Source organism: Arachis ipaensis, chromosome B3, assembly GCF_059453495.1.
Source record: "Arachis ipaensis isolate K30076 ecotype BB chromosome B3, ASM5945349v1, whole genome shotgun sequence".
In the NCBI taxonomy this organism is placed as follows: Eukaryota; Viridiplantae; Streptophyta; class Magnoliopsida; order Fabales; family Fabaceae; genus Arachis; species Arachis ipaensis.
The window spans coordinates 122,182,003-122,254,091 of record NC_142438.1 but is presented as its reverse complement, the minus strand read 5'-3'; the positions used below and the strand labels follow the sequence as shown (position 1 = coordinate 122,254,091).

At 35.2% G+C, this 72,089-nt stretch overlaps 6 protein-coding genes and 1 pseudogene across 7 annotated transcripts; 2 read left to right on the top strand and 5 right to left on the bottom strand.

Moving 5' to 3' along the window:
• Window positions 1–24,831: 24,831 nt before the first annotated feature.
• On the bottom strand, window positions 24,832–26,766 carry LOC148572302 (uncharacterized; annotated as a pseudogene).
• Window positions 26,767–33,291: 6,525 nt separating this feature from the next.
• Window positions 33,292–38,173, top strand: RBOHA (respiratory burst oxidase homolog A). Its single transcript, XM_016334172.3, has 11 exons — window positions 33,292–33,984; window positions 34,073–34,235; window positions 34,320–34,368; window positions 34,451–34,564; window positions 34,642–35,064; window positions 35,128–35,511; window positions 35,595–35,806; window positions 35,921–36,023; window positions 36,121–36,194; window positions 36,899–37,437; window positions 37,728–38,173. Exons 1-11 carry the CDS (start codon window positions 33,498–33,500, stop codon window positions 37,835–37,837), a joined length of 2,658 nt encoding a protein of 885 aa, XP_016189658.1. The 5' UTR covers window positions 33,292–33,497; the 3' UTR covers window positions 37,838–38,173.
• Window positions 38,174–38,532: 359 nt separating this feature from the next.
• On the bottom strand, window positions 38,533–40,720 carry LOC148572301 (uncharacterized). The gene is made up of 3 exons (XM_088507448.1): window positions 40,076–40,720; window positions 39,845–39,949; window positions 38,533–38,652 (listed from the first exon to the last, which is right to left on the bottom strand). Exons 1-3 carry the CDS (start codon window positions 40,718–40,720, stop codon window positions 38,533–38,535), a joined length of 870 nt encoding a protein of 289 aa, XP_088363574.1.
• Window positions 40,721–40,738: 18 nt separating this feature from the next.
• LOC107633545 (uncharacterized) lies at window positions 40,739–42,404 on the bottom strand. Its single transcript, XM_088507446.1, has 3 exons — window positions 41,513–42,404; window positions 41,136–41,411; window positions 40,739–41,073 (listed from the first exon to the last, which is right to left on the bottom strand). Exons 1-3 carry the CDS (start codon window positions 42,402–42,404, stop codon window positions 40,739–40,741), a joined length of 1,503 nt encoding a protein of 500 aa, XP_088363572.1.
• A 12,889-nt stretch (window positions 42,405–55,293) lies between these two features.
• On the bottom strand, window positions 55,294–57,877 carry LOC110270293 (uncharacterized). The gene is made up of 9 exons (XM_088507089.1): window positions 57,722–57,877; window positions 57,299–57,566; window positions 57,109–57,205; window positions 56,869–56,996; window positions 56,696–56,780; window positions 56,472–56,604; window positions 55,719–55,901; window positions 55,576–55,642; window positions 55,294–55,505 (listed from the first exon to the last, which is right to left on the bottom strand). The coding sequence occupies exons 1-9, from the start codon at window positions 57,875–57,877 to the stop codon at window positions 55,294–55,296; spliced, it is 1,329 nt and encodes a 442-aa protein (XP_088363215.1).
• Window positions 57,878–59,079: 1,202 nt separating this feature from the next.
• LOC107633544 (putative DNA-directed RNA polymerase III subunit rpc6) lies at window positions 59,080–64,488 on the top strand. Of its 2 annotated transcripts, XM_088506514.1 has the most exons (2): window positions 59,080–59,122; window positions 63,812–64,488. In XM_088506514.1, the coding sequence occupies exons 1-2, from the start codon at window positions 59,080–59,082 to the stop codon at window positions 64,486–64,488; spliced, it is 720 nt and encodes a 239-aa protein (XP_088362640.1). The 2 variants fall into 2 exon arrangements, with proteins under 2 accessions (XP_088362640.1, XP_016192643.2); XM_016337157.2 differs by lacking the exon at window positions 59,080–59,122 and having other exon boundaries at window positions 63,793–64,488.
• Window positions 60,614–61,832, bottom strand: LOC110270292 (uncharacterized). The gene is made up of 3 exons (XM_021119255.2): window positions 61,770–61,832; window positions 61,115–61,655; window positions 60,614–60,675 (listed from the first exon to the last, which is right to left on the bottom strand). The coding sequence occupies exons 1-3, from the start codon at window positions 61,830–61,832 to the stop codon at window positions 60,614–60,616; spliced, it is 666 nt and encodes a 221-aa protein (XP_020974914.1).
• Window positions 64,489–72,089: the final 7,601 nt, after the last annotated feature.

Below are 72,089 nucleotides of genomic sequence, written 5' to 3'. Positions count from 1 at the left end.
CTAAATCTCCATTGTACACATTATACAAATATTTCATTGGCTCTTCATACTTTCTCTATATATATATACACACACCGTATTTTAAGGGAAAAAAGAAATCATTTTTATTATTTAATTAATGTAGGCTTTTACTGATAATCCTTTTAAGATTTTGGTTAAGGAGAATATAAATACAATTGATAGTAAATAAAATAACCATTTAAATTAAAAAGGATTTATTATTATATAGGGTGCTATTCCCCTTCTCAAAACCAAAAAATGGAGATTATTCACCGGTGAAATTCCTTACTAAAAAAATGTTAAATATATTTTTCAATTGTAAAGAAGATTTTCATAAAAAATTATGTATGAGAATTTGTTAAAATAAAGAAATTTTACATTAAAATATAATTTTAACAAAAATATTTAAAAATAATAAAAACTCAATTTAAAATAATTTAAAATTATCTTATTTTGTATTTTTTAATTATTATTTATCTTATTTTATATTTGTTAAGTAATGCAAAAATACTTAAATAATCTTAAATATAATAAATATATAATTATAATTTTATAAAAATTATATACATAAAATTATAAATATTAAGTTAAATCAAACAACGTTGAGTTATTATCTCTCTCACATTACTAAATTTTAAAATTGCTAATCTTCAAAAAAAAAAAAATCTTATATAACACGGTATGTAAGCTCCGGCAATAATGTTTGAAATATTTAAAGTTTTAAACTGTAGTATTAATTATACTTCGTGTAATTTTAAATGATTTGTTAACAACTGTCAAAATTTCATAAAATATAAATATAATAAATATTTGACTTTTTATTTAACGTTTGCTCCAAGGTTGCTTCGATCTCCAACTAACACGTCCTACGCTACTAATCATTAAGTCATTTATAAGTTTAAAATTCAAAGGGGAATCACGCAAAGATTTAGACACTATTATCTCTCTAGTCTCTATTAATTATTTCTCGAAGGTTTATGTGCTGAGTTGTTATTAGGTACAGGTGAATAACTCTTCTAATAACTAAGTCTAATTAAATTAATTCAACAGATTATTCAATAACAAAAATTATTCATGCAAATATATACAAAAAAATTTACAATCAAATTATTTATTATCCAATCAAATCTAACCAAATTACATTATAAAAAACATATTAAATATTATCAGAATTACTGTCAAATTTAGCGACATTCATTACCATCAGATTTAACGTTGTTTTTTGCATCGGATAGCTAAATTTGGTTTTCCGAATTATTTATCGTCGAAGTTTATGTTTTAACTTTAAATCCGACGGTGATAAGTGACGCGAAATATTATTTTAGTGACGCCAATTTTACCGGCGGATCTAACGTCAAATTTTGCCGACGGTAACTCGCTTTAGTGAAACGTTATGTTTACACAATTTACCGTCGGAATGTTCCGCCGATAAATCCAACGGTAATATTAGGGAAAAATTCAAATGCGAACTCTCTCCCCCTCACTTCTGCAAACTACTCGCTCTCTCTGTTCTCTCTCTCTCCCCACTCGTGTTCTCTCCTCGGCCCTGAAGTTGCCGGCGTCGCCGCCACCCGCTGGAGCCTCCGTTGTTGCTGCTGCTGGAGCTGTCGGTCACTGCTGGAACCGTCAAGAACGTCGTCGCTGTTCGTGTTCGTGGTCACTGCCGTCGGTGATAGTGACATTGTCGCCGTCACTACCGCCTCCTATTACCACTACGCCTCCACCATCCTGCAGCCACCATCAGAGGTAATTTTGACATATTTTTTATTTTGTTAAGATTTTTATGTGAGTTTAGGTTTTTTTGTTAAGTGGTTTATGAAATTATTGACTTAGGATTTGCTATAGTTTTTTTAGGGTTTTTCAGATTTTTTTGTGAATTTAAGATTTTGTTAGGTATTTTATCAAATTATTGATTAAATTAGGGCAATAAAGTCTGTGATTAGGGTTTGGTTTAAGGTTTTTAGTCTTTTCAGATTTTGTTTTTAGTTTAGGATTTTGTTATATATTTGGTTATCAAATTATTGATTAAATTAGGGTAATGAAGTTTGTGATTAGAATTTCTTATGTTAATTTAATGTAGATAGAAGTTGAATTAAGTTAATGAAGGTTAAGTATGGTGAGATTAAGAGTACTCGACATTGTTGGAAGACTTTGTGTAGTTTGTTGAATTAATTAGTTTTACCTTGTGAGTTTAATAAGTTTACTTTTTATTAGGACGACGGTGTTATTTCTCTGAGATCAATTGGATTTTGCTTCTTCCATATTCTGTTCATCTGTGTTCTAGGTAGGTTTTCTATTTCTAACTATAATCAATTGTTTAAGTTTTATGTTGGCCTTACTGCTTTTCCTAGAATGACGTTTTACACGGAAGTGGGAGAAGGTCGCGTAGAGGCGCCTTCTCGAAACCCTTGTTTGCTGGAAAGTTGTAGAGTTATAAGGGGTTGCGTACTAGAACGGTTAGGATTTAATATGTTATTGAATTCGTGTTTGTTCTAATTTATGCCTGCAGCTATTTTCTCTGTAAAAAATATTATATTTGTTTGATGGATGTCTCTAAATTAAAGAAAAGTTCTGCCAAAATTTCGTTCAATTTGTTTTTAAAACATGTTTAGTTTGTCAGAAAATGATAATTGTATTTGGTGAAAGATTCTAATTATAGGGTACATTCTACCAAATTTCTAAAAAAATTAATAATTTATGTTGTTTGTTGAATTCTAGGATGTGTGTTTAAATATGATTCCAAGTCATCATCTATGGATGTATGATAGGGATAACAGTAGCTGGGGATTAAAACCTGAATTTTTTGAGGGGGTTAGACTTGGTGGACATTTACAGGCGGCTAGATTTGAACTTAAAGGGACTTGATAACGGGCAGTGGGCTAAACCAAAGGCAGTGTTCACTCTAACAAAGGACCAGAGACAAAATATTTGTAAGTGAATTAAAGGATTAATGTTTTCGGATGGTTACGCTTTTAACTTGAGCAGGTGTGCAAATGTGTCACAGGATAGGCTTACTAGATTGAAAAGTCATGATTGTCACGTCTTCATGGAGTATTTGCTTCTTGTTGCATTCAGAGAACTTCCAACCAACATCTAGAAACCCCTCACAGAAATAAGTGAGCTCTTTAGAGAGTTATGTGCTACAAAACTTAGCATTAATGACTTCACAGCTGCAGTCATGGACAAAAACATTCCCATCATACTTTGTAAGCTAGAGAGGATATTTTTTCCATCATTTTTTGACGTTATGGAACTCTTAGCAATCCATCTACAGTACGAAGTAATACTATGTAAGCCGATTCAATTTCGGTGGATGTACCTATTTGAGATGATGATAGTTCATTCAAGCGCACCATGAAGAATAGATCTCAGATTGAGGGCAACATCTGCGAAGCATTCCTAGCTTAGAAAACATCTGCATTTTGCTCATTCTATTTTCAGCCTCATGTTAAGTCACATAGAATAAGGGTTGCAAGAAACGATGAGAGGGGAGAATTCTCATCAAATGGAATAACATACCCAAACTTTGCTCTGGAAGGAGTTGCAATGGGTGCTGGCAGTAACTACTGGTTAGAGTCAAAGGAAATTGATGCTACACATCTGCATGTGTTACTCAATTGTGACAAGATTTCACCTTACCTCATGTGAGTATTTTAAGTCTTCGTAAATATTGCAATAAGTAAGATTCTAACTTCGTAATCTAATCAAAATTTCTTTATCCTATTCTATCATATAGGTCATTCCAAGAGGCAAATATTGATACCTCATTGAACAATTTTTCACGTTGGTTAAGAGAATACGTTAGCGTGCATCTAACTGACACAACAGATTCGGAACTAGTTGCAGTTAGTTGGGGCCCAATGAATAAGTGTACTAGCTACCCGATATACAATGTTAATGGATACCAGTTCGATACCTTACAGTGGTCGATTGGAAAGAAAATAGATAACACCAGAGTTTGGGTTCTTGGGGATTCAGGCGGGGTCATTCTAATTGGTTTGGTGTATTGCACAACATAATTGAATTAGAGTATTTCTGTCATACTACGTACAAGGTGTGCGTGTTTAAATGTGAATGGTATGATCCAAGTTCGCGACAAGGAACACGAAAGAACAAGGACTACGATATCATTGAAGTTAATGTAACTAAGAAATATAGGCACTACGATCCTTTTATTCTACCTCAAAATGCACGAAAGGTATGCTATTTGCCTTATTTGGGTTCATGCAAGTCTAGTTGGATGGTTCTGATTAAGACTAATTCAAGAGGCTGCATTAAGTCTGATGATAGGACAAGGGGTCAGGAACCTTCCCAGATTGATGGTCCAACTCCTTTAAAAATGGTGGTTGATACTGGTGAGCCGATCACCCTTAGGTCGGCTGTTACGGATGATGACATCATTGACTTTGGAATAGAAGACGACGCACTACCACCAGAAGACGACGATATTTAAGAAGAAGACGGGTTCGATGGCGACGAAGAAGAGGAAGATGAGTTCGATGATCAGAAAACTACTTTGGAAGAGGAGGATGGTGAACCAGAGGAAGAAGATGATGAATCTGAATAGGGTTAATGTAAATATAGTTCTATGATATGTACTTCTTTACCAAATTTTGAGAAGAATGTAATATAATTAGTATTGTTTTAGAAATCTCAATTTACCATCATTCCGTATTTTTACTTTGTATGTGTGATATTTCACATTAGGTTTAAAGTACTGTTTCAATTATTAATTATTAGGGTACATTATAGATGGACGAAAAAAATCATTAAAGAAAAAATAGAAAAGACTATCGTCAACATATACCAACGGTAACAACCCAGTCATTTTTTTCAAAAAAATATAAAAAAATTTCGATCGGCATTACCGACGGATGTGCGGAGACGTATGATATGGCGCCAATGTTACCGTCGAAAAATTTTCGCAGATTCTTTTTTCTTGCTATCTTTATTCCGTTGCTACATCCGACGAAAAACCGTCAGACGCAAAAAATTTTCTAGTAATATGTTACCGGTGAGGTTTATTTCGTCAAATTTTATTCGTTTTTCTGACGTTACTCAGCGTTTTTCTTGTAGTGTTATTTTAACCTAATTAACATTCACGCGCCAATAATTCTAACGAACTTCTTTTTTAACATTTTCTTCGTGATTTCATTGTCTTTTTTGCTCTTCTTCTCTGCGTTCTCAGAATTTTTGTTCTTCTTCTCCGTGTTATCATTTGTTATCGTTGTTTCATTTCTGAAATCAAACATTGAGAGCAAACAATGTATGATACAAGCTCGAGTGCGTTGAATCAGGACGAGTTTGATGATGCAAGTTCGATTACGTTGAACCAAGGCGAGTTGGATGATTTTTTCAATCGAATGTAGTCAAGGAGGTTTGATTGAAAGAATGAATAATGTAGTTATGAATTTGATTAAGGAAATCAGTATTGATGACAATTAGTGTTGATGATTACAGATTTGAATTTGATTGAAATCTATGAGTTTTGATTAGTTCGTTCTTGTTATGGATTGGTTTGTGAAGATCAGTGTTACTGATTTGATGTTTTTTATATTAGATTTTGATGTTTTCAGATATGAATAATGGTGTCACTGTTGTTTTGAGTTAATAATAGTGGTTTATTGACTAGTTTTTTTTTTTTTTTGTTATTGTAGTTTGATGTTAGTAAGCAATTTGTCAAATTATGAATTATCAATTTGGAGATTCAATACAATAAGATCGAACTTTCCGTTTTAATTTGAATGACATTCGGTATTATTTGTTTAGTATAATAAAATTTATGTTTGCTTTCTGTGTTGTATTGTGTTAATGACTACTGAATTTTAGCTGTTATTGTGTTTGTTGAATACTGAATTTTAGTTTACTACCATTGTTTTGTGGTAAATAGTTTTGGGTTTTAGTATCAGCAATTTTTGGCTTTTATTAGAATGAACTTTGGTGTTGTGGTTGTATAATTTCAATGTTATACTATATTAAACAATTTATTATCCTTAATTTACATCAAATCACATTTAAGAAGTGTATTAGAAATTCCTAATATCCATGAACTGCTATTTTTCAACATATTTACAAAGAAACAGTACTCATAAAATTCAAAAAGAGAAGTATTTTTCAACATATTTATAAAAAAATAGTATCCATAAAATTCAAAAATAGAAGTATAATATTCATCTTATTCTATATCCCCTGATAAAAATTTACAAAAAGGACTTATAATTGTAGCAGATGACTTGGATAGTCTTATAACTTTAGATTCTTCAATGGCTTTATGCTTCAATTTATTTGTTTCATAAAAAAGAATCCATGAAGGATATTCTTTTTTGAAATGATCAACTTTATCCTACAATTGAAAGAAAATTATTAATCTGTTTTAATTTAGAATTAGAGAATTAACTATGTTTAAATATGCATACTTTTTTTTCAATTTTTCCAAGAGTATTTTCCATCTTTGATTTTTGCAGGATCAATGAACTCCAGCCATTTCATAACTTATAAGCTGCCATTGTAGCTAATAAACAAAGATTAAATAACTCAGTAAAATATGTTGAATCACACTTAATCTAAATCACATAAGAAACACTACAATTATATAGAGACTCCAAATTCACACCTATGACACATGAATGACACTGAATCTAACTTATAATAAAACCTAAAATTTTCAAATGATCACAGCAGAAAACTCATCAACATGACTTAAATTATATGAGAAACAATACAACTACATAAAAACTCTAAATCCAAGTCTATGACATGAATGACATTGAATCTAACTCATAATAAAACCTGGAATTTGCAAATGATCATACCAGAAAACTCATCAATATGACTTAAATCACATAAGAAATAATACTACATAGAGATTCCAAATCCAAGCCTATGATATGAATCACACTAAATATATATCAAAATAACACCGAATTTGCAAATGATGATACCAGAATCCTCAGCAACATGGCTTAAATCACATAAGAAAAACTACAACTATATAGAGACTCCAAATCCAAGCCTATTATATGAATCACACTAAATATAAATTAAAATAACACCGAATTTGCAAATGATGATACCAGAATCCTCATCAACATGGTTTAAATCACATAAGAAACACTACGACTACATAGAGACTCCAACTTCAAGCCTATGACATGAATCACACTAAATATAAATAAAAATAATGCCAAATTTGCGAATGATGATACCAGAACCCTCATTAACATGACTTAAATCACATAAGAAACACTACAACTATATAGAAGCAGAAATACACGATTTAGAATCAAGTTATCTTCAATAATGCTTTGTGTTTTCGTCTTTTAGAAATACACAGAAAGCTTCGTTGAGAGCTTTGTCTTTTTCATCTTTCGTTCTATTTGAAACCTAGCACAGAGAACTTTCTTTTAGTTTGGTGTTGTTGTTGATGATTCAACTTAGAACAGAGAGCCTCGTAGAGAGATTTTTCGTTCGGTGTTGTTGTTAATGATTCAACCTAGCACAGAGAGTTGTTTGAAGTTCAAATGTTAAAATGAGAATTTAAAATGGTTTTTCGTCTCAAATAGTGTGCATTGAAACGTCGTATGTGTTGGAGAGTGAGAGCGTGTTTGCACGCGCTGGGTAATAAACTGATTTTTGTTGGATTTTGGCCAATTTAGTTAAATTTGGCTGCCAAAAAGACTTAAATGTATAGCAAAACTTCAAAATATTAAGGTGAACCTTCTTATACTTTAATAACATACTTTTTCTTTTGTTACTCTTATTTTTTCTTTTTTTTTTCGGTTTTGCATTTTTTTTCTTTTAACTTTTAATAACTCAAAAATTCAAAAAAAATTTTTTGTTTTCTTTCTGTAATTTTTCTTCTAAATTTTTTATGTTTATTATAAAATAGGAGAATAAAAAAATTACAAAGCTTATATATTCTCATTCACAAATTTTTGTGATTTTTTAAATATTTGTCATAAGAAATTTTGTAAATAAAAATACAAAAATATCAGTAACAGAAAATATATAAATTTATGAAGTTGACCATTATTAAATAATTATATAAACAAAATAGAAATACAAAATTTTTAACTGCAAAAATTCTTCTATAACATTTTTTCCTTCTTTTCTTCTTTGTTGTTCTTTTTTTTTTCCTTAGCTTCTTCTTCTTTGTTTTGCGTTTGGTCTTTTGTTTCTTTTTTTTATTGTTGTTCTTTTTCTTTTTGAGAGGGAAGAGCAAGTGAAAATAAGAGAAATTAGACAAAATTAAAGAAGAAGAAGAATGAAAAAAACAAGAAAAAAAAAATGGAAGTGGAGAAGAAGAAAAAAGATACAAATTAAAAGACATCCCTATAAAGAAATAAGAAAAAAACGGTTAAAGACAGTTGATTAGATTTGATTACAAAATTAATTTATAGTCATCACAGTATTTTCATTTCTCTTATCTAATTATGCATTGCTTATTAATCCCATTTTTTATTTTATAAATTAAATATAAATAATAACAAAAAATTTGTGATCAACTGAGATACTAAATATATTATATTAAAAGTAAAAAGTTATATGTTTAACTTCTGGAGTTAACATTTTTTTTTATATAATTTTTTAGGTTGAACAAAGAACTAAGAATTTTTCATATAAAATTAAATATAATAGAGAGTATTTTAAAAAAAGTTGTACGTACAATTTTTTTTAGGAAAAGTATAGGGTACCAACATATTATCTGCCAATTTCTGCCAACTCTTATTTATAATTGTGTTTCATAGAAGTGTGTTCGTGGATGTGTCTACTAATTAATATATTTTAAATACATATATAAAGAGACACATCCAGAAAATATATTTATAAAAACACTTCTATTAAACATAGCTATAAAAAAGACATTTTTATTAGACACATCCACGAACACACTTCCATAAAACACAATTATAAATAAGAGTTGGTAGAAGTTGGCAGATATGCTGTTGGTAACGTAGCGGAACCGTTTTTTTTATCCCGTTATATAAAGATATAGATTAACATACAATGTAGAGACCCCTTCCGTTTGTTACGTTATCTTGGCTTCTTTCTCTGCAACATGTTTCATAGTCACGGGAATTACGGATTTCTTTATTCAATAATAAAAAGGAAAGAGGGTTCTTAATTTTCTTGGGAATTCGATGCTGCTGTCTCGCAGCAGTGGCTTTGTAATTTGTATTTACTTTTGATTTCAGCTGCTAATTATATTATTCCAGGCAGCTGCATTGAATTCTGACAACTAACATGGTTGGTAGTTCACAGTTGCATTGGCACATGCAATTTGACCTAAAAGCAAATGCGATAAACTATTTATCTAATATCATTCTTCTAATCGATGGCTTTCAGTTAATGGAATTCCACTGTTCTAACTATCTGAAGTATGCTTATACTATTCATGTCATATATATCGTTCGATTACATCAAAGCTGGTATAGTTTTTCTCATTTTTCGGATGAACATAATACCTAATAACGACACTCTTTCATTCAGATTCCAAAAGAGACAATTCTCGTTGATCGTTTCACTTACTATGATTATTAATAAGTCACAGAACAGACAATTAGTCTAATTGGTTTGTATCTTTTGAAATTGGTATTTACACACGGTCAATTATATATTGCGTTATCAATAGTAAAATAAAAAAAGGGCCTTAAATATCGTATTCAGGGAGGTCTTTAATAATGTATTGATGGTCTTTTCTGATTTAGTTTCGTGTGTAACAGGGGTCCTTTTACTAGCTAATAGTTAAAAAAATGTCTCTAGCATTAACGGTTCATTTTTAGGGTTTACACATATCAATTAAATTTTTTTATAAAAAGTATAAAATTTAAATTTTTAATATGTTATTTGTTATTTATTTATTAAAATAAAAAAATTTAAAACTTTAACATATATGTATTCTAAGATTACAAGTTAGTTAATTAAATTTATTTTGATAAATATTATATTCAATTATTTTTTTTCTTTCTCTTTCTCATTGACTTAAAAAATTTGTGTGTGTTTTTTACTATTGTTATTGATTGTTAGATGGAATTTGTTTCGTCATTAGAATGATATACCATCGTTTTTGTTAGTAAAATTACTTATTTACTTGTATGGTTTGAACTTTCATTTTCCTCTCCCAATTTATAACTTTAGTTTAGCTAGGAGAAAGGGAAAAAAGAGGCTTTGTTGGTTTCACTTGCATCATAATTTTCTGTACTAGATATTAATTACCTTTCCAATAATTCTCATTTTCCAGTTCACAATTCCAACATTCAATAATTACCTTTCCCTGACCCAAAGGTTGTTGAGACTTGAGAGTGACAAAGTCCAAAAATAATGGATGAGTTTGGTTTAGGGTTTAGAGCGTTAAACACATGTGAAGTTTTCTTTTTTTGTTTGACTATTTTTTCTTTTTTCTAAACGCAAACGTGATTTTATCCTTCAACTAGCCTTTAACTAAAGCTAAAAGTTTTAGTTTTTGCGTTCACTCCTTCCTTTGGCCATTTTGTCATTGTCGTTTTTTAAGGCTGTCCAGTCCAGTATTATATAATACAGTTACCACATGTTACAAATTCAACCTTAAAAACGTAAAAATCAAGTTACAACTTAATTTCAGTTTTTGCCTATGAACAACACAAACGACTACTACTTTTAATAGTTTAAAAATTTTGGAAAATGTAAATTAAAAACGTGAGCTCGCCATATTCAACGATGTAAAGTTACTGAGCAATAATAATAATAATAATAATAATAATAATAATAATTTAATAGTGGATTATATTGTCGTTTAGCGGTGCCGCCGTCGCATAAGTCCAAAATTGCTTGACAAAAAGTTGGTTGCATGAGTAAAACGCGTTGAAATGCAAATGGTGAGAATCACGAAATAATGAAACGTGCCTCACACTATGATAAGCAAGAGTCTCTGGCCGGATAGAACATTGGATCAAGCTTCCGGGAAATATGGCAGTGGTTTGATGGAGGTAGTGGCGGCGACGATGACGGTGTATTAGAAATGGGAGAGATAAAGAAGGATGGAAAAAAGGTGTAGGAGCCTGGAGTGACATTGGAAAAATAGCATTCCTTTCTCACATGCATAGTGCCTTCTTGCTTTTTCTTTCTTTAATTAAAGTTGGATTTTAATTACGTGGGTTGATTTATGCCACCAGTGTGTGTTTTCTTTATTAAATATATATAAACAAAAAGTCTAGGGGCTAGCAATTTTTGTGTTTTGTGGCCAGCACTTAATCATCAAGAGAAAAGTGAGTGATTTCTCGCTATTGGATGTAATCTCACACCATTAAAAAGACTATTGATAGCCAATTGATGGTTACAAAACACAAAAATTGCTAGCCTCCTAGCACTCCTCATATATAAATATAATAAATTAGTTAATCTAGTAAACATTGAGTATAATTTTTATGTATTAACCGTGTAAAGAGTTTAGTAAGTATATCTCATTATATTTATATATTTAGATAAATTTTAATAATAAATTTAAAAATTAATAATTTTGCTAATGTGACAAATATAATAAATTGCTTGTGTAATTTTTTTATACTATATAAAAACTAAATTTATAAAAAAACTTATTTCATAATTAAAAAATTTTAGATTCAAGTCTCAAAAAAAAAAATATATGTAGAAGGATTAATCTCTACGTACAAGTGATTTTCTATACAAGTCTTATAAGTTCTTTAATTGATATTTCGCTCAAACGCGTTTGTTATGCACATATGTTTCACGCGCCTCTAACAGATTTTTTAATTTTTGAAAGGATTTCGTTTTCTTTTTAGAATTTCTTGCCTTCTCTCTTCGATCTCTTTCGTGAGTTTCTCTCCGCCTTCTCCTTCGTCGTTCACGTGCGTTTCTCTCTACTTTCTCCTTCTTCATTTACGTGCTTTTCTCTCTCTATTCTCATTCTTCGTTATTCTCGATTTCCATTATTTTTTGATGTCAAGCTCTGAAATCGTTTTTGAAGATAATGGATAATTCAACTTCAGATTGTCAGATGAATCACAGTGAAGTGAATTTTGAAACTGAATCCAATGAAGTTCTTGAGGTGTGATTTAGTTTTAGTTAGTAATTGAATCTGAATTTGAATCCAGTTAGTAGTTTTTTATTGTGTAGCTGAATAATGTGTGAACCTTGCCTGTGAAATTTGTTGTTAATTCTTCCTTGTTTGAATTGAATCTAATGTACTAGTTCTAATTAGAATTAATATAATCTTGTCCATTTTATATGAGACGTTCGGGTGTAGATCAGGAATATTTGGGTGTATTTTAGAAAAGTTTGGGTATATTTACAGTTTATTACTTTTCATCTGACGGAGGGTGAATTGTCTTATTCTTTTAGTTAAATTGTTTTAGTTTCTGTTTAGTTATAATTCATGAATCTGGTTTTTGTTATTTTTTATGATAGTTTTATAGTTGTATTTGCATTCTATAGTTTATGCTTGTTTTAATATAGTGTATTTTGGGTGTATTTTGCAGCCCCTCTGTGGTGTTGATGACCAGTTTGTCCCCAAGGTTGGGATGACTTTTAACCCCCTTGAAGATGCTACAAAATTCTACAAGGATTATTCGAAGGTTGCAAGTTTTTTTACAAGAGTTCGGACACAAATAAGAAGGGAAACAAAATTAAGAATCAATGTATATTTGTATTCCTGTATGTATTTTATACTGGTGGCTGACTTTGATGGTTGATTTTAGTGTACACGTAACATAACTCATTTCTGTATTTGCAGCAAATTTGGGTGTAAAACGAAGATATTTGGGTGTAAAACGAAGATATTTGGGTGTAATTTTATTCTGATAAATTCTGCATAATTCAGAATCCTTCCTCTTCCTCATCTTCTGCTGCTTCTTCTTTTTTTTCTTCTTCATCATCACCATCTTCTTCTTCTTTTTTTCTTATTCATCTTTTCCTTTTTGTTTTACCTTATCAAGTTTTTTCTTGTTTTACTCTCTTAACAAGAATAAAAACAAAAAAATCAAACAAAGAAGAAGAAGAAACACATAATGCTGCAAAATTACTTGGAAGAGGATGAACTTACATTCATTTAACTAAAAGAAAGAAAGAAATAAAGGAAAAGAAGAAGAAAAAGAAAATGCAGTATTAGAGGAAATATTTTTCTGTACAAAAATGCTATTTGTACACTAAAATCAGCCACGAATGTATTTGTGTATAAATACATGTGTGTTCTAACTTATTTTCAATGTATATTTGTATTCCAGTATGTATTTTATACTGCTGGCTGACTTTGGTGGCTGATTTTAGTGTACATGTAACATAACTCATTTCTGTATCTGCAGCAAATTTGGGTGTAATACTAAGATATTTGGGTGTAAAACGAAGATATTTGGGTGTATTTTTATTCTGATGAGTTCTGCATAATTCAGAACTCTTCCTCTTCCACCTCCTCATCTTCTGCTGCTTCTTCTTCTTCTTCATCTTCTTATTTCATATTCTCATAATTCTTTTTAGGAGGAAAAAATCAAATAAAGACGACAAAAATACAAAATGTTGCAAAATCAAAAGAAGAAGGAGGAGAAACACGATGATGAAGATGAAACACGTGAAGAAAAAAGAGGAAAAACACAAAAAAGGAGGAGAAGAAGAAAGAAGAAGAAGAGGAGGAGGAGAAACGCGAAGAAAAATGACAGTTGTGGTTTTCATCGAGAAAGAAGAAGAAGAGTCGTTCATAATGGTGAGTAGTGATGCGTGAGCATCTTGTCTATCTTTTCCTAGTGAATTTGCATCTAAATTGTTGAATTTAATTAAGAATTAATTATATTTTAGCCACTATGGATGCTATTTTGAGTTTAGTACAATACTGTTTATTTTAGGTAGCATTTGGCGGAATTTGATGGAGTTTCTGCAGAGAAAGAGAAGAAGCCAAGGAGATGACCAGCGAATACTGACGCGAACGCATGGCTCACGCGACCGCGCGGAATGGAGGAAATCGCAATGACGCGATCGCGTGCCTGACGCGATCGCGTGGACTGGAATCTGCACAAATGACGCGAACGCGTGGACGACGCAGACGCGTCACATGCGCCACGTGCAAAAAATGCAGAAAAACGCTGGGGGCGATTTCTGGGCTGTTTTAACTCAATTTTTAGCCCAGAAAACACAGATTAGAAGCTGCAAAATGGACAGAATAAGTGGTCCCCACCCATCAACTGAAGATCTGTTAATTAATTCAAATTTAAATTCAAATCTTAAATTAGGAAAAGATATTATTTTAAGTTTAATTTTAAATATTAGATTTTAAATTTATTAGGATTAGTTATAAAAAGGAATCTGATGCTATCAGATTGGGAGGCGGTACATTCTTACCTGAATCCTTATTTTTTCTTTTCCATGAGCAACTAAACCTCCACTGTTAAGGTTAGGAGCTCTGTCTATTGTATGGATTGATAATATTATTTTTCTATTTTAATTCATGTTTTGATTTATATTTCAATAATTGTTTTCGTTCTTTATTTTATGAATTTGGGTGGAACGGAAGTATGACCCATGTTCTATTTGAGTTCTTGTAAAACTTGGAAAAGCTCTTTACTTGAACAATAGCTTGAAAACATATTATCCTGAATTTCTAATTGTTTGTATTTAACGGGATACGTGACATATAATCCCTTTATCTTTGAATAATTAGGATTCTTGTGGCATATAAACTAGGATTCGATCATCACCCTCTAATTGGAATTAATTGACCAAGGAATTGGCAGTTGATGAATTTTAGAGGAGACTAGGAAGGTCTAAGGAATTAGGGTCTAGTCATAAATAGTTTGCCATGAATTAAATCTTGCATAATTAAAATAGTTAATAAGAAAAGTCAATCCAGAAAATAGATAACTCTGAAGCCTTAACTGCCTTCTCCATATATTATTCCCATCTTAATTACTTGCCTTTCTTCAATATTTTTTATATTGTTTAATGTCTTTTATATTGCATCTCAACACTATTTTCTGTCTGTCTAACTAATCCTATCAAACGCTATTGTTGCTTAATCCATCAATCCTCGTGGGATCGACCCTTACTCACGTAAGGTATTACTTGGTACGACCCGGTGCACTTGCCGGTTAGTAAGTATGGTTGTAAAATACCGCACCAAGTTTTTGGTGCCGTTGCCGGGGATTGACTGTGATTAACAACTATTCGTTGTTTGATTGCTTAGATTAGATAATTTTTTTTATATATTTTTTTATTTTATTATAAATTTTTATTTTGCATTTTTTTAGGTTAATTTTTTTTACGTTAATTTTTTTTCCTTTACGTTATTTACTTTCTTTTCCTTATATCCCCCTCCCCTGTTTCGTTTTTCATTTTTTTTATTATAAAAAAATATATATTTTGATTTATTGAATTTAAGTTTGGTGTCACTCAATTAATTCTATTTTAAAATTTTTCTGTTTATTTTTCCCTTTCAATTTTTGAATTTTTGTTATTTATTTATTTAGTAGTTTTTATTATTTTACACAGGTGACCTCACAGGGACTTCTCTACACTCTGACGTAGAGAGTCCCATTTTTTCTTGTTTTCTGCTTGTGTATGCGTAGGAACAGAAACAAAGGACATCTCTTAGACTTTGATCCTGAACCTGAAAGAACTTTCAGGCGACATTTACAACAAGCAAGATTTTGCAAGGCTGCAGAATTCACTATGGCAAATAATAATGCTAATGCCAATAGGTAAATCCGAATGGAGATGATCAACAGAGGAGAGTGCTTGGCTCTTATTCTGCCCCTACTGCGGATCTCTATGGGAAAAGTATTGTGGTGCCTCCTATAACTGCAAACAACTTTGAGTTGAAGCCACAACTGGTCACTCTGGTGCAGCAAAATTGCCAGTATCATGGACTTCCTCATGAAGATCCAAATCAGTTTATATCTGATTTTCTGCAGATATGTGATACTGTGAAGACAAATGGAGTAAACCCAGAGGTATACAAACTCATGCTTTTCTCGTTTGCTCTGAGGGATAAAGCAAAGCTATGGCTAGATTCCCAACCAAAGGAGAGTCTGAATACGTGGTAAAAGGTTGTCACGGAATTTCTCACTAAATTTTTTCCACCAAAGAAGCTGACTAAGCTTAGGTTGGAGGTTCAGACTTTCAAGCAAAAGGAGGGTGAAACTCTTTATGAAGCTTGGGAAAGGTACAAGCTGCTGACTAGGCAATGCCCTCTGGACATGTTCTCCAAGTGGACTCAACTAGATATTTTTTATGAAGGCTTAGGAGAGATGTCAAAGATGAGCCTTGACACTTCTGCAGGCGGTTCATTGCACAAGAAGAAGACACCAGAGGAGACTATTGAGCTGATTGAATTGGTTGCAAGCAACCAATATTTATACACATCTAACAGGAATCCTGTGAACTCTGAGGCCGCTCAGAAGAGAGGCGTGTTGGAAGTAGAAGCTGTTAATGCTCTTCTTGCTCAAAACAAGCTTATGTCTCAGCAGATAAATCTACTTACTCAACAGATGGGTGGCATGCAAGTCTCAGCTATCAACACTCAAAATCCACCCCAAGATACCTCCTATGACATGACAGGTAACTTTATGCAAAATGATAATTATGATTATGCTCAACCCTCTTCTGAACAGGTGAATTACATGGGGAGTGGTCCTAGAAATCCCAACAATGATCCATATTCTAAGACATACAATCAGGGATGGAGGAATCACCCAAATTTTGGGTGGAGAGATCAACCTCAGAAACCTCAAAACTTCAACAATAGTTCTTAGGGCGGTTTTCAACAGAACAACTATAATAACCGCCAATCTCAGTCTCAGCAACAACAACCTCAGCAGGCAAATTCTAAATCCCAAGAAGATTCTAAATGGGAGATGATGATGAGTTACATACAAGAAACCAGAGCCTCCATTAGAAACTTGGAGGTACAAATGGGTCAAATGAGCAAGCAATTACCTGAAAGGTCTTCCAATACATTCCCTGGTGATACAGTGGTGAACCCAAGAGAAGATTGCAAGGCTATTCAATTGAGAAGTGGTAAGGTAGCTGGTTCTGAGAATAAGGTCAATGAAGATCCAGTTGAAAAGGAAGCTCCAGAGGAGAAGAAGGAAGAGGTAGAGCACGCCGCTCCTAAACGTGCAGACAACCCATTTCCTGACTCTCTTGACACTTATCCCACCTTACCAAAGGCCCCTGAATACAAGCCAAAAATGCCATATCCTCAGAGACTTCAGAAGGCATCCAAAGAAAAGTAATTCTCTAAATTTTTAGATGTCTTCAAGAAGCTACAGATCAAAATCCCTTTTGCAGAGGCCTTGGAGCAAATGCCTCTCTATGCTAAATTTATGAAAGAGTTGTTGACACACAAGAGGAATTGGAAGGAGCAAGAAACCGTGGTGTTAACCAAGGAATGCAGTGCTATTATTCAACACACCATTCCTGAGAAGATGCCAGACCCAGGGAGCTTTGTCATTCCTTGCACCATTGGAGAAGTCGGCATTCAGAGAGCTTTATGTGATCTTGGAGCTAGCATCAACCTCATGCCACTTTCAGTAATGAAAAAGCTTCAAATTGAGGAGGTAAAACCCACTCGTATTTCTCTTCAACTTGCTGATCTTTCTATTAAATTACCTGTAGGTGTGGTTGAAGATTTACTTGTTAAAGTAGGACCATTTATTTTCCCTGTTGATTTTGTGATATTAGACATGGAAGAGGAGGTAAAACCCTCTATTATACTTGGTAGACCATTTTTAGCTACAGGTAGAGCCCTGATTGATGTGCAAAAGGGTGAATTAACCCTGAGGGTCAATGAAGAACAGGTGGTCCTAAATGTTTTTGAAGCCCTCAAACACCCCAATGATTCTGAGGGGTGTATGAAAATAGATGTTATTGAACCACTTGTTCAAGAAATACTGGAAACTGAGGTACTTGATGATGTTCTGGATCCTATTTCTGAGTGTGAATTAGTTGAAGTTGATGATTCACCACCCCAAAAGGAGCTGATGAACACGCCTATAAAGGAAAAGGAAGCCCCCAAGCTTGAGCTCAAACCTTTACCTCCTTCTCTGAAATATGTGTTCTTGGGTGGAAATGATTCATACCCAGTGATTATTAGCTCTTCTCTGAAACCTGAAGAAGAAGAGGCACTTGTTTCAGTGCTCAAGAGCCATAAAACAGCTCTTGGGTGGACCATTAGTGACTTGAAAGGGATTAGTCCAACCAGGTGTATGCACAAGATCTTTTTTGAAAATGATGCTAAACCAGTCGTGCAACCACAAAGGAGACTCAATCCAACTATGAAAGATGTGGTCCAAAAAGAGGTAATGAAATTATGGGAAGCAGGTATTATTTACCCTATTTCTGACAGCCCTTGGGTAAGTCCTGTGCAGGTAGTTCCCAAGAAAGGAGGGATGACAGTGATCCAGAATGAAAAGAATGAGCTTATTCCTACAAGAACAGTCACAGGATGGAGAATGTGCATAGATTACAGGAGGCTCAACACTGCTACAAGGAAGGATCATTTCCCCCTCCCCTTCATTAATCAGATGCTTGAGAGATTAGCTGGTCATGCTTTTTATTGTTTTCTATATGGATATTCTGGATATAATCAAATTGCAGTGGACCCTCAAGATCAAGAGAAGACAGCATTCACATGCCCCTTTGGAGTATTTGCTTACAGGAGAATGCCATTTGGACTTTGCAATGCTCCAGCAACTTTTCAGAGGTGTATGCTTTCAATTTTTTCTGATATGGCTGAAAAGTTTATTGAAATATTTATGGATGACTTTTTTGTTTTTGGTAATTCTTTTGCATCATGCCTTAAACATTTATCTCTTGTCTTGAAACGGTGTCAAGAATCAAACCTTGTTTTAAATTGGGAAAAATGCCATTTTATGGTTACAGAAGGCATTGTTCTTGGACACCGGATTTCAAGTAAGGGAATTGAGGTTGACAGAGCAAAGGTAGAGGTAATTGAAAAATTACCACCACCAACTAATGTTAAGGCAATTAGGAGTTTCTTGGGTCATGCAGGATTTTATAGAAGATTTATAAAGAATTTTTCTAAAATTGCTAAACCATTGAGCAACCTGTTGGTTATTGATGTTCCTTTTGTCTTTGATTCTGATTGTCTGCATGCTTTTGAAACTCTGAAGGCAAACCTTACCTCTGCTCCCATTATAGCTCCCCCTGACTGGGATTTACCATTTGAATTAATGTGTGATGCTAGTGATTTTGCTATAGGAGCTGTTTTAGGATAGAGGCATGGTAAGCTTGTACATGTCATTTATTATGCCAGTCGTGTGTTAAATGATGCTCAAAAGAATTACACAACTACAGAAAAGGAATTATTAGCTGTTGTGTATGCTGTTGATAAGTTTAGGTCTTATTTACTTGGTTCTAAGGTTATTTTTTATACTGACCATGCTGCTTTGAAGTACCTTCTAACCAAGCAGGATTCTAAACCAAGATTAATCAGATGGGTGTTGCTCCTTCAAGAGTTTGATATTGAAATAAAAGACAGGAAAGGGTCAGAAAATCAAGTAGCTGACCATCTCTCCAGAATTGAGCCTGAAGCAGGAGTGCAACCACCCACAGCTGTAACTGAGACATTTCCGGATGAGCAATTATTCATCATTCAGCAGGCTCCATGGTTTGCAGACATTGCAAATTATAAGGCCATGAATTTTATCCCAAGGGAGTACAGTAGGCAACAAGTGAAGAAGCTATTGACTGATGCAAAGTACTACATTTGGGAGGAACCATACCTTTTTAAAAGGTGTTCAGATGGAATTATCCGGAGGTGTGTCCCAGATGAAGAAAAATAGTAGATTCTTTGGCACTGTCATGGTTCTGAGTATGGAGGCCACTTTGGTGGTGAAAGGACAGCTACAAAGGTCCTTCAGAGTGGGTTTTACTGGCCGACTCTCTTCAGAGACTCAAGAGCTTTCGTAAAGCACTGTGGCAGATGTGAAAAGGCTGCAAATCTCCCTGCTAACCATGAAATGCCACAGTAGGGACTTCTTGAGGTTGAGTTGTTTGATGTGTGGGGTATTGATTTCATGGGACCTTTTCCATCCTCACATTCAAACAACTATATCCTAGTGGCAGTCGACTATGTGTCCAAATGGGTGGAAGCTGTGGCTTTGCCCACCAATGATGCCAAGGTGGTAATGAGCTTTCTTCAGATGTATATCTTTAGCCGGTTTGGCGTCCCAAGGACACTCATTAGTGATGCAGGAAGTCACTTCTGTAATAGATAGTTGGACTCTCTTCTGCATAGATATGGAGTCCGTCATAAGGTGGCAACCCCCTATTGATGAGATGATTTTTGATGGTATAGAATTTCACAAATGAATTCTCGTTGCAAGTATAGTTTCTAAACCAATCACTAATCCTTTCATACAAAAAGTTGTTTGTCACTAAAACAAACCCCTAAAATTAATAACCGAAGTATTCAAACCTCGGGTCGTTCTCCCTAGGAATTACAATAAAGTGTCTTGTTATTGGTTATGAGTTATTTTGGGGTTTTGGATAAGAAGCATGAAAAGTAATTGGCAATGAAAATAAACTAACAACTATAAAAGGCTCTTGGCAAGGTATGAAAATTAGAAGTCCTATCCTAGTTATCCTTCTCAATTGTGATGAAAATTGTTCATTGCTACCACTTAGTTAACCCTTACTAATTAAAGGAAAGTCAAGTGGATGAATTGACTTGAGCCACAAGTCCTAGCCAACTCCCAAGGAAAGACTAGCTTTGGTGCACTCCAAACCAATTAGCAATCTCTCCAATTATCAATCAACAAAGGAATTAGATAACTCAAGTGTCACTAATTACTCTACCTAGGCCAAGAGGAACAAAATCTACACTATATCTAGAAGAGGCATTTCAACAAACACATAGAGTGCAATAGAAGTAAACATTATTAATTGCAAGAATTAAATGAATCTACAACTACAAAGGCAAGAGATCAACAATAGAAAAGCAAAGAAGAACAATTATTATGAATTACCTCTTATTGAATTGGAAGAATGTAGAAGGAACAATACTAGATCTACAACAAAATATAAAAACAACATAAAGGAAATTACAACAAAAGAATAGAAGAAGATTGAATGTAGCAACAAGGAATTGAGAGATAGAAGGAGATGAAAGCATGAATTAAAATCTAGATCTAAGATTATTGAACTAAACCTAATCCTAATTCTAGAGAGAAGTGAGAGCTTCTCTTTCTAGAAACTAACTCTCACTACTAAACTAAGCTAAAACTAAACTAATGGTAACTAACTTCTAAAGTATGAAAAGTCTCTTCATTCCCCCTTCAATCCTTGGCTTAAATAGCATCAGAAATGAGTTGGATTGGGCCCACAAGGTTTTAGAATTCGCTGGCCACGTTTTGCTTTAAGTGAACCAGGTGGCAGCAACGGCGCGTGCACGTACTATGCACGTACGCGTCACCATGTGCGGTTCAACCATAGAAAATCTTATATCGTTTCGAAGCCCCGGATGTTAGCTTTCCAACCCAACTAGAACCGCATCATTTGGATCTCTGTAGCTCAAGTTATGGCCGATTAAGTGCGTAGAGGTCGGGTTGACAGCTTTTGCGTTTCCTTTATTTCTCCATGAGTTCTCCATTTTTACATGCTTTTCCTACATTCCCTTGGTCCAATCCTTGCCTCCTAAATCTAAATCACTTAGAAAACACATCAAGGTATCTAATGGAATTAAGGAGAAGTAGATTTAGCTATTTTAAGTCCTAAAAAGCATGTTTTCACTCTTAAGCACAATTAAAGGAGAAGTTATAAAACCATGCTATTTCAATGGATAAATGTGGGTGAAAGGGTATAAAATCCCCTAAATCAAGCACAAGATAAACCCTACAAATGGGGTTTATCAACCTCCCCACACTTAAACCAAGCATGTCCTCATGCTTAAACCAAGAATGAAGTAAGGGTATGGCATTTATTCAATGGAAACTAACTAAATTAATCTACCCATATGCAACTATCTAAATGAATGCAAGTGCTTGGTCAAAATAAATCAATTCCCAAGAAATATATATGCACAAGGGTTAAGGACTAGCAAGTCTAATTCACAATTGAATTGAGTTATTAAATATTTTTACAAACTTGCATGAAAAGAGATGATCATAGGTGAAAACATGTAATTGAGCATCAAACCCTCACCGGTAGTGTTTGCACTCTATTCGCTCAAGTGTTTAGGGTCGATTCTCTCAATTCTCCCCTAATCATGCTTTCCAAGATTTGTTTTCTCTTCTAACAATCGACATACATTTCATGCATGCATACAAGTATCATGAGGTCTTTTCTTTAGGTTGTAATGGGGTTAGGGTCAAGGTAGGATGCATATATGGTCAAGTGAGCTTGAAGTTTGAATCTTTGATAAGCTTAGACTTCCCACCTAACCTATGACATCCTATACAATTAAGTTCTAACCTAACTACCCATTTTTCACTTTTTTATATACTCATGCATTTTCTTTTTCATTTCGCAACACTTATGCATTGAGTTTATTGGACCTTGCTTTGGGGTATTTTGTCCCCTTTTTATTTTTTTTTTCTTCTTCTTTTTTTTTTCTTTTTTCTATTTTTTTTCTTTTCCATATTATTTTTCTTTTCTTTTTTTTTCTTTTGTTTTTCTTATTTTTTTTCTTTTTATATACAAGAACCTCAATGCATAAGGTTTTACATTTGATCAATACATGAGTGTGTACCCAATTCCCAATATTTCCAATAACATTACAAAACTACCCTTTTATTCACCCAATGTCTCAAGGTTCCCACACTTGAATGATACTCACACACACACTAGCCTAAGCTAATCAAAGATCCAAATTAAGGACATTTATTGTTTTTCGCTTTAAGGCTAGTAATGTGCTAAATTAAAGAATAAGTGGGTTAAGCGTAGGCTTAAATTTAGCTAACAAAGGAAGATAAAAGGTAAGGCTATTTGGGTAAGTGAGCTAAATGAAATGATGGCCTCAATCATATAAATACATGAATACACAAAATAATGGAAATAAAGAATCAAACAAATCAAAGATTACAATCACAGAAAGAGACTAATGCACACAAGAAGGAAAATAAGTGGTTATAAGATGTAACCACACCATTAGGCTCAAATCTCACAAGCTTGTGTTCTTAGCTCATAAATCATGTTCCACAAAATATATAATTCAAGCAAGTTCTATGAAAAGTTTTCAGTCAAATCAATTGAGATGCCCTATAGATAGAAATCTTGGAAAATTTCATTATTTGAAAAATTTCATTATTTTGACTAAGCTTATTGTGTATACATATGCAAAAATAAGAAAATGAAAGTAAAAAATCCTAAGAACCTAAAATGAAATGCAAAAGTATTGAAATTAGAAATTTGTCACCCAAAATCGCCGACCGGTCGGACGACCTCCCCACACTTAAAAGTTTGCACCGTCCTCGGTGCACTCAAAGATGAGCAAGGGGGTACGGTGAGTCTCTGGATTGCTGCGTGTTCTTAGTCTTGCTTCCATGTTTGCTTGTGGTGCATTTATCATGAAAAATAAAAATACAACACCATAAGATGAGAAGATATAAAAGCAAGGAAGCATACATTGTTGGAATGAGGTAAATCACTAGAATTGAGTGAGTGAATTAGTGTGACATTAATGACAAATAAGTGTGTGAATTCTAAATTGCGCGGTTTAGAACACACATTAGCATAAAAAGCTATGTCACAAAAGAAGCATGCACTTCACTTATCCTAGTGTGCTTGAGATGCTTTAAGTGAACGTGTAAGGTAAAACAAGCATTAAAGAAGCATGAAAGCATTCAAGCTAAAGTATATGGATGCATATGATCATGAAACACAATGCATTAAGATAAATGCACAACATCATCCATCAAGAGGTTGCCTAATCAAAGAATAAGGCTCAAACCACATGGTGGCCAAATCATGTAATTCAAGAAGAGTTACAAGCTCGAAGGCAATTCTCATCACTTTGTATTCTTAAAAGGTAAGCATGAAGAACTCAAAACCAAGTAGCAAAATATAATCTCAATAATAGAATCCAACAAAGGTTATAAACATAATGATGTTAAGAAAACATCCCATTTTAATACTCAGCAGCAATTAATGGTAAGCAAGAATAACAATCCAACACTTACAATGAAAAAAAAATGAAATGGAAACTAACTAAAACTAACTATCAACTAAAGACTAACTAATTAGTTAACTAAAAATAAATGGTTATCAATGGTGTTTGGAGGTGTTGGATGAGTGGTAGAAGGAGGGAAGAAGAAAGGAGAAGGAAAGAAATGGAAAGAGGAAAAGAAAAGAAGTGGATGGAAGAAAGGGCATCCACGCGTACGCACGCATGGCGCGCGCACGTCGTTGGCTTATTTCGAGAGTGGCGCGTACGCGTCATGTGCGCGTGTGCGCAAGTGGGGTTTGTGCCAGAGGCACAACGTTGGCGCGGCGCAGGCACAACTCTCTGGAAAATGTATGGAGGTTGGAACTTCTCAATCCACGCGTACGCACGCATGGCGCGCGCGCGTGGATGGTCGAAAATGCTGGAAGTGCGCGTACGCGCCATGTACGCGTACGCGTGGATGGTGCTCTGTTTTTCAAAAAAAATTTTCTATGTTTTTGCACCAATCCAAGCATTCCAAACCTCCAAACAGCTACCAAAACACCATAAAACCTTATTTAACATACTTAAACTACCAAACATACTCAACTAACTAAACAAAACATGAAATTAAACTAATTCTACCAATATATACAAAAGAGAAAATGAAAGGATTTTACCATGGTGGGGTGTCTCCCACCTAGCACTTTTGTTTATTGTCCTTAAGTTGGACTTATGGGGAGCTCTTATCAAGGTGGCTTGTGCTTGTATTCATCTTGGAACTCCCACCAATGCTTGGTTCTCCATTGTGCCCCAAGATTCTTCATGGATTGAGCCAAGTCTTGATGGAGTTCTTCACAAGCTTGGGGCTCCCAAAGTTGATCCTCTTCTTGTAATCCGGGATCCCACACTTTGTTTTCACACCCGTCTTGAAGTTGATCATCATTATTAATCCATCCGGGTGGTGAACAAGATGAATTCTCTATAAAATGCCCAACAATCCTCCTAGACCCATCTATTTGAGCACTATTCCCACCTTTGTATTCAACTCTTGAAGTATCAACCAAAATGAGCCTTGATTTGCAATGCCAACCACGAAACATCTTTCGCTTACGCTTCATCCCACAAAGTATCCTAAGTTGACCATCCGTTTCAAGCAAGCCATACTCAAGTGGGACAATAAAGCTAATAGAAATGAATTTTACCCACTCAAGTGAAGGGGTAGATGACAACCTAGGCAAAGATGCTTCCAACGATCTTGACAGAGCGTATTCCACTCCCATCCTTCTATTTCTAAGGACTTCCACCTCTTCACAAGATCTCTCTAATTCAATCCTTTGATCATTAATACTATCTAAGCCTTTTCCCTTAATCAAACTATAATTGGGAGGGTGAAAGAAGTTTACCTCCGCAACATTTTCAAACGCACCGGGAGAGGGTTCTTCAAGTTCAAAGGATTCTCCACCACTAGGACTTGATGCTTGCTCTTCATTGCCATGGGAACTCAATTCTTGCTCTATCCCATCCAAGTCTTCATATGGAATATGCCTTGGAAGGTGTGCACTTTCCTTCCTAGCATCAATTTCAATCATCTTAGAGGGATTTTCTTCAACTCTATGTTCCCATGGAAGCTCCGCATCTCCTAAGTCTTCTACCACTTCTTCCTTGTCTTCAACAATTAAAGCTTCCTCCAATTGTTCCAATACAAAGCAACTTCCCTCATTTCCCACCGGAGTTTCCAATCTCTCCTTCATGCTATGTTCTTCATTTGATTCTCCACATGTAGCCATGAGAGTTCCTTGAGTGTTCAAGCATTGGGAGGCTAATTGATTTGTTACCGCATCCAAGGTGGCCATGAAATTTTGCACATCCCTTTTCATCTCTTCTTGCCCTTGAACAAGAACACCAAAGGTTTCATCCATTAGAGATTGGGGTGGGTGGAAGGGTTCATTAAATTGGGGAAAGGGTTCATAGTAGGAAGGTGGTTCTTCTTGGTAGGTTGATTCTTCTTGCTAGAGTTGTGGTGGTTCTATGTTTTCCACTCTTTCCACTTGTTGCACAACACACTCCATGGTTGCTTGAAATTGATCCAATGCTTCCTTGAGACGATCTCTTGACTCTTGTTCCTCTTGGATAATATGATTAGGATCATGTGGCTCTTGGATCAATGGATATGAGTATTCTTCCATGGGAGGTTGTGGTGGAAAGTAGAATTCCTCTTGTGGTTGAAAATTTTCATATATTGGAGGTGGTTCATCTTGGTAATAATGTGGAGGAGGTGGCTCTTGAAAATATTGATGTTGGAATGGTGATGGCTCTATATGTGGTTCATATTGCTCATATGGTTGTTGGTAGGATGGATATGGATTAGGATCATATGAAGGTGGTTGGTAAGAAGGGGCTTGTGAGTATGGTTGGAAGTTATGTTGAGGGTATGGATCATAGGCATATGGTGGTAGTTCTTGAAAGTCACAAGGTGATTCACCATAACCATTGGATTGATATGCATCATAGAATGGCTATTCTTCATAGTGCATTGGTGGGGGTTGTTGCCATGAGGATTGATCATAAGCATATGGCTCCTCCCACCTTTGGTCATCCCATTCTTGATACACATCTTCATTATAGTCCTCATTTCCTACAACATGTTGATAACCAGACTCATAGCCAAGGTGAGAATTCATGATAGCAAGAAGAAAATGAAAACAAAATCAAATAAGAAGCAAGAAAATTAAATCCTAAAGCTAGCAAGAGCTAACAAAAGCAAACATATTCACAGTATTCACATATATACAATAACCAATAACATAACACCATTGCAACTCCCCGGCAACGGCGCCATTTTGATGAGATGATTTTTGATGGTATAGAATTTCATCAATGAATTCTCGTTGCAAGTATAGTTTCTAAACCAATCACTAATCCTTTCATACAAAAAGTTGTTTGTCACTAAAACAAACCCCTAAAATTAATAACCGAAGTATTCAAACCTCGGGTCGTTCTCCCTAGGAATTACAATAAAGTGTCTTGTTATTGGTTATGAGTTATTTTGGGGTTTTGGATAAGAAGCATGAAAAGTAATAGGCAATGAAAATAAACTAACAACTATAAAAGGCTCTTGGCAAGATATGAAAATTAGAAGTCCTATCCTAGTTATCCTTCTCAATTGTGATGAGAATTGTTCATTGCTACCACTTAGTTAACCCTTACTAATTAAAGAAAAGTCAAGTGGATGAATTGACTTGAGCCACAAGTCCTAGCCAACTCTCAAGGAAAGACTAGCTTTAGTGCACTCCAAACCAATTAGCAATCTCTCCAATTATCAATCAACAAAGGAATTAGATAACTCAAGTGTCACTAATTACTCTACCTAGGCCAAGAGGAACAAAATCTACACTATATCTAGAAGAGGCATTTCAATAAACACATAGAGTGCAATAGAAGTAAACATTATTAATTGCAAGAATTAAAGGAATCTACAACTACAAAGGTAAGAGATCAACAATAGAAAAGCAAAGAAGAACAATTATTATGAATTACCTCTTATTGAATTGGAAGAATGTAGAAGGAACAATACTAGATCTACAACAAAATATAAAAACAACATAAAGAAAATTACAACAAAAGAATAGAAGAAGATTGAATGTAGCAACAAAGAATTGAGAGATAGAAGGAGATGAAAGCATGAATTAAAATCTAGATCTAAGATTATTGAACTAAACCTAATCCTAATTCTAGAGAGAAGTGAGAGCTTCTCTCTCTAGAAACTAACTCTCATTACTAAACTAAGCTAAAACTAAACTAATAGTAACTAACTTCTAAAGTATGAAAAGTCTCTTCATTCCCCCTTCAATCCTTGGCTTAAATAGCATCAGAAATGAGTTGGATTGGGCCCACAAGGTTTTAGAATTCGCTGGCCACGTTTTGCTTTAAGTGAACCAGGTGGCAGCAACGCCGCGTGCGCGTACTATGCGCGTACGCATCACCATGCGCGGTTCAACCATAGCAAATCTTATATCGTTTCGAAGCCCCGGATGTTAGCTTTCCAACCCAACTGGAACCGCATCATTTGGATCTCTGTAGCTCAAGTTATGGCCGATTAAGTGCGTAGAGGTCAGGTTGACAGCTTTTGCGTTTCCTTTATTTCTCCATGAGTTCTCCATTTCTACATGCTTTTCCTACATTCCCTTGGTCCAATCCTCACCTCCTAAATCTAAATCACTTAGCAAACACATCAAGGCATCTAATGGAATCAAGGAGAATTAGATTTAGCTATTTTAAGTCCTAAAAAGCATGTTTTCACTCTTAAGCACAATTAAAGGAGAAGTTATAAAATCATGCTATTTCAATGGATAAATGTGGGTGAAAGGGTATAAAATCCCCTAAATCAAGCACAAGATAAACCCTACAAATGGGGTTTATCACCTATCACCCTCAGACAAGTGGACAGGTTGAAGTTTCCAACAGGGAGCTTAAGAGGATTCTAGAGAAGACCGTCAGTGTTTCAAGAAAGGACTGGTCTAGGAAGCTTGATGATGCTCTCTGGGCATACCGAACAGCATACAAGACTTCAATTGGCATGTCCCCATATCAGTTGGTCTATGGCAAAGCCTGTCACTTGCCAGTGGAGCTGGAGCACAAGGCCTATTGGGCAATCAGGTACCTGAATCTTGATTCAGAAGCTGCAGGAATTAAGCGGATGCTTCAGTTGAATGAGCTTGATGAATTCAGATATTCAGCCTATGAGAATGCCAAGCTCTATAAGGAGAGAACCAAGCTACTGCATGATAAGAAGATTGCCATAAGAGTCTTTGAGCCAGGACAAAGAGTGCTTCTGTATAATTCAAGGCTCAAATTCTTTCCGGGGAAGCTGAAATCCCGGTGGTCAGGACCGTTTGTGGTTACCAGAGCCTCACCATATGGTCATGTGGAAATACAGGAAGAAAATTCTGACAGAAAATTTACAGTGAATGGCCAAAGGTTGAAGCACTATCTTGGAGGCGAGATTGACCGCCAGAGGTCCACTCATCTACTGAACTAGCAAAACTGACCGTCAAGCTAGTGACGTTAAAGAAGCGCTTGTCGGGAGGCAACCCGATAATTTCGTATCCTTCGCCATTTTTCGTAGTAGTTTTTCTTAGTTATTTTGTTTTTATTGAGTTCTTACTAATTCTCTGATCATGCAGCTATGTTCTTCCAGGAACCGACCACCTCAAGCTAAAAAAAATAAAAAATAAAAAATAAAAAAAAAACTACGCGACGCGACCGCATTAGCGACGCGTCCGCGTCGCAAGGGGAGAAGAGAAAAATAAAAATGAACAGAGAGTCACGCTGGAGCGTGGCTGGAGGCGTGCCAATGGCACAATTCGTCCCATGCGACTGCGTCGCCGATGCGTCCGCGTCGTATGGGCGTAATGGCCTACCACGTGACCGCGTGACCCACGCGGCCGCGTGCCCTGATTTTCGACGTAAAACGGGTGCACAGCTGAAATTTGTGCTAGAGTGGTGCTGGACTGGCGCTGGACGCACAATTCCCTTTACGCGACCGCATGCCCCATGCGGCCGCGTCGTACCCCATTAACTGCCGACTCGCGCGATCGCATGCCCCATGCGATCGCGTCACCCCAATTTTGGCAATCATATCAATTTGAACAGAGAGTTGTGCTGGCGCGAGGCTGCACTCGCGCCAGAAGCACAAACTGGGTCACGCGACCGCGTGACCGACGCGATCGCGTCAATCAGTATAAGAGCAAAGCGCGCGACCGCGTGCCCCACGCGGCCGCGTCGCTTGCGCCGCCCAGTTTTCTCTCTCTCCCAATCCTAATTCTCTTTTATTCTCTTATCCTTTTATTTTTTTTCTTTCATTTAAATATTTGTCTCTTCTATTTTCAGTTCTTCTTTGCTTGAGGACAAGCAAACCTTTAAGTTTGGTGTTGACGCTGCGCTTATAGGTTTTCTAGTACAAAAGGGAGGCAAATCATCTTCACGGAGGAACACAACCTGAAGAATAAAACGACCGCTAGGATAATTAAGGTGGTTGAGTTCCTTTCATTTTTATTCCTTCCCTCTTTTCTATATTATGTTCCGGTTTCCTGTTATTTTTCTTTGTTTGTTGCATGATCCTTTATTAGTTAGAATCCTAGGACTAGTTTAGTTTTCATTTAATTGCTTTAATGCTGAAAAGATGTTTCATGTACCACTCACTGAACTTGAATCTAAAAATAAAAGAAAAAGAAGTGATGTATTGCATGAGAAATTGAGTTAATTTTAAAAATAGTCTGATTTACTTAAATATGGTGGTATTTTCTGTGATTTTGAATGCATGCATGAACAATGCATAGTTTTTGATAGTGAAGTTTATGAATGTTAAAATTGTTGGCTCTTGAAAGAATGATGAAAAAGAAAAATGTTATTGATAATCTGAAAAATCATAAAATTGATTCTCGAAGCAAGAAAAAGCAGTGAAAACACAAGGCTTGCGAAAAAAAATATAAAAAAAAACAGCAAGCAGAAAAAGCCAATAACCCTTTAAACTAAAAGGCAAAGGGTAAAAAAGATCCAAGGCTTTGAGCATTAATGGATAGGAGGGCCCTAAGGAATAAAATCCTGGCCTAAGCGGCTAAATCAAGCTGTCCCTAACCATGTGCTTGTGGCGTGAAGGTGTCAAGTGAAAAGCTTGAGACTGAACGGTTAAAGTCGTGATCCAAAGCAAAAAGAGTGTGCTTAAGAACTCTGGGCACCTTTAACTGGGGACTCTAGCAAAGCTGAGTCACAATCTGAAAAGGTTCACCCAGTTATGTGTCTGTGGCATTTATGTATCCGGTGGTAATACTGGAAAACAAAATGCTTAGGGTCACAGCCAAAGACTCATAAAGTAGCTATGTTCAAGAATCAACATACTGAACTAGGAGAGTCAATAACACTATCTGAATTCTGAGTTCCTATGGATGCCAATCATTCTGAACTTCAAAGGATAAAGTGAGATGCCAAAACTGTTCAGGATTGCAGTTGTAAACCCCACTATAAGAGAAGACATGGGCTTAAGCGAACTCTCATTCTCATGCAAATTCACATCCTAATCTTATATTAGTTTGGGTTGCTTGAGGACAAGTAACAGTTTAAGTTTGGTGTTGTGATGCGTGAGCATCTTGTCTATATTTTCCTAGTGAATTTGCATCTAAATTGTTGAATTTAATTAAGAATTAATTATATTTTAGCCACTATGGATGCTATTTTGAGTTTTGTACAATACTGTTTATTTTAGGTAGCATTTGGCGGAATTTGATGGAGTTTCTGCAGAGAAAGAGAAGAAGCCAAGGAGATGACCAGCGAATACCGATGCGGACGCATGGCTCACACGACCGCGCGGAATGGAGGAAATCGCAATGACGCGATCGCGTGCCTGACGCGATCGCGTGGATTGGAATCTGCACAAATGACGCGAACGCGTGGACAACGCGGACGCGTCACATGCGCCACATGCAGAAAATGCAGAAAAACGCTGGGGGCGATTTCTGGGATGTTTTGACTCAATTTTCAGCCCAGAAAACACAGATTAGAAGCTGCAGAATGGACAGAACAAGTGGTCCCCACCCATCAACTGAAGATCTGTTAATTAATTCAAATTTAAATTCAAATCTTAAATTAGAAAAAAGATATTATTTTAAGTTTAATTTTAAATATTAGATTTTAATTTTATTAGGATTAGTTATAAAAAGGAATCTGATGCCATCAGATTGGGAGGCGGTACATTCTTACCTGAATCCTTATTTTTTCTTTTCCATGAGCAACTAAACCTCCACTGTTAAGGTTAGGAGCTCTGTCTATTGTATGGATTGATAATATTATTTTTCTATTTTAATTCATGTTTTGATTTATATTTCAATAATTGTTTTCGTTCTTTATTTTATGAATTTGGGTGGAACGGAAGTATGACCCATGTTCTATTTGAGTTCTTGTAAAACTTGGAAAAGCTCTTTACTTAAACAATAGCTTGAAAACATATTATCCTGAATTTCTAATTGTTTGTATTTAACGGGATACGTGACATATAATCCCTTTATATTTGAATAATTAGGATTCTTGTGGCATATAAACTAGGATTCGATCATCACCCTCTAATTGGAATTAATTGACCAAGGAATTGGCAGTTGATAAATTTTAGAGGAGACTAGGAAGGTCTAAGGAATTAGGGTCTAGTCATAAATAGTTTGCCATGAATTAAATCTTGCATAATTAAAATAGTTAATAAGAAAAGTCAATCCAGAAAATAGATAACTCTAAAGCCTTAACTGCCTTCTCCATATATTATTCCCATCTTAATTACTTGCCTTTCTTCAATATTTTTGATATTGTTTAATGTCTTTTATATTGCATCTCAACACTATTTTCTCTCTGTCTAACTAATCCTATCAAACGCTATTGTTGCTTAATCCATCAATTCTCGTGGGATCGACCCTTACTCACGTAAGGTATTACTTGGTACGACCCGATGCACTTGCCGGTTAGTAAGTGTGGTTGTAAAATACCGCACCAAGTAGCGCACTTTGGAAACAGGAAGCGGTTGAGTAACGTGCGTGTATTTACTCTTAAATGTGGGAGTGTAATGCGCGTGTGTTTTGTTGGGTTTGTGCCAACCTGTAAAACTTGTAAGACAAAAAATTTGTATGTGTAGCATACTTGTATATAGAAATGTCCCGTCTACTTCCATTGTATATATTTTTTTTGTTAAAAAACAAAAATAAGACTATTAATTATTTATTGATTAAAAAATTATTTATTACTCCAACTTTAATTGGTTTAGCACTTACAATTTTTTTTTCTCTATAGATACATCCTACTACTATATATAGTTGAACTTGAATATAAATTTGTAAGAATTTAAGAATAATAAATAAAAAAAAAAGAATAAAATCTTGTTATTGGTGATTAAAATAATTAAAAAATATACAAGTACAATCTTATTTCTTAACCTATCTTCATGATACAAAAGTTTCAAATCAGATATTTATAAAGTCATAATAAAAAAGAAATCTAAACGCAAAAGTATATAAAAGTGAGGGAAGATTTATAATTGAGCAATCTACATTGACATCACCTGTTTTCAAATTTCACCGCTATCTATTAAAGAAATGAACAGCACATTCATCATTCATGAAAAAACTGTCATTTTCACCTTTAACTTTCTTAGTTCCAATATGGGGTGTCTTGTCTCTACTACAAATATGCTACACTATCTTCCCTACAACAGCAAAATAATGCAACATATATACGTATAATAGAGAGCAAGCACCAAGCCTCTAATAATAGGAGAGAGGGCCAAAAAAAAAAATGAGTTTGAAAAGAGAGACCTCAAAGTGTTGTTTCAGTTCTTGACATTACCAATACCAAAGAGGAGAGATAAGCTTCAAACAAAATGGCCAAGGAGGGTGCAGATTCAGCAGATCTTCACCACCGTGAATCTGATATAGAACTCATTGGTGCTGAAACTCAAAGGGGACAAAAATCCCAGGATGAAAGAAACCTGGTTGAGGTGACAATGGATATTCAAGGTGGCTCAGTTGCCTTACGCAGCGTTAAAACTGTTGATGAATTGGTAGAAGATGAGAAATCAGGTTTGATTGGTAGGAAGCTGGAGAAGAAAGCCTCGTTTGGTGCATCTGTTGTGCAAAATGCAACCAACCGTATGAAGCAGCTGAAGCGTTTGGCTTCATTTTCAAAGCCATCGCCTTCAAAGAAATTCGACAGGACCAAGTCCACTGTGGCTCATGCTCTTTCTGGGCTCAAGTTTATCAGCAAAACTGATGGTGGTGCAGGTTGGGATGAGGTTCAGAACAGGTTTGACAAGCTTACTGCTGCCACTGATGGAAATCTTCCCCGTTCTCTCTTTGGAAAATGCATAGGTATTGCTCTTCTGTTATCTTGCTTTTCAAATCATACACAGTCAAAGAGAAAAGTAATTGCTAAGCACATTCTTGAATCTGGCTACAGGAATGAACGAGCAGTCTAAGGCGTATGCAGAGAAGCTTTTCGATACTCTTGCCCGCCAGAGGGGTATTCAGGGTGATTCCATTAACAAGCTCCAGTTGAGGGATTTCTGGGACCGTATTTCAGATCAGAGCTTTGATAATAGGCTCAGAACATTCTTTGACATGTAACTTATTTATTTATCTTCCAGTCTTGGTCATTGGTCAATATGAACATTGGAACATCAAGAACCTTAATTTTTGGAATGCAGGGTTGATAAAGATGCAGATGGCAGGATCACTGAGGAAGAAATTAAAGAGGTATGGCCTTACTTCACTAACTGATCCAGGGTTTGAGGTTCACATAGACTACTTGACCGAATGCTAATAATTATGGTCTCAGATCATATGTCTAAGCGCCACAGCAAACAACCTCACAAACATACAAAAGCAAGCAGAAGAATATGCAGCTTTGATAATGGAAGAACTAGACCCGGATGACGCTGGATATATAATGGTAAATCTGAAAACAACTCCATTCGATATCATTTGATTCTCATCTAGGCCTATGACAATTTTCGCTGCGAAAAACAGATAGACAACTTGGAGACACTGTTATTACACGGACCAGATCAAACTACAAGAGGAGACAGCAAGTACCTGAGCCAAATGCTAAGCCAAAAGCTTACACCTACTTTTATGAACAATCCTATTAGAAGATGGTACAGAGATACCAAGTACTTCTTGCAGGACAATTGGCAGAGAGTATGGGTTTTGGTGCTATGGATTTGCGTCATGTTAGGTCTCTTTGCTTATAAATTTGTGCAGTATCGGAATAGAGCAGCGTATGAGGTGATGGGCCACTGTGTATGCATGGCAAAAGGTGCAGCTGAGACACTTAAATTGAACATGGCTCTTATTCTGTTACCTGTTTGCCGAAACACCATCACCTGGCTCAGGAACAGAACCAAGCTAGGCGTTGCGGTTCCTTTTGATGACAATCTCAACTTCCACAAGGTAAATGCGAAGCATAACTTATTGTTTAGTTGGGTTATATCATAAACTTTGTGGTCTGTGCAGGTGATAGCTGTGGCAATAGCAATTGGTGTTGCGGTACATGCTGTATATCATCTTACTTGTGATTTTCCTCGCCTTCTTCATGCAAGCCCTGAAAAGTACGAGCTCATGAAACCTTTTTTTGGAGACAAACCATCAAACTATTTGTACTATGTTACATCATGGGAAGGAGTAACAGGGATTGTAATGGTTCTGCTAATGGCAATAGCCTTTACATTGGCCAACCCCAGATTCAGAAGAGGCCGGGCCAAACTACCCAAACATCTACAGAAACTCACAGGTTTCAATGCCTTCTGGTACTCCCATCACCTCTTCGTAATCGTCTATGTCCTATTGGTTGTGCATGGAATCAAACTTTACTTGACCCACAAATGGTACAAGAAAACGGTAAGCCCCTTCTTCAGTTAACCCCTTCATGTCTATTTAGTAAGAGATGAGCGACAAGTAATAGGCATCATTGTGTTGTGTAGACTTGGATGTATTTGGCTGTTCCTATCATCATTTATGCATTGGAAAGACTGATTAGAGCACTAAGATCGAGCACAGAATCTGTGAAAATATTGAAGGTGGCTGTTTATCCCGGCAATGTGTTATCACTGCATATGTCAAAGCCTCCAGGGTTTAGCTACAAGAGTGGACAATACATGTTCGTCAATTGCGCTGCTGTCTCTCCATTTGAATGGTATGCATTAATTCAAATAGATTCTATTGACTGAATCTTAAGCTTTGTATATCTTTTTATTCTGTTCCACCTTTTAAACACAAATAAACATTAATTGCCTTTGTGGTTTCACAGGCATCCATTTTCCATAACCTCCGCCCCGGATGATAATTACCTAAGCGTTCATATTAAAATAATTGGTGATTGGACTGGAAATCTGAAAGCTAAATTCGTGAAGGTGAATTAATCTTTATTTGTTTATTTATGTTCCTATCAAAATATTGGTTTCTCGTATGGTAAGTAACTAAGTCTATTGCTTTGCTAAATTCTATCAGGCGTGCCAGCCACCCCTCAATGGCCAGAGTGGACTTCTAAGAGCTGACTGCATCAATATTTCAATGGATAAAATGTATAAACACTTAAAAATTATCACAAAAAAATGTTCAAATAATATTTTTAAATGTTTTCCATGTGATAAGGGCTTCCAATAATAATAATAATAATACCGGAAATTTTATTAAAAAATAATGTAAATTCTCAAAGTTATTAATGAATTAAAACTAGAGACTTCAATAGTTTATTTCCTTTTAAAAAAAGTAATGATATACAGGCTGCTTTAGATCCTGCATAACATATTTATTCCATTAGCTAAGTGATCCAGATGACCAGATCCAATAATTGTAGTATAAGTTCTTATTTTATACTGTATATTTAATATATGTTCTAAAAATATTTATAATCAGTTTTTATTGATAACATTTAAAAATCATATATCCAAGTATTTCTCAACAAAGTTGACTGATTTAAAATTAATTGGCAAAAATTAAAGCGGGGACTTGTTTGTCCTTGCCTTGTTTTTGGACTTAGGAATACAATAATTGGAACAATCGAGATTCCCACGCATCTTCTCACATGTTTGTGATTAATAATCAGATAAAAATAGTTAAAGAGTGGTTGTTGTCTGGACTTAGGAAAGAAAAAGAAAAGATTAGGTGGATATGGATACCAACTGAAAACTACTTAAGCTTAATTAATTAGTGTGGTGATAAAGTAGCAGTGCGTCTGACTTGACTAAAAATGGATCTTCTATTTTGATTATGATGTCATTTGCAGTACTTTCCCAAAAGTCCAAGTTGATGGTCCGTATGGAGCGCCAGCGCAAGACTACAGGGAGTATGAGGTGGTTCTGTTAGTGGGGCTGGGAATTGGGGCTACCCCAATGATAAGTATACTGAAGGACATAGTTAACAATTTCAAGGTGATGGACGAGGAGTACGGAGAAGGTGGATTAGGTGGTTCTAGATCAGCCACAAACCAACAAAAGAAGGCAAGGTTAGAGGAGTTCAAAACAAGGAGAGCATACTTCTATTGGGTTACCAGGGAACAGGGTTCCTTTGATTGGTTTAAAGGGGTGATGAACGAAGCAGCTGAAGAGGACCACAGGGGAGCCATTGAGCTCCACAGCTACTGCACTAGCGTCTATGAAGAAGGTGACGCTCGATCTGCTCTTATCACTATGCTACAGTCTATAAACCATGCAAAGAGTGGCGTGGACATTGTCTCTGGCACTCGTGTCATGTCTCACTTCGCCAAACCTAATTGGCGCAGTGTCTACAAGCGCATTGCGCTGAACCATCCACATGCCCGCGTTGGTGAGTGTCCACTTCATCATCTCACGTTCCTCTTATTTCTTTCTTTAACTACTCATAGTGAAAAACGCTTCAATAATTGCTTATCAATTACAGTCGTATTATTATCTTTATTTTGCCAAAAAGATGGCCACACATTAGTGTTAAATTCAAGACTAGCATAAAGCGGTCTCTCTCTGGACTTTGGAGATGCTTTCGATCGACATCAATTAGTATATATGAGTTTTACGTGTACGAAGAAAACACTAGTTTTTTTATCAAGAGATAAAGATAGAGTGCTTTATGTAATGCAGGGGTCTTTTACTGTGGGTCACCCGCTCTCACTAAGCAGCTTCGTCAGCTGTCTTTGGATTTCTCTCACAACACCTCCACCAAATTTGAATTCCATAAAGAAAATTTCTGATAAGATGGAAGGCATTGATGACCACAGGATCAAAGCTGAGGGAACGAGCTTGTCTCCACCTTTATCTCCGTTCCCAACCTTCCACTGTGTCTATGTACAGTACTGTTGATGTTTTTGCCTATATACGGTTGTTATGGCTTTTGTAAAAGGAAGAAGATATATATACGTGTCCTAATTAAAAAAGGGTTAAGCCACCAATTACAGAAACAGGTGGGGAAAGTAATTTGCCTGTCCTGATCAAGTGTCTGTTAGATATATATCTTATGTTTTCTTTTATTTTATTCATATTGAAATAAATAAAGCAGCGTCTTACAACGGGAATATATTATCTCGAAAGTATGGGAATCATATCATATCTATCTACTTAATTTTTTTGTAATAATATGTATATAGGCCAGTTTTCTGATAGCTATAAATGTGGTGGCTAGTGTTTGACTAGCCAATGCTAAAGTGACGTGTGGCAGTGCAGCTTAGCGTTAAATGAATCAATCGAAGCGGTGATAAAGATTAGTGCTAAACCAAGTGCTGTAACACTTTAACTTATGATCTTTTACCGCGTTGGCAATATGGTAATTTTTAGTCCCAAAACTTGTTTTCTTCTGGACCTTGAACTGGATGGACTAAAGTCATAGGCAACATGAGGGGTTTCACAGCCTGACGATGACAGCGACTACTCCAACTATGGTTGCTAAGGATCAGTGGCGTTGCCTCTTCCGAGTTCGTCGCCAGTCTGACTGTGTGACAATAACGGAGTTAGCGGCCACAATAACGGCGTCAGCAGCGGCAAATGGACAAAGAACGACGGCCTCTCTCCTCTACCATGAAGAACGGCAGCAATGAAAGGATGAGGCAGGAAAACGAGTCAAAGTGTGGAGTTTCTGTTCGGATAGCAGGTTTAGGGTTTGATTTCTTGGGTCTGGGCCAACCTATGATCTCAGTCCTTGATCAAAAACAAAAATGATAGTCACAAAATATCCCACCGCGGACCACCGCCACACGTCCTGCTCTCCAGCAGGATGCCCCAAGAATAACGTGCCGTCGAAACTAGCTGGGCACCACCTTTCGATACCTGATGAAGGTCTACTATTCGAACCTTAGTTCTCCATAAATTCTCTCCACAACAAGTCTCTCCAACGATGGTTTTCTTCATTCATCGATTTCTTTTTGCACAATTTTTCACAATTCTTTCAATTTTGCATTTTTTAAAAAGGGTGAATACCCCCCATCTTGGATAAAAAAATTTTTGAAAGACCACGAGGCTTTAAGAAAAAAAAAAAACTCATTTCAAAAAATAATACTCATTTTAATTTTTGATAATTAATTTTATAAAATTGATTAATTTTTTTGTTAATAATCTCTTTTTAAAACATATTTATATAATTTATTAATTATTAATATATTTTTTTTAATTTTATAAATAAATAATTTAAAATTTATTAATATTTTTTAATTTTACATAATAAATTTAGTCTATGTATTTAAAAAAAATAATAACTATTTTAATTGGTTAAGATTTGAATTTTTTTATTCCAAAATTTACTTCACTTACAAGCCCATTTAAGCCCAATACTCCAATAGTAAATAATTTTTCCTAATTCCTATATATTCGAATACGATTTTCTATATCATTCGGCGGCTTATTCACTTTTTCTTCCGTTTTTCTCCCGTTCCTTATTTAATTGTTTCTCAATTGAGTCTCAAGTCTCAACACATGTACAAGTGTCTAACCCATGTCAGCATCACCGTTACCCATTATCATCAGGTTTTTAGTATTACGCTTTACTGTTCAATCTCTAATCCTATTCTTTATTCTCCGCATCTATAATTTTTTTTAACTAGTGCAGCTCCCCGTGCGATGCACGGGTATGTATTTGAAGAATTAAATTGTTGAAAATACCACATATATTATACAACACATTTAAAAAATTATATGTTTTGAAAGATTTCTCTATATACAACATTTATTGTTGATTTTGATAACATGTATCCACTATTTTGAATAAGTACTTGCAACCCAGCCTTCGACTTGACTCTTGATAATGCTACATATAGTTGTCCATGTGTAAATACTGGTCTCGGTAAATATAATCCAACAATACTTAGTGTCTGTCCCTGTGATTTGTTAATCGTCATAGCAAAAGAGACAATAATAGAAAACTGTCTACGCTAGAATCTGAAAGGTAAAGCTTGGTTATTGGGAATCATATTCATGCGGGGTATTAGAACCACTTGACCTACCTTGTCACCTGTTAGTGTAATGCATTCGATCACGTGGTTACCCAATCTTCTGACTTGCAATCTTGTTCCGTTACATAACCCATTCGACTGATCAATGTTACGCAGTAGCATGACGGGAACACCAACTTTTAGAGTCAATTCGTGAGGCGGTAAACCAGAGCAATTGATGGCATTAAGGACATCCTGTGATAACCTATCCAATTCATATTCCATGTTTCCTTCTTCCACACATAAAGTGTCAGAGCTCAAATAAGTTTTCTCATCAGCGTTTACATGTTGCATAATGAAAGCGTTAACCTCATTTACAACTTCCAATGTTGGGGTCAAGATTGATCTGTCCTTGAAAAAAGATGTTATCTGGATGTTAGACAATAGGTTGGGATAAACGAAGTCCACCAGTTTCTCGAATGCATCGATTACAATTTCATCATGCATAAGCACAATCGACTCACCATCAGTTGAATCTCCAGCAAGGCCGTCACCTATCCCCAACAACCACGTGGCAAATTCATCAACGTCTTTCAATGTGGTAGTATCTACGCCAACAATTAAACGCATGTTCATCGTGAGCCTCAACACAGTACAGTGTTGCCACAAATAGGATGAGTTTATGGATGCCTGCACAATATCTTGTCTGGAACCCATTGGTATTACAGGCAATATCTACCTAAAGTCCCCCCCTAAAACAACCACCTTTCCTCCGAATGGCAGTTCTGCGTTATAGTAAGGTTCAAACCTAAGAATGTCCCTCAAGCATTTGTCAAGAGCCTCATAGCACAATTTATTTAGCATGGGTGCCTCATCCCATATAATAAGCTTTGCCTTGCAAACCAGCTTGCACAACGAAGTGCCTTGTTTAATGCAACAAACCGAGTCTTCGTTCAAGTCAAGGGGTATTTTAAACCTTGAATGTGCTGTTTGTCCATTTGGAAGCAACAAAGAAGCAATACCGCTAGATGCCACGTTTAGAACAATTTCACCTCTACTTCGTATTGCTGCTGATAAAGTCTTATAAAGATACGTCTTTCCAGTACCTCCATAACCATAAATAAAAAAAAACCTCCATCATTCGCATCTACGGCCTTCATAATCACTTCGAATGCTTTCCTTTGATCTACATTCATTTCTGTGAAGTTTTTAGTAAACTCATCGTGTAGAACACCACGGTCAAAGTTCAGTTCATCCATGATCAAACGATCATCTAACCCCTCTACAGAGGTAATACTTGGAAAAGGCATTTGACAGAATTCTTTAAGCGATCTACCATTAGCCTGGAGTTTTTTCTCTATCTTTGAAAGGGTGAGATTCATGATTTGGTCCTCGGAAAGTTGCAAGTCTATCACCGATATACAAAGATAGAGTTGTCAGATATGTGAATTTAAGTTAACGAAAAGATAATTTGGAACCAAACAACAAAGATATAAGTGTTAAGCTCACCTGCAGAATGCAATTTTTTTCTATGATTATATAAGATGTCCTCAGATAGCACACCATAACACTGTTGCCAAACGATTTCAGGTCTACCAATGTTGTTTGACAATAAGAGGACGACAAAAAGGTTGCGTATGTAAGCTGCAGATGCCCAAGAACTTGCTTCTAAGATTGCATCAATAAATTCTTTATCATCTTGTAGAAGCCCCAATGCATAGCATGCTTCCTTGAACGTAGTATACACCACGCCCTCAACCGTCCACAAGTCAACAAAACTCAAACAACCTTTTTGAATATTAAGTAGAAGCCTGAGGTAATAGTCTTCACCATTACCACGTGGGACATGAGTTAATCTGCCAATTGAGAAGCCTTGTTTCCTAGGCATCCACATGGAGATATCTTCTTTCCAAACGAATTTGGTTGGAAACTGACTATAGGTAAGCGCACGACCAGATGCAAATAGTCTATTTGCAAGCATCCATGCTAGGATCTTTGTTGGCTTGCCGTCAGCCCTGTCGATGACATCAACTATGTTCTCATAGTCTCTAAAAACCACGGGATGTTTGTTTGGTAAGTGAAAAGGGAGTTTGACAACCGATGGTTCCTTAAGTTGTATCTCATACCCAAATATTCTCCATGCAGCTTCATATGCAGATATGTACCTACAATCGTAGTAATTTCTGATCTCATCAATTACCTTTTCGAGCTGTCCTTCGTCATTGCTCTGGAAGAAAGAAGCCGTGACTCTATCATTTCCCTTGTGAACGTATTTAAACAAATATTTTATGGCAGATGTCTGACATGTATGCTCAACGTTAATGTGGCAAGCATACTTTAGCAATAGAGATGGGTTGTACGGAACTATGTATGCATTATCGAGAACTGTGTTCTTCTTCATGATTGTTCTACCGTTGTCTAGCTATCTGTATTTGGGGAACCCGGCTTCATCAATTACAGTTCGTGATCTAAATTGTTCTGGAAAAAACTTTGAGCACCGCCCATTGGACATGCATGGGCTGGTATTGTTGTATCTTCCACACTGACCATGAACCATGAACTTCTCAACAGCTGCGTAGAGTCTAGGTCTCTTGCGCTTGTCGGGGATTTCTACTGATATGAGCTTGTCTATATCCTCGGGTGATTTAGGCTTATACAGTGGGTGCATGAATAACAATATATGAGCATGTGGTAACCCTCGTTTCTGGAATTCCACTGTGCAGACATCTGGACATGGTAATACACAATTATGGGAGTTTAATAAATTTATGAATATACATAAATTAAGATATACATACAGCCAGTTATTTTCCCGAAGAACCTTCCTTGCTTGAAGTCTGCAATTAACTCACTTAGCTTTATGTTAAAAATTCGTGAAACTATGTCTGGCCTGTCCTCTGCTTTTAATCCGGTGTCTTTCAGTAAACGTTTAATCTCATCCCATTCAGGATTGCATGTTATGGTGATAAAGTAACTTGGGTAGCCAGCATACCTGCATATTGCGAAGGCATCTTTACAATGGTTAAACATGTACCTGGGTCCACCAGTGAAACTACTTGGAAGGATTATCCTCTGTCCAATTGACACAGCATTAGCTTCTCCCCTGATGAATGACTCATGGAGTGCACTATATTTGTCCACCCTCAATTTTGGTTGATTGTTCCTAATGAAGCTAAGTCGTTCAGACTCTATCATGGTATATGCATCAACCAAGAATTGTTGAAATAACCTCCTTGATTGGAAAAGGATAGGTGACTCATTGAACCGCATTTGCAGTCGGTAGGCAAAAAACTCTCTCATGCTAATGGTCTTCCTTTTCTTAGTACGGTCAAACCCGTAACGAATAGATGTCTCAATGCCCAATCTAAAACCATCTTCTCCATAAGGAAACAATAAGGGGTATTGAAGAGCCAAGTATAACGGGTGTAAAGCATCTATTCTTTGCAATCTGTTTGACGTTGATTCTATTATAATATCTCTTTCAAGAATGGAGTCATCAGTGTCACCTACAATTAGAATGGCAACCTCAGACACAGTTGGTAAGTTATATACTCTTCCGTCCTTCTCACGCTTTCTAATTAGCTTCAATCTGATTTCTGGATTAGAACCCTCAACGAACCTATCTCTAGCAAAACGGAAATTCTTTGCAAGAGGGTTGTGAAGATCTAACATCTCTTTCAGTTCATACACAATCCACGCCTCAATTATGTTGGATTTTGTTTCAGAACTGAAATCACACAAATGAACTACACCGTAAATTATACATTTTCATGGGGAAATATAAATAATTTTTAATCGTGCCACTAATAATTACATTGAAAATGGTCCTGAATAACAGGAATGGATCCTCTCAATTTTTTTAGCAATTGAGGGAGTATAGTGTGATCGCTAACGCGTCAATACTTTCTTTCTTGGTTCTACTTATAAAATTAATAGTGACATATCACACTATACCCCTCAATTTTGAAAAAAATTTAGAGTATCCATTCCTGTGAATAACAAATTAGAAGAAATACCTTACAGCAGTTATTCTGTTGTTCACTTCATTCTCGGTGTCGTATATGTACAATTGTGCAAACCTCAGCCTTTCATCGATGGTAGGAAGCAAACTCCCAATTGAATGATAGTTTTGACCGCTTATTGAAAAACATGGTGGTGCTGAGCCATTATTAATAACCCGATTGACTTTTCCGGCCATGGATGTAAATGCAAACATGGAGTTAAATTTTCTTATATTCTTTTTGAAATATCTCCCTTTGTCATCATTCAAACTGTGCAAATCTTGTAGAACTTGTGGTACCGTGTTAAGCAGTGGCAGCTCGACTTTACCATCCATGCAACAAAGGCGAAATCTGGGGACTCTATTCCTCTTGCTTTTTGATAGTCTCTCACCCTCCCGCATGCATGCATTACAGTATATACAACAATGGATCGCATCACCGACATCCCGAATCTCTGTTCTTTCAATTAAAAAATGTAATGACCAATCCCGTAATATATATAGTATATGTTAATTATAATTGCACATAAAAATTTAATGTATGTACGGACCTTGTTCCATAATTGATTCAATGTTTGCGTCAAATGACTGATGGTTTGGATCTGATGGCAAAGCTATTGCATGGGTTAAATATAATTAATAGGGGTTTCCAAAATAAAATCAAAGCAAATTAAATCCTGAAGACGAACCAAAAAATTGATAACCGAAAAAATCATAATTTGGATAAACAAAAATAATGGGAATATAAAAAAATGATTTTGTTTAATATTTTAATATTATTTTTAGTGACCATATTATCAAAAGGAGCACATAATTGAACATAATATTTTTTCGTTTTCAGGTTTTTCAATTTAAAGCAATGAAAATTATTTTTAAGCCAAAACACGATTTTTTCAGTTGAGATTCCATGACTTACCCTGTTCGATCATTCACCCATCCGTTTGTCTCTGAGCCGGCAGAACCAAATCATAACTGATGTATCGGGAAAAATATGAAGCCAACGCCTCCAACTCTATGTCCACTCTCTTCCAACGGTTCTTCCAGTAGCTCTTCCAACTCTGGAAGCTCTCCTCCATTATCTTACCTTAGGTTTTCCATTCTCTCAGTACCATTTAAAGACAAAGGATATCTTTGAAACTTTCTTTTACCATGGGGTTCGTGAAACAATATAAAGCCAACGCCCCCAACTCTATTTCCACTCTCTTCCAATGGTTCTTCCAGTAGTTCTTCCAGTAGTTCTTCCAACTATGGAAGCTCTCTCGCAGTGTCTTCTCTTAGCTTTTCCATTCTCTCAGTACTGTTTAAAGAGAAAGGATATATTTGAAACTTTCTTTTTCTGTTTCGTTTAAAATTTTTGCTATATTTTTTTAAATTGGAATTCTAAAATTGTCTAAAATTTGAGTTCTAAAAGCACCACTTCCGTTTTCTCTATTAATCGCTGATTACGTTACTAATAAGTCCTCTATTGATTGCGTACTTAATGCTAGATCTCTTCCATTCTCTTCCACCGGTATTACATTTTTTCCATATGCCTCAAAGGTAAAAGAGTCCTCTAAAAAGTTGCTCTGCTGTCTCTCTAAATTTATACTTTTTTTTTTGCAAATTAGATTTGAATATTAAATGGTGTGAAATTTGAGTTATGATTTCTTATTAGATTCAACCAATTTAGTTTTTTTAATTCAAGCTCTTTCATTCTCTTTCCACTTGAATTTTAAGTAATTCTGTGTGTTTTGTTCTGGTCATAAGTCATGAATTAGTGATACAAAAAATTTGAGTGATGGTTTTTTACTATTTTGTATTCTGATTATTTTTCTTTTTGTAGATTCTTTGCTATTTTATTAGGGGAAGAGCAGTAAAAAATGGTATTGAGCACAAAGATAAATTTCATGGCGAACATACTAAATATAAATTTTGTTATCTAGGTAATGTGTTGGTTATAAGTGTACCTTGTTGTTCGTCGGTGTAACAATATTCTACATAGTTAGAATCCATGGCGGCGTCGTCAAAGGCATCTATCACTGTGTAAAGTCAAAGTTGTTATATATAAAATACTACATTACTTGGGACAATTAACCTAGACACCATTGCTCTCATAGGTTATAAGCGAGTCAAGTTTTTTCGCTCTGAATGCTAACTTGAAACAAAAATTTAACGAGGCGAACCTTCATCATCCTCGATGAAACCATTGGTATTTTTGGTCGAATCAACGGTAAGAAAGGACGCTTGTACTGCATAAGGATGCTGTGACTGCTCTATAGCTGAGCGATGTTGCATCCGCCCTGCGAATTGAACAATGATTAATTAGTTTGATTCATGATATGGCATATAAACTGTGATAACACTTGCCATATAATAAGTAGAGAGAATACCACTCCCCTCCCCTGTGAGATGATAAAATGACACTTCCATCCCCTCTATTTATAAAACATATATTTTCCTTCTCCATAACTTTTAAAAAACCTCATCTTTAATACATTTTAAATTTTTTAGTGTTAACTAATGTTAACTTTCTTTATTTTCACGAAAAAATAAATTATTTTTTATAAAAATACCTTTTGGAAAAAATTTTATTTTTATGTCATTAAATTTTACTTAGCAAAATACTCTTTAATAAATTATTTTTTATTAATTAAATTGTACTTTCACCATAATATTTTTTTAAAAAATAATAATTAAATTATTTTTTTAATATATCTTTCAATAATTTTGAAATTAATAAATTATAATTCTATCATAATGTTTGTTAACAATTATTTTATATTTTACTATTAATTTTTCGATATCAATATGTATTATTTTAATGTTAAATAAAAATCTTACTATTGTTAATATGTTTAACAATTAATATATATTTATATTGAAAATAATCTTATTAAGATTTTTTATTTAATTTATTGATATAAAAAATTAATAGTAAAATATAAAAAAATTGTAACAAAAATTTTGGTAAATGTTGAAGGGTACCTTAGGAAAAAAATTTAATTATCAAATTGTTTAAAAAATATTTTGATAAAAATACAATTTAATGAATAAAAAAATAAATTATTAAAGAGTATCTTAGTTAGCAAAATTTAATGATAAAAAATAAAATTCTTGCTAAAGGATATTTTTATAAAAAATAATTTATTTTTCTTGAAAAATGGATAAAGTTAATATTAATTAACACAAAAAATTTAAAACGGATTAAAGAGGAAGTTTTTTGAAAGTTATAAAGGAGGAAAATATACATTTTATAAATAGATGGGAATGGAGTATCATTTATATATCTTGCAGGGGAGGGGAATGGTATTTTCTCTAATAAGTATCCAGTTAGGCAATGCTCTGGCATCTATGTATATGTTAAAAAATAATGAATTTAGAATTGTACACTTTTTTAATTTTGATTTGGAGTAAGTAATAGTGTATGGCATAGTTATGGGGATATAGGATGTTTCACCAGGCTGTGATGACTGCGTCAAGCAAATCGGACGGTCCGATGGGAGGGAGAGTAATCGGATAGTTCGGTTACAATAAGCGAAGAGCCCGATTTGTGTACCCTGAAATTTTTAATTTTTTTAAACACAAAACGGAGGGTCCAATTTGTGTACTCTGAATTTTTTCAACTTTTTAAACACAAATCGGAGGGTCCAATTTGTGTACTCTGAATTTTTTCAATTTTTAAACACAAATCGGACCATCCGATTTGTGTACTCCCACAATTTTAAAAAACACCCAAAATTACAATGTTAAAGTATATCACTCATTTTACTTTCATATCAAAATTTTTTAGCCAGAATTAGTTTTTGAAAAACAAACCTTGACCATGAGCGACGACTTTGTTCCTTTCATTGTGCAGAAGGGGCCTATTCAGTGAAAAATATAGTACATGTGAGGTGTTATGTTCATGGCTTCCAAGTTGATTAGTTGAACTTGGGCTTTAAGTGATGGAACCGCATGACTGGAAATCGGGTAAAATCTTTCCATTATTAATTTTAAAAATTGCAAACCATAAATGGACAATGAATATGTCATTAAAACTAAATCTAATGCACCAAAGTTTCTCACCATTGCATTTGATTATTAACCAAATTATCCTGTGAAGTGGAAGGGGTACAGTTCATTCCAGACGTGTGTCGAAAGTCTTGCATGCATTGAATGATGGAGGAGCATGGATCGATAATTCTAATTCCTCCATTGCTGGATTCATGTGCATATTGGTTTCTCTGGTAAACTGAAAAGCACCATTTTAATATAAGAATTCTAATGAATGTATAGACCAAGTTCGGTTGTAGAAGGAATTGAAGCTGTAAGCGGATGGAGTGATACCATTTGAGATGTTTGCCAGAGGACTGCGCAAACAATCTGGTTGGGCCACAGACTTATTTTTCTTGCGAGCAACATCTTTGAGACCGATCACATGCAACTCAGAAGGATTTAACGAATAACTTTGTATGGTTGGATCCGTTGGGCTCACTGATGGTTGCGTTGAAAATGAACCCCTGAACACCATATTTGAGTGCCTCTTAAGAGGAAGAATTGATGCCGCACTTGAGGCTATGATGGGTAATGAATATGTTAGAAGAAGTATATGAAGGAGCAGGGCAATGTATATATGTATTTTTTTTGGACAGGGGGCAATGTATATATTTAAACCATGAATGGGCTAATAAGAATAGCGAGCAATAAACTAACCAGTCGGGGCATGGATTTAGGGTAATGCTTGTTGTCTCCTTCCTCTTTTCTCATGCAGTATCATTCTCCTCCTTAATCTGGCTAATTTGGGTCTCAGTATATAATCATTATAATCCATGATAGAAAAAATAAACTAAAACTTATGACAGCTAATATCTGATGATTGTGTATTTATATTGTAAATGGAGATGAAATTTTCAGGAGGGAGATTATGAATTGTACAAATTTTTCCTTATATTTTTGGACGTAACTTTGCAAATTTACGTATGGATTATCGGCCAACTTGACATGTGTGTGTGCGTGTTTGAAGCTTGTTTAGTGATCTAAATCCAAATCTGATAACTTTCCACGATCATATAATTTAATATTTAATAATTAAGACTAAATATTAAACAAAAGACATGATGACAAATTGAAGTGAACTTGGTGAGAGGTGTTGGTCTGTGTAAGTTAATTAACACTTAACACATGAGATGCCATCTCTGAAGATTTATTAAAGTTATCTTTTTAATATAGCTCTCTATATATTATTAGTAATTTTCAATAATTTTCAAAAAATTGAAAGCACAGTCTTCCAATGAACCAAATATATAATTTATGATCAAGAAAGGAGGATAATCTTACAAAGAGAATCAGTGGATCCTTTCATACTTAGAATTCACAAAGTCTATATCTTAATTAAAATTAATAAGATAGTAAGATTAGTAAGATTAATAAGATAATAAGATTAATATTAATAAGATAAGATTAATAAGATACATAGCGTGTTAAGTTGATAGCTACATCACACAGTCCAAGCACTGATGCAGGAAAAGTAACTTGATGAACCATTTTTCTTGTCCTCATGTATCCTAATTGTTCATAATATGCCAATGGAACAACATGAGAAAATCTATGCATAATGGTTCACAGAGTTACTCAACAAAAACATTACACGCTAGTCCATATACCACCAAAACATGGAATAACTAATACATACTAATGTGGTAGTGAGTCCATCAAACATGCAAGACTTCTACATACATGAAATACTCATTAAAGGGTGATGCTATGAATCTTAACATACTGCCAGCTCTTAGAAAGTGATTCCTCACAAAAGCTCTCCATCCTCTATCCATTATGACCTCAACAAACCCATAGGCAATATTCCAGTTGAGACGCATGTGGTACTGCAATCTGCTAGATAGGATAACATGAACATCATTGAATCTAGACGGAAAGGCATGGATGGCAAAATTAGTAGGAATAGTATGCATCACAAAGTAGCAAAAGTTATGCTCATAAAAAGTAATAAATTTATAAGGTATCAATTGCTGCATTGTATATATTGCATTGATGTTAACATAAGTTACCATGTAGGAGCATCGGACCTCTTGATTAGTAAGGATGGACATGAATGAGTAATAAGGTGCATTATCTGACCATTTGCTTGGGAAGAATGGAATGATGCACGGATTGTTGAATCTAACAAAGGAAAAAACATGCGAAGTACCATTGAGAAGCTGACTGGTAGGATATGTTGGTGGGAATTTGTACAATGGTACCATAGGTTGCTCCTTGGTAATCTCGACATCTTGGTGGTTTATTTTCACAATACATTGTTCCTGTATAGTGGTATCTTCCTTGTCAGTGTCAGGCACAACGTTGAGGTCTATGTCTAGAGGCTTTGAAACAGGATGAGACTTCTCGAACTCTAAAATGGCAGGAGCAGGTGGCGGTTTGATGGTAAGGTTGTTGATGGCAGTCTTTGCATCCATGCTTCTTGCATGCTCACGGTAAGGATAATTAGTCTTCATCTGGCCTTGACCCGATTGACCTCGTTTCCTCTTCTTGTTAACCTTGTACGATGCATAGTGGAAACTCTCTATCTGGTAAAAAAAAAAGGGTCATTTGGCATAACTTGTTTCCCTTTATCCGAGCTATTAGATACAAAACGATCCTTTACATAATGGAAGACGATTGGGATGCTTGCCATCTTATCATCCTTCACCTTTAGTACATAGAAGATATCATTGAAAAGGTAACGCAGCTTTATGGAACCCCCGTTTTTGAGGCGATAAAGTTGCACCAACTTATCAAACCCTTCAACAATATAACCAGTGTTGTGGCCCCTAAGAATTTTCAAGGAAATCAGGTTTCGATTGGTGTCCACAACTTTCATCTTGTTATCCAAGGAGTGGCTGTATTTTCTAAAGAATAGTGTAGGAATAGCATGCATCCTCTACGCATAATGAAAATGGATTAATACAAAATAGTCACATGCATGGAAGTATGTCTAGTGTTACTTTCAGCAAGAATCCATTAACTATTAATTAACTATGATATAAAAAGAAAAGGTCATGATATCATACCGCCATTGGATCAATAGTGAGATAAAATACACGACATTGTTGATCAATGTCAGATGCCTTTGTACTACTTTCCATTTTAGGATCGATAAAGACGCCAGTTGATTAATGGGGTAGCGTTAATGCAGTGATTGAAGCCAAAAACGTCCTTCGTGGGAATTAAGTCGCTGAGTGGATGGAGTGGACAATAACTTCCAACATACAACAGAGGATCTCTATTAATGAATGGAAAGACCCCACTTTTACAAAGGGTATATGAGGGTATGTGAAGAATGAGAAAGAAGATGTGCCTGTACGTTTCACACTAACTATGTTTTTTATTCATTGTCGTACTCATTTATAGATCAGGCATGTTATTTAGAATTGATAAGTTGAAGAAAGACTCTAGTTATTAACTTTTGATAAAGCCCAATCTATACACATGGAATTTTAATTTAATAAAATCTTTTTTTTACGGTGATGAGTCAGTCATAGACCTCATCATTAGCGGTGTAGCCTATTGATCAGTACATCACAACCCAATGTGTAAAGTCTGGAAAACTCTATAAAAGCAGTGTTGGAATGTGTGTAGACGTGATCATGGTGTAAATGGTGGTAATTAAGCAACAATATAATATTAGTTCAACTTTTGAATAGCGTGAGCAGATAATGTTATTAAGATATATATGATACACCAAGTATTAATGAGGCGACGACAAAATGGATCAGAGCAGGTGAAGGCTGCAGTCAGAGAGTACTTCTGAACACAGGGTGATAACTTGTTACAAATATTGATGGGGTGGCCTACAATATTCAATAATAGGTTGTGTAGGATTCAACATGCATATACTCAAATATCCATGTTTGATTTAGCGCCATAGTAAAGAAAATTGATGAGTAGATTTCATTCCTTCACAACACCATCAGACCTAATAAATTCCACATATTTTGAAGAAACTAATTAAGTCTCTCATTGTTTGCATTAGTGTTGGTACCCCACCGCACAAAACAACTGAAATAATTCTGATTCCTAAAAGAGTACTAAAATGAAAGTTGAATGATAAAATGAGTGTAACTTATTTACAGATGGAGCATATAACTAATAAAAATCCATGGATGAGAGTGATTTTTTGGATATACTTGCATGGTTTGCGTGAAAATGAAGGATGAATGGATTCACGCTGCACAGGTACAAATGAGCATTTTTTATGCAGATCACATAGAAGGACAAAATAGAAGAGAGGGGTAGTGTTGTTTATGTGTTATCCATTGCTGGGATTTAGAAACGATCTGATGCATTTGTGTTTGACATTTTTTTTCATGCTGAAGAATGGGAGGTGCAAGAATGGAGTGGCTTGGTAAGTAAGACAATTTGCCGCGCCAATTTGATGGAGGTAGTACAATGTTGTGTATTGTTATACATACATACCTGTAATGATGCAGCTTAAGCATGATCATTGAACACTTTCCTTGAAGATCCGGCACTAATATAAATGTGAGTAAAAAATATGTTTGTCGAGCATCCAGTTGAGTTGGGTCTTGTAATAGTATTTGACTATTTTAATGTTAAAAAATACAACTAATTAAGTGGAATAAAGACTCTGTACTTGAGAATTTTTTTTTAAAACAACTAACATTAGGAAATTAAAGTTTTCAGCTTTTACATAGGAAAATATTAATGCTGACTACTTGGTTACATAATTAAAAGGAAAATAAATTAGTCTTGTGGAAAGAAAGATAACAAAGAACATCAACAAAGAGCAGTTATCAATTGCTGAGTGTCTACCATGTCTGATCTCCTTCAGATCTTGAGAATTTTGACATGCAGGGTGGTCTCATCAGATGGTAAAACAGAGAACTCCAGAACGGTGCCGGCTCTAAACCTATTGTACTTAGCAAATGTCTTCCATCCACGCGTCAGATATAACTGCACCTTCCTTTTCTTGCTCCATCTCAACCCCATTCGGTAGCAAGAGCCATTGTCTAGTATCACGTTAACATGGTTATGCCTGCTGGGGAATGCACTCTCAGCAAATCTAAGCGGTATTACCTTCCGATTGAATGTAACAAACAAAGAAATAAATAAAATAATGTCAATTAATCTGTGATGGAATACATGATTGTGTAAAGTTAAAATATGACCATAAAGTTACCACTGCACTGCTTTGGACTTGGGTGGATGTGAGAAGTTTCAAGCAAGTCAACGGCTGGGCTCCTTGAATGGCTGTACCAGGGTCTGAGCTGATTAACGGAAACATTATATTATTGCCTGCATTTTTTTTTTGGTTTGAGTGGTTGGATGGCTTGTAGAAGAAACATGATTGTTAAGAGTTTTGCAATTGAGCAACGCCTGATTAGGAAGTTGATGTTGATTCTCCATAAAAGCATTTCCTTGGTTAGACATACCATTTGAATTGATAATGCAAGGGTAGTTTGGGTCAGACAGAACATAAGATTCTTTCAAAGATGGAGCACTCATAAAGCCATCATCTCTTTGAAAATTGATACTTATAACATCTTGCGTATAAACAGTTTACACCTCAGGTGGGTAGCAAGTTGACACACTCGAAGAGAACACCGCAAGTGGATAATGAAGAGTTTCTTGGCTAACGGTGCGTTGCAAGTTATGTTGGGAAATGACTATATCATCACAATTTGAATTAACAAAAGAGGAGGGAGGAGATCAATGGTTCGTTGTTGGCTATTATTAAGAGGACCCTGCGATTTGATTGCGGTGAGTGAAATGCTTGGGGGACATGAGAACTCTTTAGTGGTCATGCAGCTATCCTTAAGTTTCATCACAACAAATATATCCTCCTCAACATACAATAACTTCATCCAACCACCATGAGTAAGCCCGTAACATGCCACCAAATTATGAAATCCATTGATAATATACCCAGCAGAGAAACCTCTGCCCAATGAAAGCTCGATTTGATTGTCATTGGCGTCTATAACAATCATTCTATCATGAAGGAGATGGTTATATTTCCTGTAAAACAGGGACGGTAACTCATGGGTAACCTGTAAATACATAATATAATAATAATGAGTGTCGCAGTAATTAAGAAACCAACGCAAAGCACAACATATGGAATTTGGGAAGGATAACTATGTTTGGGGTGTGAATGAAACAACTTACGGCAACAAGGTCTACATAAAGATAGAATATGTGATCATCGTCAAAATCCGACGGAATGAGCTTGTTTTTCCCCATGTTTGGATGTCTTGAATGGATAGAAATGTGTAGAAAATATTGGTATGGTTCAGAAGTATGTTATTCAACCGTTAAATAAATTGAAGGAAACAGTGCCAGGGCTAAAATAGACCCAAGGGAAGTGATAAACACAGGTGAATGAAAATGAACATTTCCATTGAAAACAGGAATATCAGTATATGTAAAGAGGATAGGGCGGTGGCGTGAAACGGTAAGAACAAATGTACTTGTAGTGGGGTTTATAGAAAGGGGGAACACTGGTAAAAATGACACCTATGCATGAGGGGGTAAAGAAGGAAAGCTTTGGCTATAAAGGTACAAAAAAATTTAAATATGTAGAGTATTAAAAAATTGTGCCGAGTTAAACTCATTCAGGTTGGATGGTGTTTTGCTGTATCAAAATTTAAATACTAATATCTGAATATCAAAAAAAGAGAAAAAGTACACACGGGTGTGCCCTTCAAGCAGGTTGCGCAATAATAAGTTCTAGTTCTGTTGTGGGTGCTTTTATTCATGAGGATTCATCCTGTAATTTATGCACCTCATTGAATGGTAGAACTAATTGGAATCTTAAAGAGATGATAGTCTCGGGAAAAAGCATGCTTTGCGAATACATCATAAATTAAAAATTCCAACGTAAATATCTTATGGCTTTGAAACCACCAAAAGATGCATAAGGGTACTATGCATGCATTAGAATGGTCTCATTCTTTGTCTCAACACATGGAAATCAACATAATAGTAATTTGAGTGATATTTAGAAGGGGTGACCACATTAAATACTAAGATAGCATTAAAAGCAACATCACAGTAAGCAGGTGCATATCATGGATACTGCTCCTGCCACACATACAGGGTAGTAAGCATTAAAGAAACACAACAACATGCATGGTTTAACTGTATATAGCCATGCGTTATTTGGAAAACATAGGTAAAGGGGAACCTATAAAATTCCCCAAGTTCAGGACAACACACAAGATCTTAACCGAAAGTAGCATTAACAGTACAAAACATAGTGTGATCCTATAGGTAGATCATTAATCTATGTGTAATTTCTCTTGTAGGCTTTGGCGCACTAATCCTGATGGGGTTTATCAACACCAGCAACCTGGCCATCCTTCAATTTCCTACACTTTGTGGATGATCCTTCGGCAGAATCCGGACAGAGATCAATAAGCTGTTTAGTCCATCCGCCACTAACAATGTTTCTCTTTGGAGTTGAGTAACCCTCATTAGTGTCGCCGACCAAAATCTCAACAGAGGGTGAACATGTGTGCTGAAATTTGAAGGTATTTATAAAAATAGATTTTCGTTGGATTTAGTAAAAAAATATGTGATCTGTTGAGAATGACGGTAACCTTAGGCGTCTCTGCAGACCCAGATTGCATGCTGAGTAGTTGTGAGTGCTCTAATGCTAGATTTTGCTGAATCATGGAGATTGCATTAGTTCAATTGAAAACAAACTTCATTGAAATGAAATAATTCAATGCAATTAGACACCTGATATATGTCATGCTTCTGAATAAATTTTGATATGACAGACATGTCTCCACAAAGCTTCATGACAATTATCTTGCACGGTTGGAATGAGTTAAGATCCTCCATCTTCACGGAGACTTTGAAGATAAATTTTTTCCCCCTAAAAGAATTAAGCTCTATCGAGTATTCCTCATTGGTGCCACCCTAGAGTTAGGATGAAAAATTAGGTATGATGTACTGAGTAATGAAGTTCATATTAACACAAAACGATAGAAACGTATCATCTTACGTGCATCTAGAGTATCTATAGTATATGCATATAGTATACAATACCCTGGTCAGTTGTGCAAGTCTGAAATCAGAAGCTGAGATCCCAAGAAATTTGGAAGATTCTTTGTCATACAGCAGAAATGCAGCCGAATCAGTGTCATCAACAACCTTAATATTAATGCTATACCTGTTTAAGAAAATACGTTAGCAAGGATGAATGTAACTTTAGGCACGCTTGTTCAGTAAAATTTTTAACAAAAGGTTTTGATGCATACCGTGGAGTGTGAATGGTGGGATACGTGTCGCATTTGGCGCAGTGGTATGAGTTCTCGGCCTCCTTCAGAGAATGGAAACAATGTTTGCAACTTTTGTATCACCAACCGTTCTTAGGATCGATTGCAACAACAGTTCCAATTGTAACAAAGCTCCCATTCTTAAAAGTAATAACTCATAAGTTCCAGAAATTTGCAGAAATAAAAACAATTATGTTATTTAATGACTAACCTCAATGCATTCCTTGAGCTTAGAAATGGATTTATATATTGACTTGTCAATGAGATCTTCCTCAATGGAGTATACAGGTTCAGTCGCTATTTGGGAGAGTTGATTTGGAGGTGGAACACTGGACATAATGACACTGGTAGTATTTTAGATATACATACACGTCATTCGTTTGACAAAGCTGATGAAACAGTTATTGAACAAAATAATAGGATGAAATGTAGTACCTTTTACAAAAATCCTTTACCGCCTGAAAGTCTGCATTGATGTAAAGATTTGAATTATAGGTAGTGTTTGATATCCCCATTGTACCTGCCACAAACATGGCATTCCCTCAATTCAGTACATGAGCAAGGAGATGTCGATGACTTACAATTCCAAGAACACATGAGTGACAAACCTTTAAATAGATTGAACTTAGCGAATTGTACAATTAGGATATACTCAGACGTCGGCTGCTCTTGAATATGTTTGACCAACTTACTTGCGAACTCCTCCCAAAGTGTACAGCGAATTTTTCCTTTTCCCCTGGTTTAGATACTGTAAGTCATATAACTTTAAAAAAACTTCCTAATAACATGAGGCTAGCCTATGACGAAAATTAGAATAAATATTAGATGAGATCAGCTTTAGCCCTAACTGCATGTCGTCAAGTTCCAGAACGATGTAGTTGCTCTTCTTTCCATTTTTAGTAAATTCAATTATGTCACCCTTGGCCGTCAGAAGACCAATGACATCTGAAAAGTAAAGGCGATTACATTTTCCCATCAGATTGTTTGACATCATTAACAATGCTATATAAATAGAATATCTTAGCAATTACATGTTACCTATAAGATGTGACTGAGTGTTGGTGTGGTTGAGTATGACTTCGTTAGGAACAAATCGGAAGACATTCTCAGGAAAGGATGGATCATCAACTAGTCGAAGTTGAGTATCCCTCTTAAAGTAAATCCTGCTAGCATGATTAGTGGCCTTGTATTTTTTATCATTAACGGCAACTGAAAAGTTGCAGATGGTATATATTTTTCCCTCCACCAACTCATCCTCAAACAGCCTCCGCTGTGGATTCCTAATGGAACATTGGATGCGATCTCCCTGTATGCAAATCATGGCGGTACATGATGCATGTGAACGTACAATTCACGTGGTAATTCATTAAGTCAGCTGCTTTTTACATAGCTCTGGTTTGCTAATAAAACCAACACATAAATAAATAAAACTAAAAAGCTACATTGTGTTAGATAGCTCACCAGCTGGTCCATTGCCACAAACTCCAAAGTTGGTCTTACGTATTTCTGCTGGACGGGGGACAGTGACCATATTTTCAATGCCCTCAGCTTGATCCTATAGATCAAATTGTCATTAGATGCATCCACATCCTTCAGGTAGTTGTAGGTGCTTGCCATTTCAAAACAATATATGGTTTTAGTTGCAACAAATTCTAGTTTAGGTGTCAAGCAAAAGATGTTGGACTATCTGGTCTTGGTGATGTATTTATAACCACTTGTGGCGCTTGTAGATGAAGAGGGTGAATGAGGTTGTTGCCATGAGGTCGAGACAAAATTGGAAACTCTAAGTGCCCAAAAAGTGTTTGCTGCACTTCAGAGAGTTGTTCTAAATGTACACACGTAGTAGCATGATGTGATAATTTCATAACTTAAGTATTGGTTATTGATTAACATGAGTTAATAATGTTAATTAGTAGACTCATACGACCTGGTGATATCAAGCATAACATTTTCAATAAGAGAAAAAGTGAGCGCGATATACAAAATATATGAGCAATAAGTAAATTAAAATTAATTTAAATGAGATAACAACAAAAGGAATGCATTTCTTGTAATAATTACCCAGTATTATTGATGACTAAATAAATTAAGAATAAAGATTAAATATATTTAACATAAATAGAAATAAAAATATAAAAAAAGACCTACAACAACTACAAATAAACACATAAATATAAGAATGTAGACTTGTATGATGGATCATAAAAAAAGATGGGTTATCACGAATGGCATTTTCACGTGGCATAAGTTGCGAAAAAGGTAACGCTTATCTTTTACCTCTAATAAAAAAAATATATTATATTACTTGTCTTATAATTATAACTTTTCAGATTTAGAAACCATTAAAAAAGAGAACATACGAGACAAAATATATGAGCAATAAGTGATCGGCAATTAAATTAAATGAAATACTAACAAAATACAAACATCATAATTTCCCAGTATTATTGAAGATTCAAGAGTTAAAGAATAAAGGTCTCACATATATATATATATATATAACTCAATCAAGTATTAAATAAATAAATAAATAAATAATATATATATGAATAAATAAATAACTCAATCAAGTATTAAATAAATAAATAAATAAATAAATACATAAATAAATAAGCGTGTATACTTGTACATTAGAACACAGCATAAGATTGGTTCATGATGATGGCATGTGCACACGCACAGGGCATGCATGGTTACACATGTCTAGGTATATCTTGTTATATTCATATGTTTCTATTGCCGAAAAGGTTACTCCTATCTTTACTTTTAATAACAGGCGATACTATAACATACAATTAGATGTTCTTAGGAGGCATCACATGACTCATAATAATTCATCACTCAAAACAAAAAGGAGAGATAGTAGTATAAAAAATATAGGCACAACCTATGAATAAGAAATAAACAGAACACAAAGCAAAACAAACAACTGATAAAGTTAATATAATAATAATAATAATAATAATAATAATAATAATAATAATAATAATAATAATAATAATAATAAAACATGAACCAGAAAACATGAACCAGCAACTCACAAATCAGGATAAATAAAAAAATAAAAAATCATGAATAAAATGATGAAGCCATTTTTACCGACAGCAAGGGACAAAGTAAGGCATCGGCGAGGTGAATACTCCACAACATAATTGAGAGAAATGTAGAGAAAGGAGCGTGTTGGGGTACAAAGCGTTGGAAGACAGTGACGCTGTGCAGAGAGTTCACGACGGCAAGAAGATGATGACCAACCAAGAGCCCCTAGTGATGGCAAGAGGAGTTCTCCGATCAAGTGGTTCACGGCGAGACGAAGAACGTCAATGGGAGAGACCTTTGGTTTGGCACGGTACCCTACAGTTGTGATATTGCCAGCGGCGACGGTATTGTCGACCGAGGAGATTACTACGGCGACGGTGGCGGCTGGTAGTTTCGATCATGGCAGGGGCTCGGTAATGAGGTTTTGCGTTAAATCTGATTTGGGGAGTGGGTTAGGGTTAGAGGATGGTGGACCCTTTTTTCGGTAAACAAATTAAAAAAAGGGGAAATTCTTTAAGGAAGACCGGTTGGTTCAACTTGTTTCGCGGTCTATGACAGACTCGATCAAGAAGTCACAAAGGGTTTCTCACACCCTTTTTGTTTCAACCCACTCAATATAGCGATTGGCACTTATTTAAATGCTTGAACCGACTGAACCGGTTAGTATAAAAAAACATGTACTCACGTTAATTGTGAATATTGGTTAAAACATTCACTTTCTTCAAAACCATCAGTTTATGTTAATATTGAATCCCTAAGGAAATACTGGCTGTTTTAGAATGGTTGTTTTAGGAGGTCAAAAATCCAGGAACACTAAACTTTGAGTAAGTCTTCTTTGAATGAATGTGGGACTTAGAAGAATACTTAATTCTCCATTAGCACATGTGGCTATATACTTAATTGTACATGGTATGCATGAAATATGTTATAAAAAAATGCATGGCAAAGTTGCAATCCATGAAGGTTGGCAACCATTCTTTCAAGCATTAAAAAGCCAACTTCATTAATATTATATTTGGGATCAGTACAACTAATATCATAACATATAACGCTAACATATAGCACTAACAAAATACGTCAAAAGTCAGATCCATTGCTTAGCCATAAGACATAATTAAGTGATTTGGTCTTCACAGACGTAATATAGAGACAAAGATTGTGGTTTCATCATTAGTGGGCACTGAAAATCTGACAACACTTCCACACTTTAGTCCATGGTCAATGGAAAATCTTCTCCATCCCCTTGTAAGGAAGGCTTCTGATGACCTCAGACTCCGCCAGCGAAGCTTCATTACTATAGGTGGGTTGCGGAGCTCCCTAACACGAACAAAATCGAGTCTCGAAGGAAATGCTTGCGACGAAAAAGCAGAAGGAAGAAGCTGCAAAATGAATTTATCAGCTTGTTGAACCCTTCAATGCAACTAAATAGTTTTTAATAACGTTAAACATGGACAACATGGTATATCAATTTGATAAAACTTACCATAGAGTAGTGAGTTGACTGATACTTGGATATCATCCTAACCACAGAATAATACTCTAGTTGTAGAGGAAAGTGCGGTGGTAGGATGACGTGGCTATTATGAGGTGGTGGTGGTGTGGGGCTACGGCTATTGGGAGACACTGTATTATGATTAGTAACAACATAAGGGCTAGTGTTTGAATGGTGAATAGTCTGCTCTAGCGGGGCAGATATGGTACCAGTTGGTGGAAATGTTAGACTGGGCGAGGAAGGAACACCAGAAAAAGATAATAACTGTGGTATTGGATCACATTATTCCTATTGGACATGCTTGTTAGGGGAGGAAATGACTTTACCTGAATAAGGTTCAAGACCGGCATAAACGGTGGGATCAACGCAAGTCAATGTGTCGATAACAGATTGTGGAAGAATATGATGCTCGTTAATTGTGTCAGCCAAATTTGGATTAAAGGGAGTAGAATTATCTTGTTGATGCAGGATTTCAGGAATTGTTACAAATTCAACTGGATCAACGACGGGACTTTCATTACATATGTCATCAGATATGTCGATTACTTCCTCAATAGGAACGGATGGCTTGACCTCAACAGTGAGCTTCAATGGTGGGGAACACAGCTCTTTAGAGCGCATATAATGGTCCTTGACGTCAACAACCAAGAACTTGTCTTGACCAACATAACATACACTCAACCAACCTCCTTCTTTTAGGCCATAAAGCGCAGCAAGATTATTATAGCCATGAACAACTATACCCGTTCGGTGACACTTGTCGATAACCACATCAACCTCATTACCAGCAAAATCACAAAATGTCATGGAACTTGGAATGACATCTTTGAATCTCCGAAAGAATGTGTATGGAAGTTCACCCATCCCCTTCAAGATAAAAACAATGATAAGTCAAATGTATAATAGACTATCATGTGATGTACAGAAAGATTATCAGACATTGCTAGAAAAAATAGCACATGAATTGGATAAAGTGCTTACCAAATCTGGGTTTATCTCCATGTAAAAGTATCGCCCTTGATGGTAAGAATTCAAGCTATCCATTTGACATGAACAACAATATATGGCCTGATGACAAAACAAAGTTGATGTTAAATAATGGTAGGCAGTAACAGTTCCAATGAATTTGACCGCAACACAAATATGGTGGTCATGGAACTTAAAGATATATGTCAATTGTAATTAAAAAATATAAGACCACGGACAAGACTTACCTAAGGGAGAGAACTTGAAGAACGACGGTGGGTTAGAAGGAAGCAAATGTTTATAATGGTGGCCTTTGAAATGGGGGGTTGGAAACAGAGTTGGATGTGAGGGTAGATGCACACAGCTGAGCATATCTTATAGCTATCTCTGATCATGGTTATAGTACGGACACGCATTTTATATAATGTAATAGTTATACTTGTGGTTATAAGATAAATATCATCACAATTACATTAAATTAAATAATGCATTTATATAAGTTTCAATAAAATTATATGACCAATATAGTTTTAACAAAGAATGCATTTATATATATAGATATATATTTTCAGAATATGGAAAAAAATAATTAAAATAAATACAAAACAATCAATTCATGAGATCGCCATCCAGTGCAATGGTAATCTCTTCTGTGGTATTTATAATAATTAGATTTTAATCTGATTTTAAATTTGAAAAGACAACACCAACACTGCCATGATGATGTCAGAGGGTTTGTTGGTCCCGATACAAACCGACTCATAAAGTAAGTACATCCAATCTGGCTTGAAGACTTAGATAATTAATAACCTACTAAATATACCACATACTGGTGATATGCCTTTATGTAGATGTAGATCCTTTATGTATAGATATATATGATATGATATATGATATGATATATACCATGAATCAATTGTTAAGGAGTGATATAGTAAAACACGCGTTGTTTGAAAGAATAGAAGACCTGGGTGAGTGCCACATAGCAGACTCCACTATGGAAGAAACCTTGTTTTCAAGGATTGTTATAGGATTTGCTATCCATTTTTTTCATTTTTGATGTTAGATACTTTGAAAATTCTCCGTTTCTGTTTCTATTTTCTTCTTTGGATATTAGGTTTTGAATACATAGCTATAGAAAAATCCAATTCTTTAGCCTCTATTAATATTTCTGTGGTTTTTAATTTAATTCTAGATTTTAATTACTCAAATAACAATATATTTATTTGTTACTACATAGACTACATATCTCTGCATTTAATTTGAAAGGCAAAGTCTTTTTTTGGTTAAGAATGGCTTGAGATATCAAGAAATAAAATAATTTTTTTCAAAAAATTAACACACTTTTAAAAACTCCGTATGAATATGAAATATTAGAAGGTTTAAATTTTAAAATGTTCTAATTTACTTTCTTAACATTTATTAGCTAACTTTCCTTCCATGTATGTGTAGAAGTCAATGTCAATAACTTATTGTTTGTTCAATGTGTTAAGAAATTTACTACTTAACCAGTTATTAATGATATGTGAACTTGTATTTTACTCTTGCTAAAAATTAGTGTTGAAGGTTGAGAATCAACAATGTGTCCTATTACAATTTTGTTTTTAAACGTAAACCTGTCGTCATCGTATCATTTTGGTGCTGCTTTAGTGTTGTTCATAAGTTTTTTTTCCCAAAATGAATTTAATTTTGATGTTAAAACATTGTGAATTGTTTTTTTAGTATAATTTTTATGTACTGATACACTTATTTAATTATATTTGTATGTTTAAGTAATTTTTTAAGTAGTATATTTAAAAATTGATTATTCTTAACCAATGTGTTAATATATAATTAGTGAAGACTCACCTGCAATTATTTTTATAAAAAGTTAATAGTTAAGAAACGTTAAATGAACTATTAACTTTATATGAAGACAATTACGCGTAAATTCTTACCTGTATAATTAGTTGTCTGACGATACATGAAAATTAAATTATTATTTTTGTTTCTCAAGTTTTGTTGAATGTACATTTTTCATGCTTGTTTTCGTTGAAGGATGAATAAGCAGAAGCTAGAACGGTTGGCTTCAAATTCGGATAACATGAACGATGCAGAGCGCATAGTGTATAACGTAATTCACAGCAAACAAAACATGGGAATTTGGATGGCAGACATAAAGCGAGAAACAACTCTCCCTAAAAGCATGATCAAGAAATCCATTAAGATGCTTCAAACCAAGGGTGAAATCAAGGAGGTTGTTAACATTAAAAACAAGAGCAAAAAGCACTATATGGCGGCCGGTTTCGAACCAGCCGATGAAATCACTGGTGGGAGTTGGTATTCAGAAGGAAAACTTGATCAAGAGTACATATTTAGCTTAAGGCAAGTATGTCTGAATTATGTCTCCAGGAATGTCGTCGCGAATCGCGATGGCATTTTGGAGTTCATCAACCAAGGAGGCTATTTCTCTGGAACCACAACACAAGAGATAGATCAGATTCTTGGAAATTTGGTTTTGGATGATAAGATCATAGAGGTGAAGAGCACTGGTTATGGGGATTATGAGAAATTCCCTGTTGGTAGAATTTGTTATAGGTGCAAAAGTAAAGGAGGTGTTAATAATGGTGAAGGAAAAATTGGTGCCATGGCTTCAATTCCATGTGGAGTTTGTCCAAGAATTAACTTGTGTTCACCAGATAGCTTTATTTCTCCCCAAACTTGTGAGCTTTATCAGAAATGGTTGGACTTCTAGGTGCGCTTTTTAATTTCAATATGGAGGCAAATGTTGGGTTGGACGCGGTTATGGAAAAGAGAGGTGCTTGACCTGTGTGTGGTGTCAAAACACCACAAATCGGACCATGCGAGTTCTTCATAGCTTGTCGGACGGTCCGAGTTGTAGCTAAGAATACGGATTCATACAAAAAATTTTATATATATACAAAACGCACCGTCCGATTTGTTAAGCAATTTTTGCCAACACAGAACTCGCAGGGTCTGAGTTCTAACTCCTGCCACTCATATAAAGCTGTCCCACAATTTGGTCTAGCACGTCCTATTTCCATATCCAGGCACATCACATTCATGGGTTCCATAACGAAAAAATTGAGCCCTTCTAGGTGATCATGTGTTGGTTCTTTTTAGCTTTTAATTTTGATACTAGTTTAAGACAACTTTATACATATATATAATTATAAAATGCAATATTTGAAAAATAATTACCATTTATATTAATTGTGTGAATAATTATTTAAAAAAAAATAATATAATTAGGCATCTTTATAAAATATTTTATGTTATTAGTGCATTAAAATCAAATTATTTTTATTTACACACTCAATTTATTTTTAATTCATAATTATAGAATTTAATATTGATGCACTAAAATTAAATTCCATAAATATATGGCTAAAATTATATAAGGAGATTCAATTACATAACATTATATTAATAAAAATAACTATCTTTTATATTAATTGTGTAAATGATCATTCAAAAGAACTGATGTAATTGTACGATTGTATAAAGTATTCTATATTGATAATGCATCAAAATTAAACTCCATAAATATATGGCTAAAATTATATAAGGAGATTGAATTGTGTTGAAATTTCTTAAAATTATTTAGACACAACTAAATGAACAAAAAATAATATTAAGGACAAAAGTATGCGTGAGATTCATTATGATTGTTGACACAGTTGGTTTTTTTTTCTTGATTGATAACATTAATAGTATTGAAATATATAGGATTTTATATTTTTGTTGTTCGACTTGTTTAAATATCATTTCTAAAATAATTGTTTGTTTCTTAGATATTTATAAAAAGATTAAAAAATATTATATAAAATTGCTTTTAGTTATTATTATTTTTACTTATTTTTTTTATTTCTTTAATTGTTTTGTCGATCTCCTTTTCTCATTACTCATTTTAATCAAATTATTTAATGGGAGTATAATTGGCCAAAAAATGTTGCTTAAATTATATGAACATGAAAATGAGTCTCAAATTATAATAATTAAGTTAATGAAAACAGAGGGATGATGATTGGACTTTTGTGTGGCTTAGAATTCACAATTGAAATCTCGTTGTAAAGTATAGCTTCTAAACCAACAATAATCCTTTCATACAAAAATTTGTTTGTCACAAGTAACAAACCCCTAAATTCTATAAACCGAAGTATTTAACCTCGGGTCGTTCTCCCTAGAAATTGCAATAAAGTGTTCTTGTTATTGGTTATGAGGTATGTTTGGGATTTTTGAGGTTTTAGACATGAAATGTAAATGGCAAAGGAAATTAAACTAACAACTAGAAAAGCTCTTGGCAAGATATGAGAACTAGAAGTCCTATCCTAGTTATCCTCCTCAATTGTGACCACAATTGTCCATTGCTACCACTTAGTTAACCTCTATAGTGGAGGAAAGTCAAGTGGATGAATCAACTTGATTCCACAAGTCCTAGCCAACTCCCAAGGGAAATACTAGCTTTAATGGTATCCAAATCAATTAGCAACTTCTAATTATCAATCAACAAAGGAATTAGATAACTCAAGCGTCACTAATTACTCTACCAAAGCCAAGGGGAACAAAATCTACACTAAAATCCAACTAAGCATTTTATCAAACACTTAGAAGGCATAAAGGAAAGCATAGTAAAATTGCAAGAAAAGTAAATCTACACTACTCAATTGCAAGGAATTAAACAACAACAAATCAAATCAACAATAAAGGAACATGAATCATAAATTGCATTAAAGAAAAATGGAAGAACAAAAGTGCATCAACATAAAAATAGAGAATTACAAGAATTAAATGCTAAACTAGAGAGAAGAGATGTAGAAGAAGAAGAATTGAAAAAGGAAAAGTAAATCAAAGCATGAATTAAACCTAAATCTAAGAAATTCTAATCTAGATCTAAAACCTAATCCTAATCCTAGAGAGAAGAGAGAGCTCCTCTCTCTAAAACTAACTTTCCCTCCAAAAACTAATCTAAAACTAAAATATGAAGTAAGTGTGTTGATTCCTCTTCAATCCTTGGCTTAAATAGCATCAGAAATGAGTTGGAATGAGCCCACAAGGCTTCTAAAATCGCTGGCCACGTATTGCTTTAAGTGGGTCATATGGCAGCAACAATGCGTGCACGTACAATGCACATACGCGTCACCATCCATGTAGCAACTATAGTAAATCTTATATCGTTTCGAAGCCGCGGATGTTAGCTTTCCAACACAACTAGAACCGCATCATTTGGACCTCTGTAGCTCAAGTTATGGTCGTTTAAGTGCAAAGAGGTCGGCTTGACAGCTTTTGCGATTCCTTCATTTCTTCATGAGTTCTCCAACTTTACATGCTTTTTTTTCATTCTCTCAATCCAATCTTTGCCTCCTAAGCCTTAAATCACTTAACAAACATATCAAGACATCTAATGGAATCAAAGGTAAATCAAGATTAAACAATTAAGGACCTAAAAAGCATGTTTTCACTCTTAAGCACAATTAAAGGAGAATTTACAAAACCACGCTATTTCATTGAATAAATGTGGGTAAAAGGTTATAAAATCCCTTAAATGAGGCATAAGATAAACCCTACAAATGGGGTTTATCAAGGGACCAATGCATGGTAGGCTCAACATGCTTAATCGCGTTGATGGATCCACCATAATGATGGAAAAGTCTAGGGCCAGCAACTTTGTTGAATTCTGGCCAGCATGTAACCAGTAAAGAAAAGTGATGAAATCTCACACCAATTTTACACCATTAAAACTATTATTGATGGCTACAAATCACAAAAGTTGCTGTCCCTAACATTCCTCTTACTATTATTAGTGTGCATGTTGTCTATGGGTTTCTAGAGTTTATTGTATCAAATTCATTCAAGAAGTTGATAATTGTGTTTGAGCATTCAAAATAACATTCATTTGACCCTTAATAACAACGATAAATTTACTTATTTAGATAGGTTTGTTTATTTACCTGCATAGACTCACAGATACTGTACAAAATAAAAATAAAAAATCCCATCTTTAGAATAATGTCATTATATATATTTTAATATCAAAAGGCACATGTATATTTTAATATCAAAAGGCACATGTTAAAGTTATTATGAGTAAAAATTTTAATTTTTTTTACCTTAATAAATATAAAAAAATATATTGAAAATTAAATTTTGTATTTTTTTTTAAAAAAAATCTTTGGTTGATAATTTTAATTTGTGTTTTAGGATACATGTTAGTTAAATTCTACATGTAATTAATATGTATTTGTCATATTATATAATTAATTTTGACAGTGAATAGGATTGGTGCTTGGTATTTATTTTGGTATGATGATAAATTTATATGTACCGGTACGATAAAAACATAGACAAATTAAAACATGACACATGAATTATATTTTTCATGTCAATAATTAATTATTATTTTTTTAAATATATATCATATTAATCTTTTTACTAAAGTAACTTTATATTTTAATAAAATAAAAAATATTTTTTTATTTAATATTACAAAAAGACTTAAATATCCTTTTTTCTATATTGGACAAAAACTACCCTAAGTCCCTAATTCTTTTAATTTAGTCAAAATTCAATTAGCTTTAGTTTTATAATTTTAAATCTAAATCAATTTAAAAATCAAAACTAAAATACATTTCATTATTCATATACACTAAAAGATTAGTTTGTTTTTCGTGAACCCTAATCTAATCTCTCCTGTCCATTCATACCAAAAAAAAAAAATTCTGGAGAATTGTTCTTCATCATTGTATACTAGTCTACCAATAAAGAGCAACCTCAGCAGTCAGCCCTAATCCCCTACCCGGACAGCAGCAGTTTATCCTCACCCTCTCCCTTGCTTGTAGCCGCGCTCTCTCTCCGTCACTCCCGTCTCTCATGTAATTTTTGCGGTAGTTGTTTCTTGATTATTTAATTTTAATTTGTGATTTGGTGTTTAATTTGTGCTTGTTCTAATTTTAGTGTTGTTGTAATTTTAATTTATGCTGCTCTCAATATTAGCGCTTGATTACCCTGCCAACAATCTTTCTTGCTATGTCTCCGATGACGGTTTCTCCCCTCATACCTTCAATGCTCTTGTGAAAGCTTCAGAGTTTGCAAAGCTTTGGGTTCTTTTCTGCAAGAAGTTCAATGTGCAAGTTAGAGCACCGTTTAGATACTTCTCAGGTGATTTAAAACCCTATAATAGCGACATTCCTGGATTTAAACAACAAAGATTGAAAATGAAGGTAATAATAATATATATATATATATAGTGATTCGAAATTTTGAATAGTATGTACTATTTTCTTGAAATAGTTATGATACTATTTCTTTATGCAGGAAGAGTATGAGCTACTTTGCCAGAAGATTCAAAAGGCAGATAAAAAATTTGTTCCATGTAAGCTTGTTGAAGAATTTGCAGACTTCTTAGAAACTTAGATACTATATAGAAACATAAGACTGATGAGTATGAAAGAATCAACATTCTCATGGTCCCAAATGTTTAGAAAGCCATCCTCAGCACAGCCTTCAAACAGAGGACTTGTCAGGACACCACTGAAGCATATGCATAATTGTAGGTTAATATTCACTCTAGAAAAATCTCCACAGCTAACCGCACACAAGAACTGCAAAATTAAAAGAAGCAACAAAAGCATGATCTCCTTGATACCTATACACAAAGGATAGCTGTCTCGTGACCTTCAAATTTATATACAGGAGTCCTCCAATTTATTTGTTTCATTCAAGATAGATATTAATGAAAAAGATGTGTCATCTATGACACTCTTTATAACGAACAAAAGGTAAAAGCTTGAGACATTGCTTGTCAGTTAGTACTGTAACACCCTAATACTCAAATCCTTATGGTCGAGTCATAAGTCAATGATATTACGGTGGTACGACTCTCAGGTGGATTTTTAATATATAAATATAGGTAATTTCGAAAAGAGTATTAATCGAGAAGCCTGAAAAGAGTAGAAATAAAATCGCGAAGGCGTATCACTCACGTTTCGACAACGAAAAGTTAAACTGCTAAGCCAAACGCGATATACGGACAAGGCATAAAGGAGATTAAGAGATAGATATATATAACATAAGTAAATAGCCACTAGTCGCGACTCGCGAAGTTTAGGCCGGCTAGGGTACAGTATGAAAGTAGATGACAACAGCATATCCTAATCTCTCCCAAAGGAAACATAAGAGCCTCTATAGGCAAGTTCCGAAAGAGTTCAATACATAATATAATCTTTTCAAAACAAAGGTGGAGAGATTCTAATCAAAACACAAAGTAGAGGAAATAAAGATCTTTGCCGTCTCTCAGACGACCCACAACTCACTTCTGAGCACCTGGACCTGTATCTGAAAAACAAGAGATATATACGGAATGAGAACCCCGGGCCCATGGGTTCCCAGTACGGTAAAAGTGCCAAATAGATACAATGTACTGCAATAAAAACTCACTAAACATCCTAAACTTCTTCACCAAATATTCATCCTAGGTTCTCGCTAATCCATGAATAGGCAACTGTCATAAGGGAGTGCTAAATCTAATTCATGTTTCACATATTTCCCAACTCGCTGACTCTTCCACGAATCAGACTCAGAATTATAAGCAAAACCATCACCAGTTGTTCTGCCTCAGTAATTCTATATCAATACATCATACCCTCGCCTGGAGCTAGTGAAACTACATCACTGCGTCTACCCAGGGAGCTCCGATTATCTCATTCAATAATCATCATCATCATGAAATTGCATCATCAGTTCATCCCATCAAGAACAGCCCTCACACCCACCGACACCAGCATGAGGGCATCTCAATTGTACAAACACAAGCAATTCAGGCAAGTAATACACAAATATGGTACAAGTAGAACAAGTAGCATATAGTCAGGTAACATGGCATATATGATGTAGAAATCCAAAACAAATGGCAAACCCAAACAATTCAAACATATGCAAATGATGAATGCCTGCCCTATGGCTGATGATATCATCTGTCGGTTATCAAGCCAACCCGACATGTCCGGTAGCTAACCCGGGCACAGTCTCTCTGTTGCGTATTAATATCATTAGAGGGAATATGTGCCCTGTCACCATTAGAGGGTATCTACGCCCTGTCGCCATTAGAGGGTATCGGTGCCCTGTCACCCTTACAACCAGAGAGAAAACACAAGCATGCTTACATTTGACATTTTTCATCATTATTCATTCAATCTCAATTCATATTATAAATCCTCATTGTTATCAAATCTCAAACATTAACCTGGAGCAAGTGGGACGAACCACAACCCTTACTACTACCCAGGTATCACAAATACATTCATTCAAAACTCCATAATTAAACTCATTTATCATAAACATCCTTTTCCGTCTCATAACCGGAGCAAGTGGACAACGCCACTGCCTACTACCCGGGGTCACACATCACATTTCAACATTTTCCATTATTATCCATTTAACACATTCATTCATTAATCGTATATGCATTTATACTCAGCCATAAACATTAATGGCTTTGCCGTAACCCGACAATAACTCAGCCATCCGGCCCATGGTTCAATCAAGAACCGGCCATTTATCAATAATTATAGCCTTTCGGCTCATGGCTTACACGGTACTTCCACCGTCATCCTCCATATCTCATATAATCATATCTGATCATCATTGATCATAACCTTTTTCCCTTGCTTCACTCGCAAGTTACCACATCCCCTAGCTCCTTCCTCATTGCTAGGCATACCATAATGATTTAATACATAAGGGGTGAGATCGGAGGCTTAAAAGTATGAGGTTTGGCTTTAAAACTCAAAAATCAACTTTGGCATGAAAACAGAGCCACGCGCACGCGTACTCCACGCGCACGCGTGGATGGCCAAAAACTCATCGACGTGCAAGTGTTATACGCGCGAACGCGCGGGTTGAAAAATATCCAAACGGCGCGCAAGCGTCAGCCACGTGTACGCGTGGGTGCTCTTGCGCCCAGGCACAAAACTGGCACAACTCTCTGGAAAATGGCTGGGCATTTGGTACAGCGCATCGACGCGCCCGCGCACACCACGCGCACGCGTGGATGGTGCTTTCTGGAAGAACGGCGCGCACGCGCCAGGTGCGCCTACGCGCGTAGGGTCGTTCTGCTTAAAATTTTCCAAGTTAAAAGCTGCAGAATTTACAGATTCAACCCCCAATCTTCCGACGGACATAACTCTCTCATTTTAAATCGTTTTTCACCCGTTCTTCGAACGGCATGGACATCTCGGATCCAATTTCATTTCTAAACAGACTTGGCAGAAAACAGAGATCCGTAGTCCAGGTTATGTCCCGTCAAAGTATGCCAAAAAATCATGTTTTCATACAAAA

Coding starts and splice junctions, on each gene's coding strand:
- LOC110270293 (XM_088507089.1), bottom strand. CDS start 57,877: ATGGCAAGCACCTACAACTACCTGAAGGATGTGGATGCATCTAATGAC. Junction 57,567..57,721: donor TTGTGGCAATGGACCAGCTG/GTGAGCTATCTA, acceptor ATTTGCATACAG/GGAGATCGCATCCAATGTTC. Junction 57,206..57,298: donor CACTCAGTCACATCTTATAG/GTAACATGTAAT, acceptor TTTACTTTTCAG/ATGTCATTGGTCTTCTGACG.
- LOC107633545 (XM_088507446.1), bottom strand. CDS start 42,404: ATGAAGAAGAACACAGTTCTCGATAATGCATACATAGTTCCGTACAAC. Junction 41,412..41,512: donor AAAAAAATTGCATTCTGCAG/GTGAGCTTAACA, acceptor TATCGGTGATAG/ACTTGCAACTTTCCGAGGAC. Junction 41,074..41,135: donor CGTAGATGCGAATGATGGAG/GTTTTTTTTTAT, acceptor AGACTTTATCAG/CAGCAATACGAAGTAGAGGT.
- RBOHA (XM_016334172.3), top strand. CDS start 33,498: ATGGCCAAGGAGGGTGCAGATTCAGCAGATCTTCACCACCGTGAATCT. Junction 36,024..36,120: donor TGAAAGCTAAATTCGTGAAG/GTGAATTAATCT, acceptor AAATTCTATCAG/GCGTGCCAGCCACCCCTCAA. Junction 37,438..37,727: donor CCATCCACATGCCCGCGTTG/GTGAGTGTCCAC, acceptor TATGTAATGCAG/GGGTCTTTTACTGTGGGTCA.
- LOC148572301 (XM_088507448.1), bottom strand. CDS start 40,720: ATGGGTTCCAGACAAGATATTGTGCAGGCATCCATAAACTCATCCTAT. Junction 39,950..40,075: donor TTACACTAACAGGTGACAAG/GTAGGTCAAGTG, acceptor AACAAATCACAG/GGACAGACACTAAGTATTGT. Junction 38,653..39,844: donor AGTCGAAGGCTGGGTTGCAA/GTACTTATTCAA, acceptor TCTTCATGGTAG/AGGAGAGAGGCCGTCGTTCT.
- LOC107633544 (XM_088506514.1), top strand. CDS start 59,080: ATGACTCATAATAATTCATCACTCAAAACAAAAAGGAGAGATA. Junction 59,123..63,811: donor CAAAACAAAAAGGAGAGATA/GTAGTATAAAAA, acceptor AGCAGAAGCTAG/AACGGTTGGCTTCAAATTCG.
- LOC110270292 (XM_021119255.2), bottom strand. CDS start 61,832: ATGGATAGCTTGAATTCTTACCATCAAGGGCGATACTTTTACATGGAG. Junction 61,656..61,769: donor TGGAGATAAACCCAGATTTG/GTAAGCACTTTA, acceptor TTTATCTTGAAG/GGGATGGGTGAACTTCCATA. Junction 60,676..61,114: donor CGGTCTTGAACCTTATTCAG/GTAAAGTCATTT, acceptor TTCATTTTGCAG/CTTCTTCCTTCTGCTTTTTC.